Source organism: Marmota marmota, unplaced genomic scaffold, assembly GCF_001458135.2.
Source record: "Marmota marmota marmota unplaced genomic scaffold, marMar, whole genome shotgun sequence".
NCBI classification, from domain to species: Eukaryota; Metazoa; Chordata; class Mammalia; order Rodentia; family Sciuridae; genus Marmota; species Marmota marmota.
In genome coordinates, this window is record NW_025999853.1 from 24,730,244 (window position 1) to 24,795,513 (window position 65,270).

The window sequence follows — 65,270 nt, forward strand, 5'->3', positions numbered from 1 at the left end:
TATATATTTTTTTTTTTTCATATTTTGTGGAGAACGAGATTCTGATCTCAAATATTTTATTCCTTGTGTCTACTCATAAAAATAAAGAGGACCAGAGAACAAAAAATACAAACACTTATATTATTTGCCAAACCCTGAGAAATATACTCCTGTAATTCTTCCTGTATGAATTTAAACATTTTCTAATTTCAAACATCCAGAAGAGCACACTCATATTTCTAGCTAGGAGAAGAGAAAATTTCAGTTTCAAGAGTTCTCTAGAGAAACTTAAAAAAAGTTTCAACAATGAATTAACAAATAATTATATTATTATAATATCATATTACATAGAATTAGTATGATGGATTTCTGTCCACATAAACTATTTTACAAATTGTTTCCAGGTTGTAAAAATATGGGTAAGAAAGTAGAACAGATTTACATGAGAAGTCTCACGTAGAGTTTCTGTTGGGAAGGAGATTATATCATTTCCTTGGTCAGCATTTACTTCCATCTAAGAAACACGTTTGAAGAACTTGAGTGTATCTACAAGGACTGAATGTAAAGTAATTGAGAATTGAAGCAGTAATTGAGACCAAAGCATTTCAAACTTGAATATGAATGCAATTCACCTGTGAACTTTGTTAGAATATAGATTCCAATTCTGAATTTTTTTGATAAGGCTTAAAATTCTGCATTTCTAACAAGCTCCCAGATTTCAAAGTTTGCTGGTCCATGGACTCCACACTAGTAGCTAGAACCTAAAACAATGGTCCATATACCTGATTGCCCACCACAATGAGGTTTTAAACCAAATTAGAGACCTAGGTCACAACCCCAATCTGAATCAGGCTCACTGCTGTGGACTTTGAGGTGTGTAAATAAGATCCATCAGTGATTATGAGTCTGATAGGAATCTGAGTCTCACCCATGGCAATAAAACCACTTACTTAGATAAATTGGTTCTCTTTTCTGAGTGCACATAGGAATATGTATGTGTTGGGGAGATGTGTGGATGGTGATTTGGGGTGGAAGATTTTTGGAAGCCAGGAGAGAAAGGAAGGAGAGTTTCAGTTGGAGCAGGTGCAACTTTGTGCTAGCAAATCTGTCCTCTCAAACAATGCAGCATGGATTTGTGAAGCAAAATAATTTGACACACAGACATAGAACTATTATGCAGAATCAAACCTAAAGATATGACAATATTCCATAAGGTCCCACACAGCCTAGATTGCCATTGCCTCTGAAATAATCTCTTACTATTCACCTGCTCAACTCTGCCATGGACACATCTGCCTCTTTGTTCTTTCATATGATCCCAAGCAAACTCAGAGACTTTGCATTAGATGTTGTCATATTACTCTTATCCAAGCCAAATATACCTTTGGCTAAATCTCTTGCATCCTTTAAGTCTTTACTCAAATGTTATCTCCTCAACAGGCATTATATAATCACCTTATTTAAATGACTACTTTCTGACAGTGCTTATTATCCACCTTATCTGCATTACATTTTTAAATTGCAATAGGATGCTATTTTTCTACTTAAATATACTCTTTTTCAAAGAGCATACATCACACTCTCCCATGTTTATTACTGTTTCCTGATCTTTTGATTTTGGTTCTGACCTCCCCCCATTTTCCAGAATAACTGGAAGGTGATGGTGGTAGAGATCTTTGTCTACTTATTCACAAGTATTGCCAGATTGGTTAGAAATCTTCCTATCCTATAGGACATGTTTCATAAATGAATGAATGCATACAGAATCAGATGCCATTTCAGAGAGCTTCTTTGATACTTTCTGTAAAAGAAACTCTGTCTTCAAACTTACTGACCTGATATCACTTTATTAAATTAATCTATTCTATTACCTCATTGTGTATCTCTGTGTTATCCCTTTGCCCATAAATGCATACACATATATAATATTATTTGGTTTTGAGTTTGTTATTAGAAAATAAAATCATTAAAGATAATGGCAGTTTTTCAAAGGGAACTATTTAGCAACTATAACACCACCTAACAGAGTAAGTGGGTAATAAATATCTGTTGATTTTTTTAAGTTGAGATCATAAAAATACATTAGGTTTTTTTCGTTGCTTTGATCAAATAATTTTTCTGTTTCACCTTTCTCTGGATAGTAAAGACATTGGCATTTATGGCTGATTTAGTTTTTTTTTTTAATTCAAGTGAACAGGGGCAACCAAATCAGTTAGATACTTATTCCCCACATTCATGTTATGACCCTTTCACTGAACAAAGTTTAGAGTTTAGAGTTTATTATCTTGCCAAAAATCAGCCTGGTACTGAGATTCTCCCTTCCCACCAACCCATTTTCCTGCCTCCAAAAGTTGTATACTCAGAATTCTGCTAATGATGAATTGGCACTGTGTAGTTTGGCTCAACTCAAGATAAATGCACAGAGTTGGCAAAAGTAATTACAGTAGGAAGCTATTTTTCTACTTAAATATACTTGTAGTCTATCAAGAACTCATTCTTTCATAGTTGTTTACTTTTGATCCACCATGGCCTATAACTGACATGGCATATTGATACTCAGATTTGCAAAACAGACTTGAATCTGGTGTCTATGTATCCTTTGTGACCTAGGGTACCAAGTTCTCTTGATTAACTTACATAGTTTGTGGCATAGGACACCATACTTGAAGATCCAATATAAATACATTTGTTGATCATCTCGATCTATCTGTAGACATAAATAGGTCACCCAAATTTCAACTTTGAAATCTAATAATATTGTTTTCTAAAATTACCATAATGGTTAAAATCAAAACAACGATTTCAGAGTTGAGAAGGCAGTAACTAAACACAGATCATATTAGGTCTCTTGCTTGGCATCTTGTCTAACAATTAGTCATCACTTTAGTCATTCATTTACTAATTCACTCAAAAATAGCTATTAAAATCTATAATCTACACAATGTTGTTACATGGCATTTAAGTACAAAAACTTCAATAATCATACTTATAAAAAAACATGAAAAAACAAGTAGAAGAAAAAAGGACTATGGGCACAGTGATTGTAATAAGTTTAAATTCAATTAAATATATACTTATTAATGTACATATTTTGTGGCCAAGATGTAACATTTGCATGTGCATATAGATCATCATTGGTTGATTTGACTGTGTATGTTTGCTATATAAATATGAAGTGAATGTTTAGAATTTGAAATCCTAGAAAATTAGGAAGAGAACTATTATAAAATCACAGTCATTAGTGGAAAGGAAAATTAAATAATGAAAACAGAGGTAAAGAATTAATTAATATTTGCATTCCCATATTCAATACAGTATTATTTACAATAGCCAAGATGTGGAATAGCTTAAATGTCCATTGCCAGATGAAAGAATAAAGAAGATATGGTGTATGTACACAATGAAATCAGTCTTTAAAATGAAGAAAATCCTGAAATTTGCAAAAATATGGATGTACCTGTAGGATATTATGCTAAATGAAATATAAAAGTCAGAGAAGGATCAATACTGTACAAGTCCATGTTTATGAAGCATTTTAATAGCTAACCTCACAAAATAGAGATTTGAATGCTGTTTCTAGGGGGAAGAGAGAAAGAGGGAGTTGCTACTATTGAAGCAATATAAAATTTCAATTTTATGAGATGAATAAATTCTAGAGATCTGCCATATCACATCATGCCATAGTTAATAATATATTATACACTTAAAATCGTGAAAAGGATAGTTATATTGAATGCTCTTATTACAATTTTAAAAATTACTGATTTGGAATCTACTTTTTGCCAGAGTATACTAATATACTCTGGCAAAAACAGAGTGTTTGCCAATATAAGTGAGATTACACAGACAAGTTTGTATCTTCCATACCCACAAAGAGTTAATATTCCTTATGGAAGGTGGATTGACTAAATACATCTCATCACTAAGGTCTCGATTTACTTATTCTAGCACTTCCACCCAAAGGAAGATATGGAATTTCACCCTCTGCAGCTTCTAGTGTTCATAAGTTATTTCTAAGATAACATGCATTCTGATACATAATGGGAATATATGCACTTGAGTGGAGCCTTACAAGGATCAGGGCACAATGTCCTGGTATGGCTGGCTTCTCAGTTTTGTGGTCAGTAGGTGAAATTGTGGTTTGGAAGGAGAGTACTTCCATTTTGTCTTACTAACCTAAAGGACAGAGATCAAATGTCATGTCCTGGATCACACAGACAGAAAACAGTTCATAGTAAAGTTGGCCTTCAAAAAAAAATATCCCTACATATGCATTACTTCTCTAACAGTGGAACTGCAGCTTGCTCCCTTCTTCTCTGGAATATAATTTACAAAAATGTGCTAGGGTTCTGTCACACTCTTTTGCTTCCTTCACAGGAATATTCTCTTTTACTTCTAAAATTGACTTTGGTAGCTCATTAAACAACTGTTTAAACAATTAGTTCCTAGAGAACAGGAAAGGCTCAATCATTAAACACCTCACTGTTACTAAGAAATATCTGCATTATGATGTGGGCTGTAATGGTGTTTGTGAGATGTGTCTCCTGAAGCAAAATTAAACTTAAAATTGGTTTCCTTCAAGAATCATATTAATTCTTCATTGTTCGGCAGTAGTTGGAATTTGTCATGACTGCTATTTTGCACTGTAGCATTCAGGGGCCACATTACAGACTGATAGAAAGTCTATAATGTGGGGGAGAATCCCATAAAAACAATAGTTTTATTGTGTCCTGCATATTGTTTAAACATTTAAACATTTGTTTTTGCCGATCAAAACCACTTCGTAATAGACTAGAACTACCATCCTCTATTTTACATGTAAGCACAAATGATTTTTGTATAATTTTAATGTATACTGAGTTATATAGCAATGCAACCACTGTGTAAGTCAAGAGAAAATTACATGCTGTCATATTTGGGGATTAAACAAGGGTATTTCATGCTATGGAAAATAAAGTAAATTATACTAACTCTTAATGATAATACCTAAGTAGACAATATACAGAATATAGATCTGTATCTGAGGCCTAGAGTCTGCTGGGAGTCTATATGTATGGGACAAACCTTCTTAGAATCACAAGAGCTCCATGACATTCAGGGAAGTCCTCAATTATTGAAAAGGAAGAAAAGCATTGATTTATTATAAATTGCTTTGTTTTTATTTCTTGAGTGCAAAGTTTTACACGTTAGGTAGATTTTGCTTAATTGTGTATAGATAGGTAATTATTTTTTGTATGGATTTAATTTCAGCAAAGTAATGAAGTGTTAAAAAGTTACAAAAAGTAATTTTTATATATTTGCAATGTTTGAAAACTACTATACTAATTCAAAAAATATTAAATGTTGTATTTCTCTATTCAAGTCTTTTGAAAATTCCTGTCTTGCTACATGTAAAATCTGGTGTAGAATACATAAAAATGGACACAACCAACAATAAATTATGACAAAAATGCAACATAGATCTTCATAAAGAAGAAACAAATTGTAATTAAAAACACAAAAGAAGGAGAGTCAGGACTTGAAGGATGAGCAGAATTTACTAGCTGCACTGGGAAGAAGATGAGGATAATACCAACTGTAGGATGTGTTTATGAGGAAAATAAAGATGGAAAGAAAGTACTTCCAGTTTGTCTCTCTACATTTTCTTGGTAGATACATACTTTTAATTTTTTTTTCCTGTGAAATTTCTTGATGAACATAAATCACAGGCAGAAATAACATTTGAAGCTTCCCCCATAGAAGAGAAATGAATGAAGGCAGAGGAAAAGATTGAGAAGAAAGTTTTGGAAACAAGTTAGACCCAGGCCAATGAAACTGAAGTAAGAAGAAAGTAAGAATATGGCAAGACTCTTTTATATGAAGATATTTGCACATTTTTACAACATAGAAATAATGAAATTGTGTTTCAATGTATATGATTCAAATCCCAGGCTGATTGAATGAGTAGTGCCCTTGCCCTGACATTTCAACTTAGTACCTGTTGAGTTTATGACTAGACTCAAAACATATTTCAGAAACTCAAATTTGTCTGGCTTTAATCACCTGCTGCCCTAGAATATGTAGAGGATATGAAACGTAGTTTGCCTGATCCAAACAGAAACCACCTGTGCTCTGGCTTGTGTTTATAAGGATAGAATACTTTAGTGGTTGAGAATGCAGATTTGAAGCTTGTAATAAGCAGGCTGCTTGACTCTCCCACAGAGATGTCCTGAACAGCAGAACTTGTGAAGATGTTGTTTCATTGCAAAGGAGAAACAGATTTCAGATAGAAATAAAGGAGCCAATCAGCTGACTTTGAAATACGGAGAATATCCTGGGTTCTCCAAACATATCCAATATAATACCAAATCATAAAATTGGAAGAGGAACGCAAAGGACACAGAGTAGCTCTGGGTAAGATCCGATGACACATTGAGATGTACTCTGGGTTCGCATCCTAGTCATGCTGCATAATAACTGTGTAACATTGGACAAGTTGCTGAATTTCTTTTTTTCCTGTTCCTCATCTGTACTCTAGGGAGGTTAAAAATAGCAGATACCTCACAGGTTTGTTGTGAGAAAGAAGTGAGTTATTTGACTGTCTTTCTGTAAATCACTAAAAAGAGTGACCAGTACTTGTTGTATCCTTAGAAAAATCACATGCTGGTAGTCCAGAAATTATTAATAAGTGAACACCCTAATGATTTGTAGTATTCATAGATTTAATTTTTTTTGGTTTCCTTTTCTTGGTGTAATAAATAAACAATGAACTTATAGCATATTATATTATATCCTTATGTTATAGATAGTAGAACAGAGACATAAGAAAGTTAAATAACTTAATGAAGCATCCATAAACTATTTTTAGGCTCATTCTCTACAGTTGTCCACCTGTGTAACCTCTGGATTCAAGAAGAAAGCTCTGGAATCAGACTCTAGATTGTTTCTTCTCCTCTTCCTGGAAGTCTCTTGAAGAATCCTTGTGGCCTGCTCCTTGATTTTGGGGGACCCTGTTTAAATGCCACATTGCCACTGGATTGTACTTGACTGCCCACTCTGAACATTTTCTAGCCCTCTTGTCTCACATCTTTCCCCTAGAGGACGTATTATCACCCACTCTACTAAAGATTTGTTCATGTATTTTAATCTGTCTTCTCTAACGGAAAGTGGGCAGCACTTTGATGGTTTTTCTTCTATTCTGTATGCCTAATGTCTAGAATACTGCCTAAAGTAGAATTGGAACTCAGCCAATAATTTAATAAATGGATGATTAAATACATTATTTCAATGAATGTAAAGATTTTAGGTTTTCTGCAGTTATTCTCACAGTTAGCATAAGTGGTCATTTGCAAGGCAGGCTAAAGCACACCACAAAATACTCTCCATTGCTGCTCCTTTTGTTATCAACACTGCTATATGCTTTCTTGGTTTCTTTGCTTTGAACATCACATTGTGTTTTTCCTTGATTTGAATTGCCTCATTGCCTCATACTGTATTCTTCATTCTACATCTATTTAAGTTATTTATTTATTTATTTATTTATTGTCACCGTGTCCATAAATCTCATGTTAATCCTGTGGCTCAGGCAGGACTGTTCTTATACATACTGGAACATCCATTTTGGCTTCCAAAACTTGTACAACCTATCCTACCTGTACTTTCTATATCAATCCAGCAGGAACTTTTTGTTTCACTTTGATAGTTTTGAATGGGGGAAAAATTAAGTTTTCTATAGAATTTTGTTAGCTTGAGAGATGCCTTCCATTCTTTTTTCAGAATATTTGGTTTTCTTCCCAGTGATTCAGAAGACAGGAAGTGTATTTTGGTTTTCATTATTTTGCCAAGTACATAATATGCTCACAAATAATTTTGTTGCTTGCATAAATGAAGGATCCATAAAAAACACACAAGTGGAATTGAACAACAGTCTTCAAATTAACAAAGAACTAAATGGAACTAACATTTCAGAAACCCTATACATCTGGAAAGGGGTCTAATGCTGTCTTCATCACAGTAAGCCCTGGAAAATATTGCTTACAAGTTGGAAAAATAATAAATTATACCTAAATGTAAAGAATTTGTATATAGCAATGCCTATCAATGCATGAAAATGGGCTTACTATTATTAGAAAAATGTCACAGAGTTCTGAAATTTTATAGTGTAGGTGAGAGAGACTTTAATGAGATAAAGGTAAAGAACATGAGCTACTAATTTTTTCATCTTTTCTCTGTAAAGAAAGGAATAACTGAAAAATCATCACCTCTTGGTTTTCAGGAGAGATATAGGAAAAGAGGATTGAAATGTTTAAACCTTAGGCATTCTTTTTTTGCTGAATTGTTTGTGATCTAGATCGTGGAAAAATGACTTTAGATTTTGGTGCTAAGAATGTAACCCACCCACTCTACCTCCACTCTCTCCCTCATCTCTGTCCTGAATCCTGAACACTGAGACCTTATGTGGCTTCTGTGTCGATACATTTCTTTCTTAAAATCCTCTATTGATTCTGATATTTCTGGGTTTCAAAGATCACATGCTGACAGTCCAGAAATATTGGTAAGTAAATGCCTAATGATTTGTAGTATTCATAGTTTTAAAAATTGTTTTTCTCCTTTTTGTGTAATAAATACAAACTGCTATATAGTAATGATGCAGGAGAAGCTATGGTAAGCACTTTACAAATACTGACTTTTGAATAAAATTATAGTATATTAATGATATATCTTCACATTACAGATAATAGAACAGAGACATAAGGAAGTTAAGTACCTAAATGAAGCATTCAAAGACAGAATATGAACCCACAGACTTGGCCCAGGCTTACTCTCTTCAGTAGCCATAGGATACTATATATGCACTATATATGAAATAATTTCTGTTAGTCTAGTGACCAAGTTAAATGTAGAAACCTTTTCTAATTTTCATAATACAACTTATTTTAATTACTCTAGAAAAGACAGAAAATATTTCAACTAAATATGTCTTATTTTATTTTTGAAAGTTTTTGTTACACACATTTTGTATATCACATTCATATAAGGAACAATGTAAGTAAATTAAATTGGCTAAGAATAAAACATGTGAGCAACTTGGCATTAGTGTCAAAGATGTCCACATTTTTTCTTATAATTTCATTTTCTGTGTCATTATTAGTGTTGGTGATTCTCTCTTTCTGTAAAGTGCTTCACTATTATCCCATGGATTTTCATTCTTTGAGCCACTAATAGTAATGCTAGCACATTGTTGTATCTTTCCAGAAAGTATCAATTGAACATTTTTAGACAACTGCTGAGAGTCATATTGTTTCTTCAAGTCATTCTTAAATAATATATTCTTGAACCTTAAGCAATTATGATCATCGTGTCACACTATGTCAGTGCATAAGCAAGCACATAGCATATTTTTGTCACAACTTCCCCCTGCCAGAGTGATTTTAAGATGCCATCAGTTGTTAAGATATATTCCAAGGGTAGAGACATTAAACTACCAAACAACATGGATATCATGATGATTGAAAAATAACAATTTAGACTGTTTTTCCTCTTTATTAATCAGTGGAAAATGTATATGAATAGATGAGGAGCTGTGTCACAAAAATAGATTTTATCCTACTATCTTTCTTTGCAACATTTTTCTTATCTAAGGAGGTTGCTGGGGAATGTAGTTAAGTCATTTATTACATAGTTTATCTTTTGTAGGTAATGAAATATAAAGCAAGTCTATAAATCAAACGTAGACAGTACAACTTGGAAATTTTAGGATCACATATAAATGCTGAGACTTATTTTTGTGTATGTGAGAACTAAATTTCACTAAAGGGCTTTCAAAATGGAACACATTTTCTTTTATTGTTTTTATTATTTGCGTAGGTTTATTCATCTTTACAAGTTCATGATACAAAATTCTATTTAATTCCCTTAGGATTAGAATGAGGACTTTTTAAAGGTTACAGCTGAAAAATTATAGTATACTATATAACTTCATTCCAAATATATCTGGACCACAAGTTATCATAGAAAATCTAAAAAAAAGTATCTGTTTTTTTTTTTATTTAAGCTATATACATACATAAAATCAATGAAATAAATATGTTATAAAAAAAGTGAACTGTAGAAAGCAAACAATGTCATTTCTGGAATGAGAGCTGGTCTATCCACAGTCAAATTCCAATTTGTAATTTTTTGAGGTGGTATATTTTGAGCACCATGTTATTTCAACTTGATATATAGGTTACTTATGTTTTATTCATTTTATTTGATACATATCTTCCCAACTTTTATTCTATCCAATTTAATCCTATTTTTTAAAAAAATTTAACTACTGTCCCTTTGTCACCTAAGCTTCATATTTTCATGTCCTGTCATGGGCCTTTAGTTTGTCATAAACATAGTCCCTTATGTACTTTCCTCCTCATAAATTGTATTTCATTTCACTTTGGTAAAGCTGGTTTTGATTTGGATTTCATTTATTTGGGTTACATTATTTTTACCTTTTAAACTTTTTAATCTCATAACTTCCCATGTTCTAATTCTTTCCAAATGCCAAGCTTAATCTTTTTTGTTAAATACCATTTCGTTTCTCTTTCTTATGGTTGTGCTATCTGTTTCAATCAGTTTGTATCTTTCTTCTTTTGGAATAACTGTTGTTTTCATAGTGCCTGCACATGTAGAAACTCAATAATTTCTGTCTGCCTGATGGAATTACTGAAAAAACTAATCCTAAAAAAAAAGACTTTTATATGTGAAAAATATTCAGACATTTATTTCACAATATTTGGATAATTTTTGGTGAACTTTATGTGAAAGTATTGATAGAATCAATGTTATTCAGATGTTTGGACCCTAGGTATATAAAACCAGTAAAGGCAGACTTGTTAGCCTCTGTGTTTTTTTAATTGATAACAATATAATAATGGTTCACTTATTTTCATATTTCCCTATTTAATTTATAGATCACAGAATTATATATTAAAAGATTAGTTATTTCATTTTGCGCTTAGGATTATGAGAAGAATAAAATATTTAGCCAGAGTTTGGTATCTTGTTAAAAGATACTGGCCTTAAAAAAAGTTCATCTCTTGAATAACAGGGGTATTTTTAAAGTAACATAAAAGCTATCTATTGGACAAATGAAATTTCCAATTCAGCTATTGTGTGTCTCCTTTTAGACCAAACATACCCCAGATCAAAATTATAAACTCTCAACTAAGTCTATAAAACAACTATTTGAAAACTATAGAGTGGACAAATATAGGCAAAGACTGGCGGGGAGATGGTTCTCCAAGATGAAAGTGGCAGTGGGTTAACTTTCCCATATTTACAGTCTTTAATGGAGGGCAGGCCCACATATACTGTGGGGTCAGTTAAAGTTTCAGTGGAAAACTCATTCACCTTGTCTTGAAGAACAGGATAGAGTACAGGGAAAACTTACTGGAAAGCTAGCTGTGACATCCTGGAAAGAAGAAAGTGAGAAAGTAAAAACCTAAGGTCTATGTATAAATTCTTCACACATTGCTGGTTGTTCCCTGGAAATGCATGCATAGGGAAGATTCCAAACAGCTCAGAAAAGGTTAAATTAACTGATAAGACATTTAAACTCTCTTCCACTGAAGGAAAAACAAGAATTTGAAATTCGAGTTAAGCCAAGTTAAATCACATGTTCGATTGCAATAAAAAGAGAAAGTTTTTGGAGAAATAGAAAAGTTAGAACTTTTACAACATATAATCTGTAATGCCCAAAACAACAATCTGAAAATACTTACCATATGACGAATTGGGAGAGAGAAACATAAGGACAGTAACATTTTTTTTCAATGAATATTGGTGAAACAACTGGATGTCTATTGTGAAAAGGAAAATTCAACTGCATCCAATTTCTTATTAAATACAAAATTAATATGAATGTGACTAAAGATCTTATGTACTTAAATGTAAAAGCTAAGCACCATAGAATTTTTAGAAGAAAACTTAGGGGAAATATTTTTGCAACTTGTCAGTAAGCTAAGGCTTGTTTAGATTAAAAATAATTAATCTAAAATAAAAAAATAACTAGAATTAGATTTTATCAAACTTTTTTTTTTTCATTAAAAAGCATCATTAGGTACCCCGCCCCCATGTTTCTTTTCCTTTTTCATCTCTAGTATCCACATGAGAGAAAACATACAACCACATGGGTATTTTTTTTAAAACTGGTGCTTAGCTCATTTACATGATGATTAGAGGTCATACTGCTTTGATTTGAGTCCTTCTGAAATTGGTTGAGGTTTGCTTCATATTCAGCCTACTGACAATTTATTAACTTTTCAGTGAGATAGGGGTCTCACTATGTTGCTCAGGTTTTCCCCTAACTTCTAAGCTCAAGTGATCCTCTTACTTTAGCATCCTGAGCATCTGGGACTATAGTTAAGTACCACCATGTCCAATGTCTATCACCAATTTTTATAATGATCTAATTTGAGATGGAAAAGAAATATTATCTGCAATCACTGGGTGAAATGTTCTATACATACCCATTAGGTTAAGTTTCCTGATCATGTTCAAATCAAGACAGTGTCACTCTTACTTTTATTGGAAGTTTCTTTCTTTTTTGTTTAAATATTTTTCTTTTTTATTTTTTAAAATTTGTTCTTATTAGTTATACATGACATAGAAGGCATTTTGACATATTATACACAAATAGAGCACAATTTTTGATTCCTCTGGCTGTACATGGTACAGAGTCACACTGGTGGTGTAATCATATGTGTATATAGAGTAATGATGTCCATCTCATTCCACCATTCTTCCCATCCACACAACCCCTCCAATCCCCTCACTGCCCTCTGCCCAATCCAAAGTTCCTCCATTCTTCCCTACTCCCACCCCTAATTATGGATCAACATCCGCTTATCAGAGAGAACATTCTGCCTGTGTTGTTTTTTTTTTTTTGGGGGGGGGTTGGCTTATTTCACTTGGCATGATATTCTCCAGCTCCATCCATTTACTTGCAAATGCCATAAATTCATATTTATTTAAGGCTGAGTCATTTTCCATTGTGTATATATAACACATTTTCTTTATCCATTCATTTATTGAAGGGCATCTAGGTTGGTTCTATATTGTGAATTGAGCTGCTATAAATATTGTTCTGACTGTGTCACTATACTGTGTTTATTTTAAGTCCTTTGGGTATAAACTGAGGATTGGGATGGGGAACTATCTCTTATGAAAATTGAAAAGACATCAGTAGAGTAGAGGAAAGAGAGGAGAGGAGTGAAAAGGGAGATACTGGGGAATGATATTGGCCAAATTATATTGTTATATTATGTACATGTATGGATATGCAAGAACAGATCCTACCATTTTGTACAAATGTAATGAACTAATAAAAATATGGAAAAAAAGTGTCATTAGGGGAATGAATATATTGGCAGATATGAATGTGGAGAAATTTTGAAATATTTGCAAAAAATATATCTGACAAATGACAGGTATCCAAGAGATAAAAAAAAAATCCTGCAGCTCAAAAAATAAAAAAAAATTAGACAAAATAATATAAATTAGTAAAAGATTTTAATATATGTTTCACAAACAAAAGATATAAGTATAAGCAATAAGTACATGAAAATGTGTGCAATACCATTAGCATCATGAAAAATCATACTAAAACCACAATAAGAAACCCACATCTATGGCCAAATTGACTAAAATGAAAAAAAGATTTGACAACATTAAATGTTGGCAAGAATGTAAAAAAATTAGAACATTTAAATATTGTTGGTATGAGTTTAAAATATTACAATCATTTTGAAATCTCTGAGCATTTATTATTAAACCAAACACATATTTAACCATGGACTAGAAATTCCAGTCTTAAGTAGTTTTCCTAATAAAATTAAAGGTGTGGTCCCCAAAAGATATTAACAATAATATTCATACAGGTTATATTTATAATGGCCAAAATTTCTGGGAACATTCAGGTCTCCATCAGTAAAGTATAATATGTTCATAAAATGGAATAAAACTCAGAAATAAAAAAAATTAGCTTAATATATGTAAAAACATGAATGGAATCTCAAAGACATGGCAAATAAGAGGGATTGATTGTACCAAATGATAAATGCAGCATGACTGTATTTACAAAATGTTGTAAAATTGGCAAAAAGAATAAAAAATAAAAATAAATGGGCAGTTTTATCCGGGGAACTGGTGTAGTGATTAACTGTGAGGGAACACAAGAGAAGTTTCTGGGGTGATGGTAACATTCTGTACCTTGACTTGAGATTAGTTCGCACAGGTGCTTGCTTTTGTGGAAGCTCATTTAATGGCATACTAAATATTTGTGCAATCAATTACTTGTAAATATTATCTCAAAAGAAACAAAACTTAAATTCTAGGTAATTAGACATATACTGAAGTTTTATAGGAATCTGTTCAGTTGTTCTCAACTAACTATAATAAAATAATATAGATTGCATTAAAATAATGTAGGTTGAAGGATGAATAGAGAGATTGATTGTGATAAGGCAAGTATTATAAAACATTAATTATGTCATCTAGTGTGGGTTTCTTATTGTGGTTTTAGTATGATTTTTCATGATGCTAACTGGCTATTTAGCTTCTCTATGTTTAACATATTTCATTGTTATATGCTAAAAATGTAAGATACAACTTTTATTTTAGTCATTTTTCATTTCAAACATACTTCAGCCTAATCCATGCCCTAACTTGGTTATTCCTTTTAGAGACAGAATGAAGCAACTGTAAGCTATTGACATTGCCATCAGTCAACATTTTAGTACTGTTTGAAGAAGGCATATGAGTCCTGATTCATGAGGTCAAGAACGTGCAGTAAGAATTTCTGAGAACCCTTTAAATAAATGCTGTATCACTGACATCGCTAATGGCATGAAAGTGAATATCGTGTGGAAAAACAGATAGCCATCTATCTGAGTTGAAAGAGATTCTGAAAGTCAGAATCAATGTTAAGTTTCAGGAATACCTGATAAAAACCTATATGAACAAATATAATTCTAACTGTTAAAGTTATTTTTCTTTATTAGTAGCATATAACAGTATACCACACATGTGATACTAAACACTTTAGATTTATTGAAATATGGTACTTAGGAGATCCTGCTATGTTCTAGAAACAATTCTGTGCTAGGTTTTAGAGAGATAGTGATTGATAGACCACCATCTCTCTCACTTATAAATGCAAATTTTGGGAAGGAAACATACCAGGTATAAAATAATAATCTATACATTATAAACCATGGATATAAACCATGAAGGTATGCTGGATAAATTTTTGACATGTGCTATATACCATGGTATGTATTTTAATATTATTGACTGAATGTTCCCAAACTGTGGAGGTAGGTCATCTACCTCACAGAAAATACCTTAAAAATAAGACTCTTATTTAGTTCTTATAGTCAAATACCTTTTATTTTTAAGTGTAAGAAATACATTTTACAAGTAATCAGCTTTTATTAAGTTATTCTTGGCATTGTAGCCATACAATAGATATAGAATGCAGTCGAGTTTCTGAAAGTAAAACATAATATTTTAAAAGATATCAAGCTACTATTAAATTATCATCACTGTACAGTTTCTAGGACACAGACATATATGTAAAAAGAAAACTGCAATACCTATAGATTGAAGAAGAGCTGCACACTTGTGTATTGGAGATCTCCTTCTTGCTAACTAGTAACTTCTCACCCTTCAAGTATTAGCATGACATTTTTTTTTCCTCTAGGAAATGAAATATCTCCCAAGATCAGTTTGTGATGATTTATTTGTTTTGATTTAAATCGTAGGCTAAGAGCTGGAAATAAAAACCAAACAATCAGAATTGGTCAAGCAGAACCTCACATTATGCTGGTCACATTGCTTGGTGCAGGGATGGTTTTATAATGATACAGCAGAGATATAAAGCTAAGAATTCTGGAGAAGTCAGCCTCCCCCTTCCCACTTCCTTTGTTCTTTGAAATTTAACTTGGTAACTTTGAATGTATAGCTACTAAATGTGTTCTTGATACCGAATGAGAACTAGATGCAAAAGTAGAGGTAGAGGAAAACATAGCTGCAAATAAAGAAAGATAGCATTATCTATGTGTGCCCTTAAATCAGCTCAGCTATTTGTGAAGTTTTTTTTTTTTTTTTTTTTTTTAACTCTTGGGACTGTAACATATGTTAACCAATAAATTCTTCTGCTGCTTAATCTATTTCGAGTTCTATTTTCTGATACTATAGGAGTTATAACACAGATGTTTAGTTTCCAGTGTAATAAAATAATAATAAAAATATTTTTAATATTTTCTTGAGAATTCTTGATTTTCAATTTTTCCTGTATTAGCTGTAATTTCAAACTTCTGTCTTAAGTCCTGATTCTAATACTGTATTATGTAACTGTATCACCATCTACTAAATCTTTCTGTGCCTCAGTTTCTTTAGTAGTTAATCGAAAATAAAAACATGCCTAACTGATAGTGGTATCACAAGGAATAAATGAGATATTAAAAAGCACAGAGAGGAGTGAAGGAAGGGGAGAGGGTAAGGAGATAGGAAGGATAATAGAACGAATTAGACGTTATGATCCTATGTGCATATATGATAACACTAATGGTATAATTATACATCATGTAAAATCAGGAGAATGAGAAGTTATACCCCATTTATGTATGATGTATCAAAATGCATTCTACTGTCATGTATAACTATTTAGAACAAATAATAATAATAATAATAGTAGTAGCAGTAGCAGTAAAGGAAGTGTTTTAAGATGTATTTCACATTCTAAATAAATAACTATCACTTCTATTTTATAATGAAATATTGGTTGCCATTATGTTCAGTTTTAAATGTTAAAGATATTTGGTTTATTCTGTAGTGTGTTTTGTTACAAAGATGCATATATTTTACCACCTAGTGATTTTTTTTATCTTTGTAGTAGTGGGTTTCAAAATAAATCATCCATATCACTACAGCTAAAGTTTGTAAACATAATCTCTTCTTATAATTTATTTTGTACAGAGTTATATTACTGGGTAGCCTGTGAAATTCTGTTATTTAATAAACTACTAACAAGTGCCCAAGGACAGTATAAATTACTGAGTTAAATATTCATATATTCTCATTCTTCTAAGGAAAAAAATAGCTCAGAACGTTATAACTGAGTATAGTTTTTCAAATGAAAAGTGATGCAAGGGGGCTGTTGACAAAATTATTTTGAGAACTACTTTTAAGTGATATTAATTTAAGTTATTGATTAAGATTTTTAATGCAAGTATGTAGACAGTAGAGACTTGAGGTTTTAGAGAAAATAAATCTAGTGTGACAGCATGCAAGATGAATTGGGACTGGGAATAAAAACGTATTGATGCTGAGTTGACCAAGAATAAGTAAAAAGAGAAAATGTTTGCATTGTTCATTTAGTGTGTGTCCTACATTATCCTTATACAGTAGACCATGATCTCCACGAAAGAAGGAATGAAATATTAACTATCTTTTTGCCCCTCAGAAGGAGCAGAATGTATCACACACATGTTCAAAAGATACTACTAAATGAACATATTCATATTTCTTTTCCTGACTTGACCAGTTCAAGAATGTAGTGTAAAAGACAACTAACTTCTCATTTTATTAGTTAAAGAGCACCTGCTCAATTATGAGAATATGTACTTTTCAGCAATATAAATATCTTAATAGAAATCACCTGTAAGTATAATACTTAGATAAAATATTATAAGTAACCTGTGCTCTAGCTACCAATTCAGTAATGAAAGCAGTGACTGTATTGGAAGCATAGACTGAATGCAAGAATATGAAAAGTGGAAAGAAAAATGTGAAACCAGGAAAATGTGGATCTTTATTAGAGAATGGGGTTATGAAAGATATAGCTTTATAAGCTTCATTCTATTAGTTCATTAGTAATAACCAGAGAGATTTGTCAAGACCAAAGTATCACTTCTTTTTTAGAAAGCATACATCTAATAAAATTGTGCTTATTTACTATGGCATTTTACATTAAAAACAAACAAACAAAATATCTACCTATTTATATACAATATGAGTTTTAGTCATTTTTTTCTAAGTATCTTAAGTCTGAAAGATAAAACTGAGAAAATGGTTGACACTAAGCAAAAGATGATTTCATCAAACAGAACTCTACATTTTATATTTTATATTCTCACACATAGGATTGAAATCCCCAAGACTGTGCTTAATATATTTATGCTTACAAACCTAATGTCGAGTACATTATCTCATACATATTGGGCATTAAACAAGAAAGTGGAATGAATGAATAAAGATGTTTTCCTTTGTTCAGCATAGATTTGTATTATAGCAGATATGGATCACAGTCACCTGTATGACAAGTAATGAAATCAGTAGTCTGTGCTCTAGGTTCCTGGTAATGATGTACATGGCCCAAGCTACGTGAAATCTGTGCAGTCTAGGACTGTCTTTCCTCAATGGATTTGGGCCAAATTTGGTCAATCATGTACCATCTTTCTTTTCAAATTCTGCTTTTCCCCTAATCTATGTATGCTTTTCCTGTTCCTTTCTAAATGTATATTTTATAACTGAAAGATGACTTTTGAGAATGAAGAAATGTCTTGATAAGAAATAATCTTATGTATATCCTCAAAATAGGGATGTCCATGACCTTAAAGTGTGCTATGCAGAAAAGCAATCTCTTCTGCCTTCCTGTGAAATTGATCTGTGAAAATTCAGGAAAATGTCATTCCAGGTTTCACTGAAAAATGATCAGTTCACATATGTTTAGATATTTAAAAAAGACTGAAGATTAATATGCATCAAGCACTGAAAGTATGAAATTGAATAAGACATGGTTTTTATTCTTGTTACTTAGAGGTTCAAATGTAAATACTATAGACAACCAGGGTGTTCCTTGAATCTAATTAATTAAAATTAATTAATTAAAATTACAACCAATATAAATAGAAGGTAATATTTAAACTTAATTTTAAAGATGAAAAAAGTAAGACAGAGATTTAAGAAAATTACCCCAATCACATACTATCTGGATAGAGAAAACTATGAAGAAGATTAATGTGGTAGGTCTAATTCTTCCAGATGATGTCCATGTCCTAAACCAGATAACCTATGAATGTTACATTTCAAAGAGGAGTTCAAGTTGCAGAGAAATGTAAGGTCATCTATTGTCTGATCTTAAAATAAATACAGTATCAGGGATTATTCTCTCAGATTCAATACAATCTAAGATTTTTTTTTTAGCTTATTTGTTTGTTTTTAATGGAAAAGGGAAGCACAGTAGAGGTCAGAGTCAACGTTTTAAAGATGCTACTCTGCTGGCATGGAAGATGTGAGTGAGCTCTACAATCTGGAAAAGGCAAGAAATTGATTATCTTCTAAAGCCTTCAGAAGTAATGCAGCCTTGCTGAAATCTTATGTAGCTCAGTGAGATTCATATCAGGTCTCTCACATTCAGAACTGTGAGATAATAACTGTGTGTTGCTTTAAGCCACCATGTTAATGGCAAATTATTATGGCAACAATCGGAAAGCAGTACTGCTCTATAGAAAAAACTGAATTAATAAGGGAAAAGTGAAGGTATGAAAAGAGAAAGTAAAAATACAAAATAATACGTATGCATAATAAAACACTACTCATCAGTAAAACATGAAGTTCAATCATTTGTGACAATGGGTATGAAATCAGAGGTCATTACATTAAGTGAAATAAGCCAGGCGTAGAAAGTCAAGCACCTCATGATCCCACTCATATGTGAAACATGAAAAAGATGACCTCATAGAATTTGAGAATTGAATGGTGGTTACTAAGGGCTAGGGAGATATAGGATAGAGAGGAATGGGAAAAGTTTGATAAATGGGTACTAAGTTATTGTTAGATGGGAGCAAGAAAGTTTTATGTGCTATTGCACAGTAGGGACACTAAAGTTATAAATAATGTACTGTATTATTTCAAAACCTATAAGAAAGAATATTAACTATTTTAATCATAAAGAAATGATAAAATGTTTGAGGAGCTAGATATATTAAGTCTGATTTAAAATTACATAACATATACATGCTATCAAAATAAACATGAAATTAAAAAAATACATGCTACCATTAATATATATACTTGCTATGTTTTTATGCATCAGTATAAAAATAAACTTAAAAATAATTGCATATGGATTTACAATAAAAGAGTTTCTTTGCCCTATAACCCCAGTTGAACTTTCCTATTCTCAGCCTACCCATGGATCCTTTCTATTTTATCAATTCTAAATGTTGTTGAAGGTAATTTCCTTCATGCTATGAAGTATTCATACTCATGCCTACTTGCTGTCCTCTCCAAATTGTTTATAGCCTCTGTCCTACAGAATCTGGTGAGGAAAGCATATATTATACCATGTATGCCAGGATTAAAGTTTTAATATATCACTGGCACTTGCACTAGCATTGAGAGATTTCAAGGTAAGCTTGAGAAAGTCAATTATAAAAGTCAGAGAAAAAAAATAAAAACTATGTCTCAGCCTTAATGAGCATATTAGATTGTTTTCAAGATCTTGCCAGTAAGCTTCTTGCTATTCTCCAGTCTCCAAGGAGATCGTTTGTACTATGTTTGTATCTAACAGCAAAATGAGTAGTCTTCATGTTTCCTAAAGAAGCCTCTCTCTGTCTTATACTGGCTATTGCATCAGGCCACAGATGCCCCTAAAGGACAATGGCTTCTTTTATGATTTGGATATGAGGCATCTACTAAAAGCTCATGTGGAGACAATACAAGAATGTTCAGAAGTAGAATGATTAGATTATGAGAATTGTAACCTAACTGTTGGGTTAATCCTCTAATATGGATTAACTGGTTGGTAACTAAAGATAGGCAGAGTGTGGCTAGAGAGGTAGGCCACACCTTTTGGGTTTATATTTTGTTCCTGGTGAGCAGAAGTCTCTCTGTTTCCTGTTGCTATGTCCTGAGAGGTTTTTCCTCCACCATGTCATTCCTCCATGATGCTCTGTATTATCTTAGGTTCAGAGCTATGAAGTTGGCCAACCATTGAAACTGTGAGCCCCAAAACAATTGTCTCTCCTCTTCTTTGTTCTTGTTATGTCTTTTGGTCACAGCAATGTAAAAGCTGACTAAAAAACTACCCTTATTCCATGAGTTGCTCAACGTTAACCTGAAATCATGCAGAGAAAGAAATTCTAGGTGATAGGGCTCCTAAGTCTCTTCAGTAATACAGAAAAAAAAAAAAAAACCTTAAAAGGAGGTATAAATTGGAGAGCAGAAAGCCCAACAAGTGAGTCTGTCCTTTATAAAACTATTTCTTATCCCACTTAGTTTAAAGGTATGTCTCAACTCATCACTGTGAAGATAATATTAGAATCCTTACATTTCTTTCTACATCTCCTGTCCATCATAGCATCCAAAATTTTTGCAGGTGTAACTTTGTTTTTGTGTGGTCACAGGTTATAATATTATACATTTTTGTGCAATCATAAATCTTCAACTTTTATTTTAACAGATTCTAAAAGGAGAAAACAAAACAAGTTCTTTTCTATTATTGTGACTATGTGAGCATTAGACTCTGTAGACCAAATGTGGTTGAATCACTATCGGTCTTTGAAAAAGAATACTCTTAAAACCTAGGTGAAATAGATTTTTTAAATTCCCTCATCACTGAAATCATGCCATATTTTAGTTTCATATTTGGATCATTATTTATAAGATATTGTCAAATCCAAACCTTTCCTTTCTCTATCATCATTTATTCCATTCTTCATCTTTTACTCCATTTATTTTATATCAGTCCATGTTACATTTTTTATCTTTTGATGCTATCAATTATTTGACATACATGTTATTTTTATGAAGACAATATGATCCCATGAAATGTCTGTTCTAATTTGGATTGACTGCTCTCTGGACTCTGTACAAAGTTGTCATCTTGGAATTTTGTTCTTGCATTTGGTTTATTCCTTAATTACTTATTTCTGGTAACCACATATTTTAATTTCTTGTTTTGGTGCATTATCTTGTCTGAAAATTAAACTGGGTTCTTTATTTGCTGGGGACAGTTTTTATTTTTCTTTTCTCAATTGGTAACTTTCCTGAATAGACTATTATTGTTTCAAAAATCATTTTTCTTCAGAAATTTGAAGCATTGCCTCAATGGCCTCAACCATTTAGTATTCTGTTGAGAAGAAAAATGTCACTTTGATTTCAATTTTTTGTAATGAGAATTTTTTTTTCTTTGATAGCCTATCAGATCCTCTACATTCCTAAATACTGGTGTGTTTTTTATTCATTTCATTTGTCAATGTATGAACCCTCAATAACTTCAGGCTTGTGATGCTCTCAAGTCTGGGATATTTTCTTTAATTGTTATACACGTATTTCCCCATTGAATCTATTTATCTTTTTGGTCTTTCTTATTCCCCAAATTGTTGCTTTAAGTAACATCCTGTATGCGTTTTGAGGGCCAAGTTTTCTGGTCTGAATATCCTTGAAGATGTTTGACTCTTAAAAGTTATTTATGTTTCTTGAATTGTCTATGGGTATAGAGGGAACTGTTATATTATTTTAATTTGCTCATTTTTGTAAATTTTTCAGATATCTAGTGATCTTTAATATTCTCATCATGTTTCAGAGGTACTTGAGTTGATAATTTTTGATAATGGGCTTCCTTTTTGGGTAAATAATGTCATTATGAGTTCTTCCCTCCTAAGGATCTGGTCTGTCAAAGAGGATAGTGAATACTGTGTGCTGATGTTGCAAACTTCTCTCTAGGTTGTGCAGTGCAGAGCTAGCCTTCAGTGTAGTGTAGACCCAAATCAGATTGGAGAGGCTCTACCCCAGGACACAAATACCTGCTATGATTTCTTTCTCAGTAGTTTAATTTCTTTTTAACTGATAGCAACTACTCAGTTACTTGTAAGCCAAATGGTGAAATATACGGAATGAGAAGAGAGGAAGGTAAAGGATGCCTTCTGCTCTTTAGACAGACTGCCAATTCACCTCCAGATCTTTTATTTGATTTTCTCATTTTCTGATAATATCAAATGTAGAGTTCTTTCAGGTTTATAAACATATTTACTTCTATTATTTTCTAAAAACTTTCTCTTTTCTTAGCTTATGATTTCATTCTTCCTCTTAAAATAATCAACAAGATTCCCTTTGCTCTCTGTAACCCAGAATTAAAAAAAAAATACATATCTCTTCTCTACTGATGATCCTTCCTATAATCTTTATCATTATAGAAGTTTGGGAGTTACTTTCTTTATTTATACATGAAGAGAACATCAATTCATGAAGTGTTTGAGACATTTGCTAAAGGTCTCCAAAAGTCTTTTTGTATGCCCACAGTGTTTTCCTTTGACCCTGGTCCCTATACCTTTAGAAGTTACCAATTTCATAAGTCTATGCCACACATAATTTCCTTTCATCCAAACATAGTAATTCATCATTCTTTTATCTAAATATATGTTTAAGAAAAACATGTAACAAAATCTAAACCCATTATAGTTATTTCTAGTATGAACTTTTGCCTGATTTACAAGAATTGTGTAGACTTGAAACAACATGTTCATCTTTATTACCATGGGTAATGAAAGTGTCTGTAAATCAAGATAATACAGGAAGAAGAAAAGAGGAGAGATGAAGCATGACAGAATTCTGCTGTCTTTGTTTGTCTCTGGGTACAATGATATCTGAACCTACATTTCTTCCAGTTGTAGAAGCCAATGGACTCTTCATCTTTCTTTATAAGACATATTAGTTGAATTTTGTACTGACAAATCTATACTCTTCATTACCATTGAATGCAGTTGTATTTAGATAAGTAAAGGTTAAAATATAGGGGATATTAAGAAATATAATTGGTTTAAATAATTCAAGTAAGCATACTTAAAGAAATTTGCTGTTACACATATGTTGGTTTAAATGAAATAAAAAGAAGTCCTCTCTTTTCTGTAACTACTTGATTTGTGCATATTTATATTGGTACATATTAATTATACAGAGTGGTGAGTTTCATTTGGGCATATTCATTGACACATATAACTTAATTTGATCAGTTTCACTCCCCATACTTATTTTTTAATGCACCCAAGATATTAGTCTCTACAACAAAACCTCATAAAATGAAACAAGATTCCAAGTAGTTATGCACTCCTTAAGTGGGTACAGATGATCTGATGGAAAGCAAAATACTTGTCTGGTAGCAGAGTGTTCCCACAGGAAAGTTATAGTGAAAAATCATTCTGTGATACATTCTGAACTGCATGCACACTTGCCCCCCATTGATTCAATTTAAAACTAAAATGAAAAGATCTCCAGATAACTATAACAACTTGAAGAAAAAGGAAAATCTGGTATTTTTCCATGAAAAAAATAAATAAATGCTTGGCAGTTAGTCTATCTCAGTATATGGGGGAGTAATGAAAGCTATATATAAAATCTCAAATTTCAGTTTCTGTGAAGTTTGTATTATTTATTGATTTGAGATATTATGAATAACAAAATGAAAGCATACATTCTGGATAAATGTATGAGGAACCAAGAGGGAAAAGTTATATAATCAATGATTAAGAAATAGAATTTTGTATAGAGAGCAATTAGCTCCTAAAACATACATTTAGGTAACCAAATGATAATTTATTTGACTTTTTAAAGTATTAATTTTCTGCATTGAAGATGGCTCCTGAGGAAATACATGAAGTTAATCAAGTTAACAAGAGAAATAAAATAAATTCATTTTCAAATTTCTTGTGAATTAAAGAGCAAACGAGTTAACCATAAACCTTCACCCTTCTGGGAAACTGAACTGCTCTGTTGTAAATTTGCTTCTGCTTTACCTACATAGAATAAATGTTTGTATCATTATATATAGCTCAAATTAATGAAAATTAATGCTTTTGGTTCATTATTAGTTTATATGAGTCTTGTTTCATAGTCTACCATGAAAATTCTTTTTATTTCTTATCAAATTTAAAGAACTTCTAGCTTAGAGCAGATGTAAGAATCACATCATCAAAAGCTGAGCCTATCTGTCACCACAGGAGGTCATCTGGTTTCATTATTTATTTTGCTGAAATGTGTGGGATTTAGAACTTGAAATCCTCCATACATATTTACAGTTGTAATCATATTTATAGTTGGAGTCATATTTATACTTTTTCATTACTTTTTACATTAAGCACAACTCTAGGGCTGGTAACAAAAGGATTCCTTTCTCTGAAATACAGATGTATATTTTTAATATTTCCAATAGAGGAATTTAAACCAGAGTTATAAAAGGACCTGTTACATATGATGCAGGGTTTTGTTTTTTTTCTTTGATGTTTTCCTTTAAAGAGGCTTTATCATTAAGCAAAACCACCCATCTCTATCCACATCCATTCATTTCTCTAAGCTCATGTGATGAACCTGTAGCACCATAGCTACAGTTTTTAAGATAGCTTTCAGTGCATGAATACATTGTTGAGTAGGTAGTATTGAATTCACGTAAACACTATTATAAAAGTTATTCCAAGTTGTGTATAATGTTCATATTTGGTTATTTCTCTGATGAGTATCCATAATTCCAATGATAGCATTTAACCTTGCAAGATTGGCACTAATAAGTAAATAAAAGATACTTATAAAGAGAAATAATCTTACTCTATAAACTAAGTGTAAGCTAAATAGTATTCTCTGTATACCATTAAATCAAATTTGTCTTGTTGCACATCTCTCATGCTGGTAAGAATGTCATCTAATCATTCTTGTGGCATCTTTAACTTTTCATGTTCTAATTAGGTGATACTCCAAAATGAGATAACTAGTTCTTCAGTGTTTATCATTGGTTTCTTTTCTTTCTTTCTTTCTTCTTCTTCTTTTTCTTCTTCTCTCTCTTTTTTTTTTTTTTTTGGTCTAACCCAGCAGTGTTCCATTGATATCTGCCAGCTCTGTACTGTCATGTTGTATGTGGGCTATAGAAATCATTGTATTCAGGGCTTATTTATTCCCTTTAGAGAAACCATTTTTGTACTTGAAAATTATCAGTTCTTTCACTCTTATTTCATGTGGTTTGGACAAAGGTATATTTATCCTCAAGACCCAGAAATACACATATTACCTATATCTGAGCAGTCAGTCTGTCACATTCCTTTGGCTACAGTGATTGGCTTGCAGACAAACATGTGGCATGTTCAGGCCCAGTGGAATGAGAGAAGCCTTATGGAGGGGAGGGGAGGGGAGGTGTTGGATAAAAGCATTATACTCTTTCATTTAAAATATGAAGCTTAGGGCATGTATAGTTTGAGCTTCTAGAGCTCTTTTAAACCAAGAGCAGGGAGCTTGCTGGAGAACAGCAGTGATGTTAAGATAAGTAGAGGTGAAAGAGAAAGGGAAATTGAAACGTGGGACAGTATTTCAACCACTGATCAAATAACTCCTGGAATTTTTACTCACATAAGCCAGTAGATTACCTTTCTGTTCCAGACTTTATATCTGTCCTTCTGTGTTTGTAACAAACAGCCCCTCCCTAGATATATACCTTTCTCTACAAAGATTGAGTTACTCTTGGATCCATGCGCTATGCTTACATACTTGCTGTCTGTGAATTTAGAATTTTGTCTTCCATTTTATAATCCATTTTCTTTCCCTTTTGCTTCTAAAAAGTAATCTTTGTCTCCAAACACTGCCAGTGCCATCTAAATGGAATCTTTTTTTCTGGTTTAGAGCCCAGGGATATTGAGCTTACTTGCCTCCCAGAATCAGGAAGATACATCTGGGAATGGCTTGACTTATTTTGAACTTCACATCTCAAACTGTCAACACTCCTGTTGGCCTGTTTCAGCCCCTAGTTAAAACAATCTTTTACAAAAAAAAGTATCTTAACATATTTTACTTCTGAAGCTCTGTATTCCACAAAAATCCCTAGATTTTATAAGTATGCCTTCATTGGTGTAGGGCAGTAAGAATGACATACGAGAGAAAGAAAGGAAAAATATGCCGATTTAATATTTCTGTGTTATGTTGATTCACTAATGTTTTTAGATGTCAATCAATTAATCAATGACTGAACTTTTGCTGGTATATCACATGTTTATGCATAATTTTATTATATCTGAGGAGGCCAACCTGTGTGTTGATCTGAGAAGGTCAACCTATGGGTAATCCCACAGTTTATTGTGCTCACCCTTAACTGATCAAAGATTTCTGTCTTGTCTGAAGAAGAATGGGGATGATTACAGAAAAATTTCAATGAATAACAATAACTATTCATTTTTTCCAACAAAATGTGGATATAATTTTAAATTAGGACTCCCAAAAGATCTGGATATGTGTTAGTACAACAAGTATCTCTTGAAGATGTGTTTGCATACTAGATCAGGATTACCTTGACAGGAACAGGGAAGGGGAGGAAATCATGCAGGATACCATAGAATAATGGGAGATCTGTGTGTGTGTGTGTGTGTGTGTGTGTGTCTTGCTAAAAATGTCATAACAAAACATCATGGGCTGAGTAGTTTAAATACCAGAAATTTATTTTCCCTCTCTATTTTCTGGCATGCAGAAGTCTGAGATTAAGGTTCAGGCAGGGTTGATTGCTCTGAGGCCTTTCTCCTTGGCTTGAGGAGGGACATCTTCTCCCTTTGTCTTTTCATGTTCCTTCCTCTCTGCCACATATGTCTGTGCCCAAATTTCCTTCTGTAAGGACACTAGTCATACTGGATAAAGGCCCAACTTAAAAGACCTAATTTTAACACAATGGCCACTTTGAAGACCTTATTTTCAAATATGGTTAGATGTATAGGTACCTCACATTACGACTTCCATGTATAAATTTTGGTTGGACAAAATTCAGCCAACAACATTCTCCTACTCTGCTCTTTGATCCATTTGTTGTGTCACAAACTGCATACTGCATTCCTACTAGGACCTTCTCAGTATATGTTCATAGCTAATTTTAGAAAGGAAAAAAGATGTACAGTGTGAATGCATTTTTAAAAAAATCAATGTAGCTTCTTGTTTCAATAAAGTTACAATTTTGGGAAAAAGTATGAAATCAAATGAGAACTTAGTGGTCTCTTTCTGGAGTAAATCTATTTGTTGAGCACATGTTATACTAATCTATGTCAGTGAATATGGTTGATCTTGCATTTCTGGTGTCACCAGCATTAAATGACTAGTTCTGCCGTCACTGTTGTTTATAAAGGGGGCCATCAGTTAGAAACTGTTGAATCAATGACAGAGCAAAAAACGGTTGATCACTCTGATATTTTGGTGTTGTATCTATTTCTTTTCTTAGAAGTAACGAACTACCTTTTAATAAAGCATGGTGAAGGAGAAAGATGTTTATTAGCTGAGATATGAAGAAATGTATAAGAAAATAGAATATGTATTCTTCACAGGTATGATGTGAGTGGAACATCATGATCAATCACAAATTTCCTCTGGTTATGCCACAGTTAACAGTCTTATATTTTAAATTAGACCTTATTCTTTAGCATAAAATAAAGAATTTTGATTATTGTTCTCAATACTTTGTGTCCTTCCCCTCACCCCTGCCACATTCCGGTGAAAGTTACAATTAGATACACTCATTCCAGTTAAAGATATATTTATTAAAAAGTAATATAAATTGTATAGTACTTTAGACATATTATTCATTAAAGCTCCTACATAAGTTGCATGTGGTTGGTATGATTATACTAACTTTAAAAGAGAAGAACACTGAGGCTTTGGGAGTTTAATATCCTGACCAAGTTCACATGCCAAAAAAAGTGGCAAAAGCTGAATTTGAAACCAGTTTGGTTTGGTTGCTGTTTTAGTCAACTTACGTCACTGTGAACAAACTATCTGACAAGACAACTTAGAGGAGGAAGTTTATTTGGCTCATGATTTCAAAATTTAGTCCATCCTGTGTTGACACCACTGCTCTGGACCCAAGGTGAGGAAGAACAACATGGAGGAAGGTTGTGGTGGAGGTATACCACTCCCTTTATGGGATCCAGGAAACAGGGGTGGTGGGAGCCATAAGGAAGATGAACCCTTCTAAAGCATGTCCCGGGGATCCATCTCCTCCAGCCATGCCCCACCTGCCTTCCATTATCACCCAGTTAGTCCATTTAAGCTAGGATAGACTGATTCAATTATAGCTTTCACAATCAATTTATTTCACTTCTGAATATTTCTGCATTAACACTCTTGGGGACACCTCATATTTAAACCATACATTCTACCCCTGGTCCCTCAAGGCCATGCCTATCACACAATGCAAAATTTAGTCTATCTCTAAGAATCTGCATATTTCCAGGTTCAAGAATTGCCCAAATGTCCAAAACCTCATCTGCAATTCTTGGCAAGTTACACATATACAATACACACTGTCACAGAGTAAAGTTTTCCATTTCAAAAATGAGGAATGGGGCCATAAAATGAAAGGATGGGGCCACAATATTGAAACCAAACAGGCAAATAGGTCCCATAATCTGCATATAGCATCTAGGACACATGGTGTTGAGATGTGCTCTATAAATGGCTTGGGTAGTTATACTGAGACCCTGAGTTCTAGGCAGTATCTTAATGCCTATTAAATTTTATTTGATGCCTTAGAACTGTTGTAATTAAAAATCAGTTTGCTACTGTGTAAGTCCATTTTACTGTAATAGATGGATATCATAATATTCTGTAGATCATGATAATATAGCTAATTATAGCACCTTATAAAACATTGCACTGTAGTGTCAAGAATCACACACTTTCACTTTTGCTCTGCTTTCAACATTTACATATAACTGAAGACAATACATAGCTACAAAAATAGAACAACTACCCAAAACTTACTTATCTATTGCCTTGAAGTTTTGTAATCATTGAATTTCCAAAATATTCTTATTATTTTTTTCCAGTAAGAAACTTCAAATAAGTTATATACAACTGTGTAGGAGCCAACAAATGTTCTATTATCTGAGATGTAAAGCTTCAGAATCTAAGAGTTCACACAGAGTTCTCAGTCTCATGATGTTCATTGTTTTTTAATAAAAGGAAAAGGACAAAACATCTTTAATTAGAAGTCTATAATGAATCTAGTGAAAAAGCAGACAGAATATTATATATAGTTAATTGGTGCTGTTCCTGAGATAATTTTAAATTCTAGAATATTTTAGGAAAACTTTTTTTTTTAATTTCAGGAAAAAAGAATTGGATATCACATAAAAATCAGAATTGTTTACAACTAATTGCTTAAGAAATTTAACAAAAGTAAAGCATGTACCATCTGTTTAAAGACTATGCCATTCATTGTACCATATGCCAATTCTTGTTACATCTTCAAGTATGGAAAATAAATTTTGTGTTGATTTCTGGCAATATTTCTGTGGCTCAGAGAGCTAACTGATGTCCTGCTGCTAACTGCTCTTGAGTCTGAATTTTTACTTTCTATTCCTAGTGAATCTAAATTATCATTTCTTGACGCATTGACCAATTGCCCACTACCTGCTATTGATTCCAAGAATCAAACAGATATTCTGATAAACTCTTCATGCAGGATATATTTGTTTTTGGAATGAAGCTAGACCAAAGTTTAGCTTTATTGAGGATACTCTCTGGCTCAACAACAAAAGAAAGATAATCTGAAGTCTTGCTTCCTTATTCTATTAACCTTGGGATGAACTGCAAGTCAATGTCATTGTACTCTATATGCATTATTATTTTTAAAAATTTTCCATGGACCCTGACAAACCCATCAGTCTTTTCTCACTTGAAATTCTGAGTTTTTGCTTTTTCTCTGTCACTAACTTATCTCTTGAATCAATGACTCATTAGTTTTCAACTGAAGATCCTCTTAAGGACGATAGTGTGTACCATGCCACCACTGTTTCATAATCAACACACTTCCAAACACTTCAATTCTTGGCAGGATGCATACTTCATCTTCCTAATTTGTCTAAAATTTGAATCTCCCCCTGGATACATTAAGGTTTCAAAATTTACCTTATCCTAATGATGTTATGAAGTATGTTAATTATCTTTTAACCTGAATGTGCTCAATGTTTTATTCGGTTTCAGTGAGTGACAATTATGTATTATTTGCCTAGGTCAGAATTTATAAACTTAACACCTTTGGGTTTTTCTCTTTATACTCTCTCAAAGTCTATCAATCACAGAGTTCTGCAGATTAAATTTCTTTTGTCTGATTTGTTCCCTCTATAGAGCTGCCAATTTAGGTCTTAAAACTTCTTCTGTATTATGGCAATAACCAACTATTTGTTTCTGGATAATATTTGTGATGAGTACATTCCTGATTCTAAAATCTTTATTTTTATATCTGCTTCTGCTTAGTTATTTCTTTATTTAATTTTTTAAAAATTAAGTTTGTGATTAGCCTCCTGGATTTGTGAAGTTCCTTGGTTTTTTCATACTCTGAATTTTAGCCTTCTTCTCATTCTAGGTTTAGTAAAAATCTACTGCCCTAGGTTTGAAACTTATCAGCAGTAACCGAGATTCAGCTATTGAAATCCTGCTCCTAAGTAACCTTCTAAAGCACCAATAGGAAACTTTGCCTTTATGTAACATAATTATAACCATGGACATTTCTGGTATATCACAGTTACTTCTAAACATGGTTTAGTTTTGTATATGGGGATAACTCTTCAGAAAGCATCAACTCCTATAAAAGTCCTTCTCACCAAAATTTCAAGTCATGTTATGTTACTTGAAAACTTCCTTAACTCTCCCAAATTTTATTAGTTCTTTCCTTCTATTGTTTTTTTTTTCCATTAGTGAAAAACAATGGAATGAGAAAGAAGGGGTCTTTGCCTTTAGGAAGCTTTCATTGTTCTAGGGACTAAACTAATTCTAATTAGATATTAGATAAACTAAACTAATTAGATAAAGCTAATTCTTTTAGCTTACAAACCCAAAACTTTATAATAACTCAAACAATATAATTGATTTGTCATTTATTGACAAGTCCCAAACAGGTGTTAACCATCCCCAAACTTAAGTGATACTATTATGGTTTAGATTGAGGTGTCCTCCAAAAGCTCACTTGTGAGACAATGTAAGAAGGTTCAGAGGAGAAATAAATAACTTTCAAATCAACTTTCCCCCCTTTAAAATTGTTCTTGTCAGATCTGGTCACAGCAGTGAAATAGCCGACTAAAACAGATGCTTTTTATCCTCAGTCTTACTAAACTTCACATCAGTGCCTGACACCACTGACTGTTCCCTCCTTTTTGAAACACTCTTGGTATTTAGTTTATACAACAAAAACCCCAATGGCTTGTCTTCTATCATTCTGAATATTCTTTTTCCATCTCCTTTGTAAACTTATTTTCTGCTATCTGGCCATTAAATGTGGGAAATTCTTAAAACAAAACAAAACAAAACAGATATTACCATATAGTTAATGTATGAAATTCACAAAGTGATATACAGATCCAAGTGTTTTTGTCCCAGAAAAATTTCAAAGAACCAATTAAATTGGTTTCTTCAAGACTATAGCAATAAATTCCAAGACCATTTCAATCTAGGATAAAGAATGCATTGAACTCCATGAAATAAAAGAAAAGAAGTGTTTTAAAACAGTACAGTGAGCTATTGGAGAAGCACTGGAGAACAGTGTGTTTTCAGTATGGTTAGGTCAGTATACCTTTCAGTGTGTTTAGGTCATGTACCTTTGCTGTCTGACAGAGTTAAACTAAAGTGGGTGTCAATGTTCCAACACTGACTGAGAGTGAAGGACTCTTATTGATGATTACATTTTAGATGGCTCCCATGTATTTGAGAAATGCATGCTAGATTTACCTCTCCAAAGGGCAGAGAAAGTGCTTGTGCTTGCAATTGCAAGTTTCCTAAAGTGAAGGCCCTTAACAAAGGAGGTCAAAGACATTTTGTCCAGAAGAAATTTGTCTAAATCTAGCTAAAGTTTAGTCAGACCTTAGGGGAATATAAGGCCATTTTACTCAATTCTTGAATTTTGCTATGCTTTATGAACTTAATCAGTCTTGACACAGAATCAAATCCTAACTACATTTCTGTACTAGATTATATTTACCACTCAAGTTGGTATTATTTTAAACATAATTTAATGGGTTATTTCAGATAATATTTATAAAAGGTACTAGGTTTTTAATTTTACACATGAAGACACTTGAAGCATAGAAACATGACATGCAAAAGCACCAAGCATTTCATGAAAAAAATAAAATTTAAGGTTTCCTATATTTTCATATTTTCACAGTATATTTTCATATTCACACAGTAATTATCTTATAAACATTTTCATTTTTATGAAAATTCATTTTCAAATCTATACATGTAAATAAATTTTTTGAATCATCTTTATAAACCTCGATTCTTTGTATTGTCATATGAGTTAATTCTACTGTATATTCCATGTAAGCGATTTACTGCTAAGTTAGAAAACTATGACTCTGGACAAATTGTAATCTAAGATCTCAATAGATTCCTCTTTATCTCTGTCACATAAGTTAGGGGAAATTTATACCTTAATAACATCTTTTGTTTAAATTGTGTTTTAGTATTTATTGACTTTTCTTGTGTATCCTATTATTAGACTTTACAACTACAGTTTAAAGTAAATCAAACAGTTAATATTTCCATTTTGTAGATGGAAACAGCAAGGGACTGAGAAACCTGATAGAGAGAACATAGCTAGCAAATCAGATTGTATTTTCCAAGATGGTCATAACGATCTTCCCATTCCACCTGCTATTCCTGTAAGACAACATTGACACTCCTCCTGCTGGGCCATGCAAGGATCTATGTTCCTTTATTTGAGTCTGTGTAGGCATGTGGTTGGGTTGGAATTGATGCTATCTGACTTCTGAGTTTAGGTTACAGAAAGTAATATTCCTTCTGCCTATGGTTGCACTTAGAACTCAGCTTCCATGCTGTGAGGAAGTTTTGGCCTTGTGAAAAGGTCATGTGTTCATGTTATGGCCAATAACTAGCTTTGGTGCTTAGACTGGTGGGGGAAAGAAGCATTGGAAATGTCCTCATTCAGTTTCTATCTGAGCAACTTTATGAAAAATTAGAAAAGAACCCTACCAACTTTCAGCACTGGCAGTGATGATAACACAGTTGTTGTTTTAAGCTACTACATGTTGAGGTGATATATTCTGCAATAGCAATTGCAAGAGCTAGTAAAGTGGTGTACCTTAGACTATACTTCAGGTCTTCTAAGTACCTGTCCCCATTCTCCTGTGTTCTTTCCCGTTCAGCACTCTGGATAACTTTTCAAAACCCGCAGGGTAAAAGTGTAAAGTGCAAAAATAAGTTTTGCATCAGACAGTTTTGCTATGCTTCTTGCAGCTTTGCAGCCAAATACTATTCAGTGGTTTGATGAATAAATGAGTAATGTAAAGAACTGGAAATGTTTCCCTCTATTCTTATAGTAACAATCTTTGACTGTGGGCAAGTCATTTAACTTCTCTTCTTCAACATTAAAATGAAACATGTTGTATACTTCCAACAACCCCCTCAGGTGAGACTTCTACAAGAAAATTAACTAAAAGCAACTCTGGCATGCTTCGGAAACATTTAAATTTTGTAGCATCTTTGGAGAGACTGCAGAGCCCCTGAAGATAGTCCTTAATTTTATGTACTTTTAATTCCCACTTGCATGCTGAGTAGTAAGGACAAAACTAAAATATTCTTAAGAAGCTGTAAAGATTTAGTAAAGTCCTCAGGAGTATATAATTTTTATCTTTATTCTTATTGCCTCAATCTGTTATTAATTAAACCATAAGAACCAGATCTTTAAAAACAACAAAAGATTAAAAAATCTATAACAACAGAATATTTATAGTTGCTAATTAACAATGCCCCAAAGTAATTAGTACATTTACAACACCTTTTGTTACATTTTAAAATCATGAAGATTAAATCATGTTTGGGATGTATTTTTATTTTTATTTTATTTATTTATTTATTTATTTTGAACTTCAGAATTTATTTAAACAGGAAACCTGTAGGTTTGAACAAGAGGGGAAAAGGAAGGTAAAAAATAGCATCTCCAGGAAAACAGCCCAAAAGGCACAGGGTGCCTGTTGTGCCCTCCCAAACAGTAAAGCAGGTATGAGGAGCCCAAAGACCTCATGCCTACCCAATGAGGCTCTGCACATGCTTTAGACTACCGAACTTTAAGCTTCACTGTAAAAACACACTTGAAATGTGTATCAAAATCACCAGCCAAAATAGCTTTTCAAAGCTGAAGGCTCAAAGCCCAAGTTTAGACACCTTCACAGTGTGGAATGTCTGCAACCTTGTGTCCCTGTAGGAGGAATAGCAGTGTCCACCAAGTGGTGTCTCTGTACTTGGGCCACTGACCACAGAAACCACCCCAGGAAGGCTGATAGGCGCTGAGTGACAGCAAAAAGGCACATGTCCCTGTTCAAGCTGCTCATTCCTGGGTGGTTCTTAGTGTTCTACTTACGTAATCAAGATAATCAACTGAACTTATCAATGTTCTGGGATGAAAATGGAAGAGCACTTATTACAGAACTTTTGTTTTCATATTTAGTAATTTAAAAACTCACTGGATTTTGTAAAAATTTCTTCCAACAGGTTACTGAATCTACAAAACAGAATTTCACCAAGAAGGACTGCACATAAACCACAAAAGCAACTCATGGACAAGAGCTGCTCTTATTGCAGGTGGCCAATAACACTGTTTTAGGTCATGAAATTAGTATCTCATGATAAATATTCTGAGTGAAGACTGCATAGTTTGGGGCACAATTGCACATTCAGATGAAGCACTGCTGATCAGGGCACACGGAGCTGGGAGCTGGAAGCATCCAGAGGTCCTTAAGACTTCTCCTCCTCATCTTTAATTTCGGAAATTCTGTCTATAGATTTAAGGATTTCAGCCACAAAATTCAATGTTTCAGCTCCAGAAACCAGCTGCCTTTATGGAGGCATGTGCACTGTTCATGACAACACGGAGATTCTGTAAGGCCACGTCAGTATTTTGCTTTACCACCGTCAGGCTGGCACCCTGGCCTGACCTCAGGGCTTCATTCTCGCGCTTGAAGTTGGAGACCTGTGCCTGGAGCAAGTTTATTTCCTGTTTCAGCTTTATGACGTGATTTTCTGCCTTTACAGCCCGTTTCGTCATCAGCTCCAGGTTCTGCTCCACCTGCTGGACCACTGACTCCAGGTCATGGTAGTCACTCTCCTCCTTGATCATCTTTGCTTCTAGCTTCCGCTCAAGCGTCCTTACCATTTCTGTTTGAGTTTCAGAGAAGCTCTGAACCTCATTCAGCTTTCTTCTTAGCTTAGAATTTTCATCTTTCAGTGCTTCATAACTTATCTGCAGTGTCCGCAGGTGTCTGTCTCCCAGAGACTCCCCGTGAGTTGTAAACTCTGCACTAGGACTCCCTGCTGGAGATGCCAGAGAGATGCGTGAATCTGTGTCACTCAGTGTCCAGGGGGGCAGAGACTCGGGCCCCGCCAGCTCCGATGGGGTGGAAAAAAAGGAAAGGTATGTGCCACAGGGTGATGTGCTGGCCGTGGCCCTGGAGGAGTGAGTCTTTTCCACAGCAGATGGTAAATAGGCCCCATTCCACCCACTGTCTTCATCTTCCTCCTCCTCATCCACGATGTCGCCAGCCCCTGTGGGGTCTTCAAAAAATGGCTGCTGATATTCCAGGCCATACCCCACAGTCTGGGGGGTGGGAGAGCTGTGGTCCAGTCCCAAGGAGTGCCTTGAGGCTTCCTTTGGATAAATTCTGCTATTGGTCGTGTCATCTTTCGTCAGACCAAGGTTCTTGGTTTTCAGAAACTCTTTAAAGGAGAATGGATTTGCCTCTTCAAGGTCTTCCAGTTTGTCATCTCCAAAATGGGTCTCGTGAGCTCCTGCTGGGCCTTGCTTAGTACATTTCCCTTTTCCATAGCCAAAATCGTCGGGAACGACGAGGCTCCGGGCCCGGGACAGCGGGGGCACACCCGGGCGGCGCGCGTAGCCCGAAATCGCCGCGGCGGCCTAGCCGGGCTGCGACCCCACGGCCCGCCACCGCGTCGCTGCCGCCGCTCCCATTCTCTGGCCGCCGCTTCCTGGGATGTATTTTTAAATAACAGAATATACAGAAAGAGTGTTGTTCAAATTTCAGTGGCATTAAATTCAAATGGCCTTTACACTCTGCAGAAGATGTGTTCTATATTATGCTGGTGGAGGTATGGATATTTCAAGAAAGGCTTTATTCTCCCACCAAAAAAAATAGTTAATAAATAGGTTTCTTACACTGGCTTGCATTTCTGCCACAAAGGAGAATGTGTGGTGGTGACCTTTGTGAATGAATCATCCAAAATATTCAGATAAATCAATTTGAACCACTTTCCTCCTTAATGTTGTTAAGTGACTTTCTATTTCAACTCAAATTAACTCCACATATCTTACTCAGGTATGCAAGTCCCTCCATGATCTGATCTCCATTCTTTTGTAGAATCTTACCTCCCCACTCTTCCTCCTGTTGTGTTGTGCTTTCAGTAGCTAACCATCTCTCTCATTGTGGCCACAGCTCTTTCTGTCCCTTCTGCATGTAATGCACCTGTTTAAGTGACTCAGTTCCTACTCAAACACTGCTTACTCGTAAAGGCCTTTCCTTTCTGCCTTACAAGAGTTGCAATGATTGGGTGGGGCTGGTGTTATAGCTCAGCGTTAGAGTGCTTGCCTCACACTTGTGAGGTGCTGGGTTCGATCCTCAGCACCACATAAAAAGATAAATAAAATAAATAAGGATATTGTGTTCATTTTTAAAAATCTTAAAAAACAGAGTTGTAATGATTAAATCAATGACTGCATTGTTTCTAAAAGCAAATCTTTTGGAAATTGCCTGACAGTCCATACATGTTAGTTTCCTTTTTCACCTGATCATTATTTTGAACAATTCTAAGAGTGCAAAAGACTAGAGGGAAAATTTACCTAAATTGAAGAGAAATTTGGCAACCAAACTGTTTAAAAATCCAAATTTACACTTTTTCATATTATATTATTTTCTGGTTCTGCTCATTGCCTTATGTATATCATTTTATTTAATTCTTAAAAGATAACTGGAGAAATTACTATTAATGTCCTCATTTTAACATTGTGGAGTTGGAAGCACAGGTCATACAGTTAAGATGTGATAGAGCAAGGATTTTAATATTAGCAGTTTGAGATCTAGAATCCTTTTCAATCATTAAGTCAGACTCACATTATAATTAAATAAACAAATAATCCATATAGATAATGGAAATATGACATAATCTAGGTATAACCTAGAGGTGAATTATTTAATATTTTTATATATGAGAATTTCTAATTCTTATTAAATGAAAAATGTCTGGCATTTTCTTCTTCTATTATATATTTTTAAAATGCATATATGGATAATTATTATTTTCTCAAGACATAAAATAATAAAAAACTACTAATAATTGGAATTTCAATAATTCCCAGCTTATTTGATATAAAATATTCATATTAGAATCATATGAATATAGGGCAGTATACAATTTAGAATATTTAAATAAAAAGCAAAATGCCTTACATGTAGTAGGTAATCTTAGTAAGTATGAATATTCTCTTTCTTGGCTTAGTCCCTCTTTACAACTATTTCTTTGGAACAAGACCATCTCCATTTATTTGCCATATTTCTTTATTAAATTGTTCTAAGTAGAGTTATGTAACATGTTTATAATATCACTATACAGATTTAGATATGAAGTCTGTATTTAATATGAAAGAATGTGAATGGCTTTTATAGTACAATGTGAAAGATTTGGCAGCTTATACATGTGTGTAAATAGTTGAACACCTCAAAGTCATGGAGCTATGTCTTGATTCCCCAGTTCTCCCAGTAAAAGGAAGTGATTAATGGCTCCCTCTGTACTTCTGTGGTGAGCCTGAGGTAACAGGACACATTCCTAATTATGTGATATTGTAACTGCTGATCCTTGCTTACACATATGTTGCCCTATGATATTCGTATTCACTCATATGCAACTACAGCATAATTTTTTAGTTATCTACTGCTCTGTAACAAGCCAACCCAAATGCAGTGACTTAAAATCACAACCATTTTACTTGGTCTGTGATTCTTTATTCAGAAATTTGAGCAGGAAACAGTGGGAACAACACATCTTGCTCTCTGATGTTTAGAATGTCAGATGTGATACCTGGAACAAGAAGGGGTTGGCTGCCATAAATTGATTGATGCCTTATATCTGAGGATTTGGTCTTAACAGTTGATAGGTTCTCCATCAAGTCTCTTTTCCAAGTAGCTAGTTGATGGTTTTGCACAATTCTCAGAATCCCAAGAGGGTGCATTGCATGAGGACTAGAGTATAAGTGTCTACCCAGTGACTGTTTATGTTATACTTTCTAATGACTCCATGGCCAAAGAAAGTCACATAGTCAATTCAGAGTCAGTGGGAGGAGACTGTATAAGAAGTGTTATTATGGCTTGGACTTGAAAGGTGTCCCCAAAGTTGATATGTTGAAGACTTAGTTCCTAACGCAGCATGGCCAGAGGTAGGGCTTTGGGGATATGATTATATTGTGAGGACTTTATCCTCATTATTGAATTTATCAACTGATAGCTGAATAAATGGTACCTTTCTCTGTCTCTTTGTGTTTCTCAGAGGGTATGAAATGAGCAGTTTCCCTTTACTATGCACTTCTGCAATAATGTTCTGTTTCATCTTAGGCCCAGAGAAATGGAGCTGGTTGACCATGGGTTGAAATCTCTGAAACCATAATCAAAATAAATTTATGTCAGGTGCTTTGATCACAGCCATGAACAGTTGACTAATACATATGTGAATACTGCAAGATATGGATTTTCAGCAATAGCTTATATAACTGTTGTACTGTAGTACTTTCTTTGATGTCTATAAATCCACACAGTCCTTCATATGCAAAATACTCTGTCCCTCTCCAAATACTTTATATCATATTTCAAGTTCAGGGTCATATCATTTGAATTCTGTACAAGTGAAACAGATGATCCTTCAGTGAAGTCCTTCAGTGAAACTCCTCATAAAAGACTTCACAATCCAGACATCTGTCAATTAAAGAAGGACTTATCAATCTTCACACACCTAGTATATAATGATGCAATAGTAATAGGAAAACTGCAATATACTAGGTATTACATCTACTGCCACAGTTGTGCTAGGATAGTGGGATAGGTTGCCAAGGGACCAAAGAAGACACCCAGAGATGGGATCTAAAATATAAAGTTTATCAAGAAGTGCTTAATGCAATGGTGACATGCTGAACAGGTGTCTTGCCAGGAAGGTCAGTGGTGGTGGGCTGGGCAGATGTACTTATGCTTCATACAGTGCCTCTGGTTCCTTGCTGGAAACTAATGCCCTCTTTCCTTGTCCACACTTTGTCTGAAGAGGTCACTGGGATGATCAATTCCCTCTTTATGGCACTCTCATCTGCACCAGTTATTGCATGTGGTTACTGTGGAGGTGGCAGTTATAGATTAGGTTACACAAGCAACATCACTTTAGCTTGCTTTGTCCCAAGGACCAGCTGTTCTGGTGTGCAGGCAATAAGGTAGCTTTCTACCAATAACAAACTTGCCCTAATTTCCAGCATATGTGAGGAAAAGCTGGTGTCCTAGTTTATCTGGACAGTCCAGGCCTATGTCTGCTCTTTGTTCTCTTTACTTGGTTGGGCTCTTGTGAATAAGGGGGTATTACAGGGACATGGAATTTTTCTGTCCTACTTTTCTTTCAGGACGATACACAAACCTATTGAAAAAGTGGGGAACACATCGAATATAACCACCCTGGGCCCATAACAATTCTGAAATTTATCTGGCCTCCTGTTAGGTATCCCTATTCAGGAAGCAGGAAATAGTCCTTCACTGGGGTTAGGAGGGTAGTGGTTTTCCCTGTTTATGGTTTTCTTCCCTCTGTGTCTGCCTTTTTTGTTCATAAGCATTGGTTGGTGCATGCCAGCCTTGTCCTAGCTTCTCAGTTCCAAGGTTGAAGTCAGTTTAGACTTTTGTTATAGCAATGTCTCACTTCTGGTATCAATTTCTTTTATAATTATCTTTTGTTACATAACAAACCAAACCAAAACCTCAGTTATCTTTTGGTACGTAGTAAACTACTGCAAAAACTTACTAGTTTAAAACAAGAATCATTTTTACTTGTTAACAGTTCTGTAGGTTAGACTATCAGGGGACAAAGAAGACAATTGAGTAGCTGCTTCATGTCTATAGCCTAAACTGCTATAGCAAGGACTGTTGGGGCTGATTAAAACAGGTCTAATGAGATCATAACATTACCTGGGGTCTTGGATCTGGATATCAGTTTAATTTTTCGGTTCCTTTCGATGGACAGTGGTTTCAGAGATCCAAGAGGTAGCATTTCAAGGGGACCAATTTCAAGTGCAAGCACTTACCAAGCCTTTACTCATGTCACATTACTAATATCCCCTAACCATGAAAACCTCATGGCCAAGCTCAGAATCATTATGAAAGAGGATTATGCAAGAGAGTAAATACTGTTAGGTGTGGCTTGAGCCACATCCCCAGCCCCATATGACACATACTTTCTTAAAGTCCTTACTTTTCTCTTTTCTGTCCTTGTTACAAAATGTACTCTGTCTTCAGAATTCCAATACAAAAACTGTTAAAGGGCCATTTTATACTAGACATATTTGAGGATTAATCATTCATACTGAGTTATGTACATACCTGATTAAAGTGTTCAGTTGTAGGTGACTTATGGCTCAACATTTAATTATGCATATAAGAAGTTGCAAAGTGCTTCACACAACTGAAAAGATGAGAAACCTGGCAAAAGGAACAGAAAATAATGCTTAAATACCAGTTCTGTGTTACAGAAGAAGGCTCAATTTTCCTGGCATGTAAAAAGATGATTCTAAAATAAAAGCTTATGTGCCCACAGAGAATATTTCCTGAGATAAAATCTTGTCTATTTTTTATGGTGGTTTCTATGCTTAAAAAATATGAAACAATGTGCTTTCTTCACTATAAAGAACTTTAAGATATTAATATTCATTTGAATTTTACATGATAATTTAAAAATAGGTTTATTCTTATAGTCTCTAAATTGCTAACTATGTGATCTCTATAGGAACATTAGATAGTTGTACAATTTGCTTCTGGACCAAAGCTTAGGTGCTAATTAATTTAACAAGAAATAATTAAAATAAATGCAGACCAAGAGTCATGAAAGAGTATTTAAAAGCCTAATAAGAATAATAATGGTTAATCATTATTAACTTCAATTTAACTTTTACTAAGTGTTAGTGCCTTATTCCAAGTTCTGTTAATATAGCCGTAATTATTTTACTGATTAAAGGAAAGCAATTAAATTAAAGACTTTTGAGGGAAAGTCATTGTATAGGATGTTAAAAATATATATTTAACTATTAGTGGGTTGGCAGTCATTTCAGATTAAAAGAATTGAGTGATTCCAAATGTGGAAATTTATTTTTAGAAATTATTAGAGGTCTGCAGAAGTATTTACAAGTAAGAATGTCTATACATCATTATTTACAAAACCCAGACAGTTAAATACTAGACATCATGAAAGTCATATTTGTTGTTGAGTTATTTAAAGAATGCAATGCTATGTATTTCAAAATGAAGGGTTTCAAGTAACAGCATGGAATAGTTCTGATTATTGATGATTAAGAGAAGAAAGAAGACAATGAAACTCTGTGTGTGTGTGTGTGTGTGTGTGTGTGTATAGTATAAGTCTAATTTGTTCAGTGAAATTTAGTAATATAAATAGGGTAGACTTTGGATATATAGACACTGAGTGTTTACCAGTGGCTATCTTTCGATGATGGCAAATAGGTGCAAGTCCTTTTTACTTTTGTGTTTATGTTTCTTTTATTGTTCATATTTTTTCAAAAGGATATATCATTATAATGATCACAAAATGCTATTTCTAAAAATAGGTTGGAAATTATGATTGTATGTTAAAATTATAAATTGTTTTCATTAGTAAATACATTTTATTATTTTTTCATCTAGCTCTTCTAAAACTTAAAAACATTTGTATGCAGTAATTTATTACAGGAAAAACATTGTGTTTTTCTGATAAATATTCTCTAATTAATATAGACTATTTTCCCCACATTTTAGAGCAATGAGGCTCCCTGTACTTCAATTTTCTTGTCCAAAAAATGGAAATTATAATGGTATTTACATGACAGGATGATGGTGAACATAATGTTTGTTAGGACGATTACAATTGCCTCCAGACTGCTGTTCAGGACAATGACATTTTTTTTTTATCTTTAGGGTCTCTAAAACTATCATAATGCATTGAGTATAATTACACAGATATGTTCTACTTGTATGTAAGCACATGAATTATTGTAGGTCCAGGAAGGGTTTAAATGTTAGGTATTTCTGACTTTGTAGATAGATACCTGATAGATTAATGGAGATTGTACTCTAAAAATGGATTTTAGGATACTTTAAGTTTGTGATTCTGTTATATGCAAGAATGAATTTCCAAATTACTAGTGAATTTAAGCCTATGTTTTTAATTACTTACATGCGCACTAACAACTTCTAAATGTCCAATCAGAATTTCCTTTTCTCTTCCAGGGACCAACATTTCATGATTCTCTTGGAAGTTTCTTCAGGTCCATCTGTTTGCTCAAGTGTAACCTGTTCAGAACTGACTTTTTTCCTTAAATATTTTCTTTTCTATATGGATAAATAACATACCAGGCATCTTCTAAGATATGCTAGGGGCTTGAAAAATCATGGCATTTTCTGCTCTTTGTAATGTTTTTCATGCAATTATTTAAATAAACTGGAATTTTTTTTACCCTTTTCTCTCTCTGCTATATTACTCTGTCCACTTTTGTATTCCTCTTCCTTGACTTTTTATTTTTCCTGTGATCTATGGAATCGAATTTAAATTCCTTAGTATAACATCCAAGGATTTTTAAAGCTAAGAACCTTTTTTTCCCTTATCCTATAAAAGGTAAATCTAAGCTCTATAAGTTTGCTCTCTTTATATTTCAGGAATATTGACTAGTTTTAGCCTTCAAACATGCCACCTGTACTCTGGTCTTTCAAGATTGCCCACTAGGGACGTCTTTGTTCTGGTTTCTTAGCAAAACTCCATTCACTTATCAAATGTGAGCTCAGGTGTTACCTCTTGAACATTTTCTGCCCCACTCAGCTGACAATGTGATCAGCACACTTTGTGTATACTCCTTTCTTCTTAGGATTTATCACTAAATATTGTAAATGGCAGCTCATTTATGTGTGTTTCCAATCAGATTTGTGAACTGTGACCACATATTCATATCCACACATCAGCAGAGAGCATATTCAAGTCTCTGACAAAGGGATTTAATAAGTATGTCTTGAATAGGATATTCCCAGTCAGATAAGCATTGGATTCAATAACTAAATAATGATCTTCCTTTCTCAGTGAGCTCAGGAAAGTGCTAATCTCCCCACATGATGCCTAATATCTACTTTTTCTAGACTATAGTGAGACCTCTCTTGGGAAGCCCTTCTGGCACTATCATCATTTTCTGAAAAATTGCATATCAACTTCACAACAGGGAACAAGACTATAATGACAATCACAAGAAGATAAATAAAGGAAGGCCTATTATTTATCCACACATAGTATATATACATTCACACTAAATTTTCAATGCTTGTAATGTTGCAATTCTTGCACATTATAACGAAATCTTGTAGAAGAAAAGTACTTTTGAAATTTTGATGGACTTGGTTTTCGTGGTTATGTAGTTCTCTAGTTTTGCTAACATTTGCCATTGGTAGCTCCTGAAAACACTGCCAGAGCCAGCTCCCATAGTAGATGCCTTAATCTTGATGCAAGGTGAGGGTTTTAAGAAACTCAGCTGAATCAGCTGGAAAGCTTATGGTTAACCATAAGCATTGGGTTGACCATAAGTTTTCCCAACAATTCTCTTGGGAATTGTTGTCTTTCCTGATTTGTAGTTCATGTCCATTCATGCCCAAATAATTTTTGTTTATGTTCCTTCATCAGGAAACCTTAATTCCAGAAAGTGGGAAAATACTTTGGAAATGAAAATCAAAGATTTTTAATTTTAACAATGTAGACAGTAAAATGAAAATTTGCAAGATTAATGTAAAAAAGGCTATGTTGATCAGTGTAATGCAGATGAAATGGAAGGAGGGAAAGGTATGGATTTATTGAGTAAACAATACACATTAATCAGGAAGTATTATAATTAAATTATGCTCGGCAAGTGTTGCAGTATTTAGTAGATATATTTAAATCAAGATTTTTTTTTCCCTTTGTGATTACACTGAACTCTTCTGTCTCATGTCAAATTGACTTTTGAACCAGGATTTCTTTGTGACTATAATGTCTGGTGCTAAAAAGGCAAAACAAATTTTACCCTTATTTTAATAATGAGATACATATAATACAATCATCAATATTAGACTGAGTATAGAATATTTTCTCTACTTCATTCTCGAATTCCCTACTTTAAAAGGATTTGATATGCTGAAGTATTTAGACAATTGCTGAGAACTAAATTGGTTGATTTTCAAGTGTTAGTCACAAATGACTTGTTGATTAAATAGAAATCTTATTCAATGAATAAAAATAACATTGACAAATTCTACCTCTGAATAGGGTCCTGAATTACTCCTTTTCTCTCTTTACAAGATTAGGTAGCTTGCAAAGTTCTTCCTATTGAAAATAAAAATGGTAGAAATTAGGGTGCCATTTTTGTAGTTCATTTGATTATAATGACTTGATTCTGATGATAGCTAATAGACTTACTGTCTTTTCCCTCTGTATAGGGTTATCATCTTTATTATTAGCAACTAATATTATGAAGTCCTATGGATGGCACTGATTGGAAATAATAAAATGTATAGTTTATAACTTATTAAGAGTTACATTCCCTTTTATGTTTAATGTAATAATGTTATCCATTATGCATAAATCAACTATTTGGTAAACATTCAGTAAATATATAGTACATATATTCCAAGTCTCATTTCAGAAATGTTTTGTGAGAAAGATATTAAAATAATATTCTTCTTACTTACTTTAAATAACTAATACACCATCCCATGAACTTTTCAACATTAATAGAATTTAATGGATCAGTATTAAAATTAGTAACAAAAACTATAAACAAATACACATTATTGCATTAAATTTTAGCATGAAGCTATTCTCTTGATGGGATCTGTCAATTCCTCTGATGTTTTACTTCACTATATCTTCATTCAATTTCATTATGATTTGCTTATGTTTATGGAACCTGATTTACGATCACATAAATAATAGTTCACTCACTTACCATTTAGCTTTTACTTTAGTTTTCATTTTAGCCACAATCTGTGAAATGACAACCAAATATTTTCCATTCAGAATAATGAAATAAGAAGAACTAGACATTCAGAATGCACATTTCCCAGATATGTATCATTAAAGTAATTAAATGGGAAGCCATTGAACTTATGCATCTCTCTAATTTCCTGGCTTTCTATCTGAAAATGAAACTCCAGCTAAGCCAATCATAGGCAGCCAACTGGGCATTGGTTATATTGGCTTGGGCATCCTACAGGAATGGTCCAAAACTGAAATTTTGATCAAATAATTTTTTGTTCCTATTCCACATTCACCCCCATAAAACCCTTTTAAACCCCATCCTCATAACCCCTAACCACTTGCTGTGAACTTTTTGGATTCATGAATTACTACGTGTTCAAATAAACCCTTCAAAATTTCAACATGCCAAAGTTTATCTTTCAATGCTATCCATGATAGTACTCTGAGGAATTCCTTACCTCAGTATTTCATAAAGACAACACATAAACATTTGATTATGCCTAAAACTATATTACATACTGAAAAGTAATTATTCAGTTAATAATCATATATGTTTGGCCCTCTATCCACAGTTTCCACATCTGTAGACTTAATCAACAGAAGAACAAATATATTTGGCAAGAGAAAACTGTGTCTGTAGTGATCATGTACATTTTTTTTTCTTTTTTATTACTTCATAAACAAAACACAGCACAATGAGTATTCACATAGTATTTACATTGTATTATAAGTAATTTAGAGATGATTTTAATTGTGTGGTTGGATGTGCATAGGCTACAATGTAAATACTGTAACATCTTTTATAAGGTTCATGAGCATTACAGATTTTGGTATCCTTGGGGTTTTGAACCAGTCTCTAAGGATACTGTACACAGGATTTAATCAACATACAGTAGGATTTTTTTTTGTCATTTCTCTGAGAAGATGTCATTTTATTTCAGATTAAATGATATTTTAATATGCAGATTTAAAAATCTATAAGAATACTCTCTCAAATTTAAGCATAACCGTTATTAAACTTGCAGAGAGATATTAAATGTAAAGATGAGTAAAATTGCTCATGGAAACCACCACGAGATGTCACCTCTTGCCTGTCAGGATGCTATTATTCAACAGGTGAATATTGAGTGCTGCGAGGATGTGGAGAGAGGGAGACCTTCACACTGTTGGTGGGAATGTAGACTGGCACAAGCATTATGGAAAAATCAAATGGGTATTCCTAAAAAAAATTAAAACTAGAAACATCATATACCCAGCAGTCTCACCTCAGGGCACATATCCAAAAGAAAGGAAAGCAGAACCCTCCCTGTTCATTGTGGGGCTGTTCGCAGTGGTCAGGATAGTAAAGCAACCTCAATATCCATCATCAGGCATATGGCCAGAGGAAACGTGGTACACATGCAGTGGGATACTATGCAGCCTTAAAGAATAGGGAAATTCTGTCATCTGCAACAACATAGGTGGAACTGAAAGATATTATGATAAATTAAATAGGACAGGCACTCAAAAGGAAATACTTCATAATGTTACTTTTATGTAAAATCTATAAATCTCATAGAAATAAAGAGTGGAGGGGCTGGGACTGCAGTTCAGAGGTAGGCTTTATGCTCAGCAGCATATGTGAGGCCCTGGCTTCCATCCCCAGCAACCACAGCAACCAACCAAAAGAGAAGAGTAGGAGGTGGTGTCCTGAGGCTGGTGGGAAGAGGGTGGATGGGGACAGGGACGATGCTGACCAAAGGGAATGGAGTTTCAGTCAGCCTGGAGCTGGAAGCTGGAGTGATCTATTACAGAGCCTTGTGACCACAGTTGATAATAATGAGTTGTGTAGTTCACAATTGCTAAAATAGCTTCTAATGTTCTCACCAAAATAAATAAATAAATAAATAAATAAATAAATAAATAAATAATAAAGTAAGATGGTGCTATGCCTTGGATCTGGAATGTCCTCTAAAGGCTCATGTGTGGAAGGTGGGGTCCCCAGTGCAGCACTGTTCAAAGATGGGACCTGTGGGTAGTGACTGGGTCCTGCAGGGTCTAAGCTTATCAATGGATTTGTTCACAGATCGTTTAACAGCTGAATGTCCTATTGGGAGGGGGTGGAAACTATAGGAGGAGGGACCTAGGTGAAGAGAGTGTGCCCGTAGGGACTTTATTCTGTCCATGGCCATTTTCTCTCTCTTTCTGTGCTTCCCAGATACAAAGAGAGGAGCACCAGCACTCTCCCCACCACCATGTTCTGCCTCAGCAGAGGTCCAAAGCAACAGGGAGCCTCTTGATGGTGGACTATAACATACAAAACACTGGGCCAAGATAAATCACTCCTCTTTTAAGTTGATGCTCTCAAGTATTTTGTTATAGCAATGAAAAGTTGACTAACAAGTTGATGATGTGATGGACATGTAGTTATCTTGATTGAATCTTTCTATATGCTAGCACGTCTGAAATCTGCAGGGGAGGAAGGAGACCCTGGGAGGAGTTGATGCTACAGCTTGAATCTGAAGGCCACCTTGAGGCAGAATTCCTTCTTCCTCTGGGGATCCCATCTATTCTTCTTAAGGCCATCAACTGATTGGACCAGGCTCACTCATGGTGGATTCTTAAAAGTTTTTACTCTGAGTAGGCTGTACTCAAAGGTGACCAATATCTAGACTGGTGCTTGACCAAACACCAGGGAACCCCCAAGTAAAATGGAGACACAAAAGTCCACTCCTTGTCAACTTCCCACCCATACACATTTCTTTGTGCTGAATGTCCAAGAGAAGATAATATAGATCATACTTCCACTTGGCAAGACCCACTGTCCAGAATAAAACCAGAAACTCACTAACCCTGTCCCCAGAAGAGGATGCCACATCCATGGTCAGTGTTCGCTGCCCTCTTCCCTATCCTGAAGAGTCATGCACTGCTTAACACTCCGGGAAATCATCACTAAGTGGTCCTGCCTGGTGCACACTCAGGGTGGGCTTCAGCTACATGGTGATGGTATTCTAACAAGGACCCAGACTCTTCTTTGCTTGCAATGTCCAATGGTCCAGTGGGTAACTAACAGCAGATTTAAAGAACTTTGTGTCTCTCCCTGCACTTGGCATGTCTTCTCTGCTCTGATTCACCTTGGGCTGCAGGAGCCAGGATCCTCACCATCTCCTAGCCCCCAGCATGAGCAGCTTTCCTTCCACCAAATCAAGATCACTGCTTCACCAACAGTGCAAACTCTCCTGCTGTGCCCTCGTCCTCCTTCTCCTTTCTGAAACCTCAAAGTGTTTGTCAGTCCCTACAGACACGCCATCCAGAGCCCATGTCATTTGTCTCCCTGGTGCAGTTATGCTGATAGAAAGCCCACCCTGATTTTCACCCTTACTTTTCCATCTGGATTTTGGAGTGAGTGGCTGCATCCAATTTATTGTCCCTAGGCCACATAATCTCATGTGACCTTGTCATACAAGCAGTCTGTGGTGGACCAAAATGTCATGGCATCGTGCGTGGCTATACCGCCATGTAAAGTTAATAACACTTGAACACCAGGACCTAAAGTCCCCACAGCTTTCTCTGTTGTGGTGTGGAGGTCTCAGGTGGGTGGGTTCGCCCCACACCCAGTCAGGTGCTAACCCCTGAGGGACCTCATGCCTGATAAGGCAGCTGCTTCCTCTTCTCTAACAGTCTCCCCACTTCTCTCGTGTCTTCTGGCCCCCCACCGCTTCCAAAATCCGCCTAGAGGAAAACTCTGTGATGCACATGTTTCTACATCTGCTTTCCTCCCCTCGGGTTCCGTCCATTTTCCTGAGGTTGCCCAGACCTTGATGACCGTGCAAACCACACACACATACACTCTGCTGATTTCCATGTCCATGCGCTGGCTCCTGGGAACCTCGGTTGATTCACCACCGTCTGGCTGGAGTGAGCTGCGCCACCTATGCGTGGGCCTCCTGGAATGGTGAAGTCTGGTGCCATTTCAAGATACAGGCCGTCCTTGGCACAGGAGAGGCCCCCAGGGACCAGCCTTCTTGCCCTGTCACTAGTCTTGTGATTGCCCTGGTGGCGGGCGGTCAGGTGTTATTTCTCTCTCTAACTCTTGACCTGGATCTCTGAGGAGGCCAAAAGGGCCTCTCTCGCTTTCTTTCTCTGTCTCTCTCCCTTCCCTTCTCTTTTGCCCCCTCCCTCCTTCCTTTCTGCTTTCCTCCTCCCATAGTTCATGATGGGAGTGCACCTGGCTCCAAAGACTAACTTCCCCATCCCCCAGAAGAGCCGTCCAATGGTCTACAGTAGGATTTTGAGACTTATTTTTTTTTAAATATTTTTTAGTTATAGGTGGATGCAATATCTTTATTTTATTTTTATGTGGTTCTGAGGATCAAATCCAGTGCCTCATGCATGGTAGGTGAGTGCTCTGTCTCTGAGCTACAACCCTAGCCCTTGAGACTTATTTTTAACTTCCATATTAATAGTACATTTGAATGGAGAAAACTTTCATATTCTAGTTTCTTCCTTTAGTGGTTTTAATTTTCACCAGGGTTGCTATAATATTCAAGAATAGAACTTTTAGTCAACTTTCCCTTTGCTTGAACTTCTCTATCCATCCTTTTAGCTAATCTCCTTGGGTCTAAGTATATTTCCTTCATAATTTATTAGTAAGAATGTCCTCTATACCTCAAGGCCTTAATCTCTTCATATCAATGATAAGTAAAATGTCATCCCATTAGCAAATTCTTGTCAGGTTTTTCTTTCTTTTTTATTTACTAATTTTTTGCCCCCAAATGTATTAGCCATTATAACTTGTGGTTGGATTGACAATTCCTCTATTGCCACTAATCTCCATTACATAGAATGTTGATTTGTCAGAGCAGACTCATGCTTATTGTAGATCTGTCATATCATATTTTGCTAATTCTTATTGCATTAGTTTCCTAGGACTACTTTAACAAAGTATCACTAAGTTGGTGGTTTGGAAAGAAATTTACCTCTTTCAGCTCTAGAGATGACAAGTCTGAAATCCTAATGTCTGGAGGGTCATACTTTAAGAAATGCTCAAGTTGGAAATTTATTTCATGCCTCTCTCTTAGCTTCTGGTGTTGCTGCCTGTCCTTGGTATCCTTGGTTGAAGCTGGATAACTTTAATTCTTGTCTGCATTGTCACATGGTAATCTACCCCTATCACATCATCTTATAGGGCCTATGGCCAACAGCCATGTGATTGAGCCAACTTGGAAACAGCTTTTGTAGCAACACTCAAACTTCCTGATGACTGCAGTCCCAACTCATCTTTGACTGTACCTCATGAAAAACACTGATACTGAATCATTCAACTAAATTACTACCGAATTCATGACCCACAGAAACTTGCAGACACTAAATATCATTTTTAACTTGCTAAATTTGGGAATAATATCTTATGCAGTGACAGATAACTAACTGCTCTTAGCTTTTTTTGTGCTGCTGTGACTAAAAGACCTGACAAGAACAATTTTAGAGAAGGAAAAGTTTATTTGGGAGCTCTTTGTTTCAGAGGTCTCAGTCCACACATAGCAGGCTCCATTCGTTGGGGCTCCAGGTGAGGCAGAACATCATGGTGGAAGAATATGGTGGAGGGAGGCAGCTCACATGATGATCAGAAAGCAGAGAGAGACTCCATTCACCAAATATAAAATATGTACCCCAAAGGCATGCTCCCAATGACACACCTCCTCCAGCCATACCCTGTAGGTCTTCAGACACCACTTAGTTAATCCCTATCAGGGGATGAATTCAGTGAATAAGTTAAGGCTCTTATAACCTAATCATTTCTCCTCTAAATATTCTTGCATTGTCTCACATATGAGCTTTTGGGGGACACTTCATACCCAAACTATAACACTAGTATATACTATTAATCTTCCCAAAGTTTTATACTATTTTCTGCTAATTTTATATATATATGGATTCTATTTTCACATTCCCTAAGTGACTTTTAGAATTTGTGGGAAATTCTGAGGGCTTTCGTGTATAATTGAAAAATACCTTCTTCTACTCATTATTTTCTTCACAGTATATCCATGGTATTTCAGCTTTCTGTCTTAATAATCTGAATGTTGTGTCCTCTGGATAACTACCTCTGATTTTATTCTATGTAGATTTCTATTTTATATATGATACTGTGACTGATATATTAATGATTTGTTGGAAGATTGGGGCAACATGGAAGAAATTCCTCAACAGGACTGGAATTAGTCATGAATTTCCTCACTTAGAAGAAACAGGAGCTAAATGCCACTTTCTTTATTTGTGCTATTAAATTATGCCCTGGGTTTCAGTTGTTCTGAGAGACATCATTATTTAGAAATTTTATATTAATGCCATATGCATGCACATATAGTATAACTAAAACTCTTTACTAATATGCTATTCATTTCTCAGCTTCCTTCAGGGATTTGCACATGCAAATAACACTCAAATGATAATTTCTCAGGGGTGCAGTTTCTTTCTAAAACTACTTCTTTGTCCAAAACATCAGCTTCCTTTTATTTCTGTGTCTTAGGCTTAGAGTCATTAGGGATACTAACTTTGCTTAAGATTAAAATAAATCTTTTGATATGGAGAAATAGGATTCTAATCTCAAAACAATTTAAAAGAAAAATCCGGTGGTATTCCAAGTGAAAAAATTCTTAGTTTACAGAGATGAAACTTATATTAGATAGTTACACCACAGCCCATATTTCAAGTTTAAAATTCTGCTGCAGTTTAACCTGCTCTCATTGGAATTGTTCTTTCCATTATGCAGTTTTCATTATATTTTCCATTAGTGAAGGAAAGCAATGACCCAAAGAATCCATGTGTCTAAGACATATAATTTCAGAAAGTACCAACTACATCATTGATTTTCCCTCCCAAATGATGTGCTGCAAAAGAGATTAGGATATAGAAAGAAATTCAGTATATAATAAGAACATCTTTCAGCAATATGAAAAAAATTGACCTCAGATTTTCACTGAGTATATCTTATTAATTTTAAAACAAATTTACCCCAAATAAACACTCACACATTCTCCCCAACCCCTCGTTTTTCTCTATTGGCATTATTTTTTTAAATACGTATATTGATCTATGCAAAATTGTGTTAAGGCTCTTTATTAGTAAATAAAAATACAAGCCGGCTATTTTAAAAGTAGATGAGAAACAATTTTTATATAAACTTACATGAGGGCACACTTGTTTTATTAACATTTTTCACTGATTTCATTGAAATCTACTCTATAGAGTTTCTATGATGTAGGAATTCTTAAGAAGTGGAAGAAGTGATATTTATTATTGATAAATTCTAAAGAACGTCTGATAGAAATATGACAGATAAGGAGTCAATGAAGGAAGGGCCACCAGAAATTCCCTCATGTATGAGAAAGGTAGAGTGAAAGAGAAAGAAGGAGAGGAGACTGGGAGACTCCCATTGTTGCCTCCAGCTCAGAAGAGTTAGGTCTGTAGATAAGAACTATGAGGCAGGAGGGGAGCTACCTGTGGGCTCCCACAAAGGCAACCCAGTTGCAATCTAGGCACTGGACTATGTAAGCAAGAAACATATTGCAGGGGGCTTTCCTCAGACAAAAATTTGAAAGGTTGAAACTCCAGGGTAATTACGACTGTTGCAACAACCCTAGAGTTCTCAGTTCCTTCCATTGAATGTTTTGCTTAATAAGTGGTACAGTACTAAATAGAGAGAGAACAGCCCTAGGGGCTGTTGGAGAGGGTTGGCAGGAGAGAGAACCAGAGATGAAGATCCTTATACTTTCATATTATACTTCTGTATATTTCCACATATATCTATACCTCTCCATGGGGAAGGGATCTCTGAACTGGGTTCAGTTGTTTATAGAAAACATTAACTCTTGCCTTCTACCATATGGTCCTGAACCTACATTAAACTTCACTTCTTAGTAGACTTGGATTTCTCTCTGCAGCATTAAATAAACAAACAGTTTTACAACATTCTTGGAAAGATATTTTAATTTAAAAGAAGGGGACTACTTATTAATTCAGTTAACAATAGGTTTTCATATTCATTATGTACCAGAAAATGTTTTAAAAACTGGGGAACCAAGAAAACAAAAGAAATGTGCAACCCTTTCCACAAATTTTCTCCAAGTATGAAAGGTCATGTTTGCAGAGCTTTCTGGGTGTTTCTCAGTAGAAAGGGTAGAATATTGAAACTGTCTAAGTAGGTCAAACCTGAAAAGAAACAATGGGGGAAAAAGTCTGCAAAACAATGTAGTGGTTGAAGAAAAATCTCTGATGAAAACAAGATTTTCCATCTTAGAATTTTTATTGACCTTTATCACCCTCCAGCTGCTTTCTTATCTCACTCTTTCATCACACAGAAAAATAAGATTTCTCATACGATCTGTTTCTGTCTTGATCTCCATCATTTCCACTGGAATTCTATTGTATTCTTATGTTGTGTCTCAAGTGGAAGAACTCTTGTCCATGTCAGTCCCCTTCATCTTTCTGAATCCAATTGTCACCTCAGTCATTGATTCAATTAATGAAAATATATTAACCACTTTTTTGGAAACTAATTGCTCTAAGCCCTGGAATAAGTGCTTAAGAGTATACAGCAGCATACGTTTCATATGCTCTTGTATAACAAAGCACAACATCTTCTACTTATTGTATACTATGGCATAAACACAGTTGACCACACATGTCAGCTGAATACACATGCACAAGATAGCAATTGTGGGACCCTCATTCCTGATGTGTTCCCTGTGGATCAAAAGATTAGGACTCCTTTCCTTTAAGAACCTAGCATCTGAGTTTTCATTTACCCTGGGAAGAAATCAGATTTCCAGACCCTCCTATCCTTAAATGTAAGGATGCTGATGAAATGGTGGCAGGGAACTTTAGGGAAGTTTACCTTGGCATGGTTGAGGACACACACTCACCCCATTTTAACCCAACTAAGTGCATTGGATTAGGACAGAGTTATGTTGTTTTATTAGAAAAATTGAACTCTACATGAAATCACTTTGATCCTATTGAGAGAGAAACTCTAATCAAAGAAATTCACTAACACTTGTCTCTTTTCATCTTCAACTTCCTATTCTGAATCCTGGACTTGACCCAGATATTTAGAATTGTTTGCCATGAGTGAAGAAAGGGAAGATTGATTTTTGTGTCAGGGAATGTAATTAGATGATTTATGACCCCTATTAAGGAATAAGATTAAAATATGCAATTCTAATTGAGAGAAATTTTCCATGAATGACTTAAAGGGGTATTTTATGAATGATACACCTACCTCTCCTTCTGAATTAAAATATAAAATACATAATTAAAATGCAAAATCGCCTCACTAGAAAAGCCACTGAAATATTCAAAGCACTCACTTCATATGACACTTGTTTTAAATTTAAATTCCAAAAGAAGTTTCTTGACTCAAATTCTATGTCAAAATGTTACAACCTTCAAGTAATAGAAATGTCTGTATAAAAAGTAGCAGTCATAGAGAGGGACACGAAAAGTAAAAACAAAGTCATGTTAACAATGAAACTGATCTTAATCATGTCCACCTTTTAATAAGATGAAGGAGGCAATGTTTGCATAATTCACATCTGTGGAGGAAATAAAAATATTTTTACCATTCCTTCTTGTCATAGAGCCTGGCTATCAAGAAATGAATGTTTTGACAACTTACTGCCTTTGCCAGTGTGGAATGCTAAAGGTTGGCCCCTGTTGCATGTAGCCATGATTTAGGAGAACGTGTTAGTGAGTTAAGGATCTGCAAAGGTAGAACCTAAATAGCTCCAAAGAATGGAGAGCTAAGCTTTTATATAAAGTTAATGTGAGCATTAGGAGCACTTATATATTAGAATGAGACAATGGGACAGGCATAGGACCAAGACGAAGCACATGGTAGAGAGGAAAGAATGATGTGTAACAGGCAGAAGGCTAGGGCCAATGCACAGATGAGCTAGCAAGAAATCCCTAGTGGTGAAGTGACCAGAATTTAAACATTTTAAAAAAGTAATATTTTTATCAAGCACACACAATGTAGATCATTTAGTGATGTCCCATCCGGTTTTAACAATTCCCAATCAGTGACCAAACTCATTTCTTCTGTACTCTTGCACACTTAACACTCCTCCTGGAACATTTTAAATTAAATCTCAGTCATCATATAATTTAGTTTATAAATATTTTAGTTTAAAAATATGGTGACCTCTGAAAATCACCACCGTATCATTATTAAGCCCCCAAATGATCAATAAATCCTTAAGATCATTTCATATCCAGTTGGTGTTCCCAACTGTCTCAGAAATTTTTAACAGTTTCAAATCACCATCCTGTCCCAGTTCTTACTCATAGGTTTTCCCCCCTCTCTCATCCTCTTACCCATTACCATATACAGAAGATACAGGGTAATTTTATCATCATGTTCGCCATATTCTTGATTTGGCTGATTACCATCAGCTGGCAGTGGTGCTGATAATGCCAAGGTCGCGGGTTCGATCCCCGTACGGGCCACCAAATGCCGCAGTCTGGCTGGGCACAATTCAGGAGCCACTTGTCAAAAGAAACGAACTTTATTTTTAGAACCACACACACCAAACAAAACAGCTCTCAGGAAAAACCCTCAGAGCCCAACTGCCACCACTGGCTTCCCACAAGCCTCTCAACCTCCCCCACTCCTCCTACTCTTGAGGCCGATTGGCTGGGTCACGTGGGCGGAGCCAAAAAAGTCCCCCAATGAGCAGCTCCGTGGTCTGAAAGGGCAGGGAAACAGCCCAATGAGCATCACTGCAGAGGAGCCAATCAGCTAGAAGTTGCTGGGGCTGCTGTGAGCCAATCATCAGCTGGCAGTCTGAAAGTTTGCTGGGGCCCCTTGGGCTGTGGCTCTCAACAGATTACATGTCTGTGGTGTGGTCTAATGTGTACTTCACTTCCCTCTATTTTCTTAAATTTGAAGGTTAGCTCTAGGAACTTCATGAGATGTAGGCTGATATTTTTGCCAAGAATAGTTCATAACTGGTGTTGTGTAAGAACACATGAGGAGATAACCACTGTGCTATTGTCTTTCTTTCTCTCATGGTACAAGACAATAATACGCTCATTCCTGCATCCTACACTTCATTAGAGGATACAATTTGAAAAGAACTGCTATTGTGGAGCTTCATTTTTTTCGTTTTTTAGAAAATTTAATAATATTTAACTAATTTAGTGTCACTGAGTGGTATTTTTTGCAAGATTGCAAAGAAACTGTACCATATTCTGCACTTGCACACTTACACAACAGGAACCAATTATGAGGAATAGAGAAGTGAACAGAAGAACAGAAGTGAACAGAGAACAATAATAATTATTTCCATAGAGGGAGGAACTAGAAGGTAAAAAGGACTTGGGGATATTAAGTCAAATTTTATATTCCTCTAAGGAAAAAAAAAGGTATTAATATGGTACTGTATTTGAAGTAAAGCTGTTTGAAATGTTAAGGACATAATATTTTTGAAAGAAAATTCAAAGTCAAGAAGAAAATTATTCTAAAGCTTAATTACTAGTATAAACTTTTCTATTTTTAGATTATAGTGGTATTTATATTTACAATTAGAATTCTCAAGACACATCAATTTATTACATTGCTTTTGGGGCACTAAAGAAATATGAACTATACTAATTTATTATTTTTAATATTAACTGATTTATTCGTGTGCTAAGTACTAGCTTAACAACCAGGAACAGCTTTCTCCCTACTGTGCTTCATAAATACATCAATATTAAAAATTTCACATTGTTTATTTAATAGTAAATTTTTTATTTTATATAAATGCAATCATATTTTAGCAATTGAGATTTTCAGTTAAGACATCAAAGCAGAATAATGGAGAAAAAATAAGATTCTTTCTGACAGTTGGTTGATTTAATTGAAAGGATAGACTAACAGATTCTGAGAAGTGGGATTTTATGTGAGCATATTTATTATCAACTTACTTTCAAAAGATTTCCTTTTAGAAGACATTTGTTCATAAAAAATATGAGGTTTGTGCCTTTAAGGCTCCCAGGAATAAAACCTTCATTATATTCCTGAGAGCTCATGTACCTTTATGCACTTTATGGAGAAAATGAACTGATTATATGGGGGCCATATAATCCCTTTAGAGCTCAGTTTAACACTTTAATGGTAATGGGCTCTATGAACCAAAGGAAAAAGAAACTTCTTTAGTCTTTCCTTCTCCTTTTATCACAAATTACTGTCTTCTCTATTAAAAATTAAGTCTCCATTACTGCTGAATGAAGGGGAGAATACATATCTATTTTCATGCAAATGGTGGATTTCTTATTAAAAAATTCCATCACTGATACCATTTTCTACAGTTAGTTGAATATTTTTCTCCCCATCATTGATCATGTTATATTTTGCAATGTGCCTTCCAAATGGTAAAGTGAAATAGCATCCATTTATTCACTGTCAAATATTTGACTGTCTACCATGTGGAAAGTCCTGTACTAAGGTTGGTTTCTTTCAATGGACTCACGTGTGTGCAATACATTGCAATGAGTATCAAGACAGTGATATGTGTAAAATATTTGTATGTGTTTTTTTTTTAAATAATTCAAATAAAAGCACTTATCCATGACTTGGGGAAATTAGCTGAAGAATGGAAGGAGGAAGAGTTAAAGAATTATAGACAGAGAGATTAGTGTGTACAAAGTTATAAGGCCACAAGTCAGAGCATCCTAAGCAGTGCTACATGGACACCCAAATCCTTGGTCAATGACCACATGACACTGTTTCCTCCCCACAAGAGTACATTGACATGACAGACTGTTCCAGAGTGAATGGGTACATGGTAGGTCTTTTCCATTACCATGAGTCAGTTGGTAGAGGTTTTGGCAAGTGGAACGATCAGAAGGCATAATATGTGATATAGTATTTCTATCTTGTGTTATATCATGAGAAATGTAATATGCCGTCTAGTTTATATATATATATATATATATATATATACATATATATATATGTATATGTGTATATATATATATATATATATATATATATATATATATAAAGTCATATATTGGAACATCATAAACAAATGATAAAAAGCTATTAAATGATACCTATCTTATATTGTTCTGAACTTCTGACTCACTGCCTTAAAATAAAAGTTAAAACAAACCATTATTTATTAATTAACCAATAGTTTGAAATTTTAAATGTGTACTATTTACCTTTGGCCAGGAATTTCCCTAAAATGCACTTATGGAATTGCCTTTGTTCAATATTGTTGAAGATACAGGGTGGAAAAACTTTAATGAAAAGAAAGAGGAAAGCCTAGTGGGACATCTGGAGATGTCCAGAGGCAATTCTTATTTTAGGATTTTTATCATTCCTCTAGAGAAGCATGTGAAAGGGAGTGGAGTTAATACTGGGGATCAAGCAGTTTGATCACAAAGGCCTCCTGTCTCCATACTCTACTTGTAGTTACTCCTCTGTACTTTCAATATATAGAAGGTAGGCAGATAGAAAGATTTGCTGCTGCAGTTAAGAAAACATATGCTGTTGGTATAAGGTTGTAAGAGACTTGAAAACACAGGATACTTTATCATTGAGTTATTACTTCTGTGTGAAATAGTCGAAGTAGATATTTGCTATTTTTTCTTTCTAAAAAAATTTCAGCTACTAAGCCAGGAGATGATGATGATGATGATGATGATGATGATGATGATTACATGGTATATATTCTTTTGGATCCTGTTTTTTTTTTTTTTCCATAAAGCTCTGTTTCTGATATAGTTGGGGTCAAATAGTACATATTTCATCAAACTTCTAAAAGAATAGCACTTAAAAATATTTTTAATTTTGGATAATATAGAATTTATTTTCACTAAGTAACATCATAATCATTCCCAAGTAATTATATCTAGTACCTTCTAAAACAATACTGTTCATAGTACTTTATAGTTAAGCATGATATGTTATACCTAAATATATCCAAATGTCAATGGATATTTCAGTTGATTATACTATGTTATGCCAATGACATTTTTGAAAGAAAGGACACTTAATATCAGAGATCACATTCATTGCAAGAGAGGATACTTACTATTAAAGATGACAATGTAATAAAGATGATTAAATTAATAAGTGTTCCTTTAATTGACTTTGTCAATTTGTTGATATAAAGGGGTTGTTTTTATTCTTTATATACATAAAATGACTGCTAATTAACCCTGTGAGCAATCATTGACTGAAAATATGTTAATTAGATGCTAATTAATTGTCTAATATGTGACCAGCATTTTCTAAGCATTGGAAATAGAGCAATAGACTATTGGGAGAAGTCTAAGTTACATGGATTTAACACTCACCTTCAGAAGACAAACAATAAAGCTTGGACTCACATAGAAAACTTAAAGGAAAGAATATAATTTAAATTTTACAGTATATTACAATAACATATATGGCAGAGGAGAAAAACAGAATTATAGATAGTTTTATCTAACCACAAAATAAGCTGAATTATGGACTCATTCTGTATTAGCCAGCTTTCCATCACTATGATAAATAGCCAAGTTACAAGAGAAAAGGTACATTGTGGCTCAGTTTTTGGAGATTTTAATCCATTGGCTGAGCCTGTTATTTGAGGCCTATAATGAAGTAGAACATCATGATGGAAGCATGTGGAGGAGCAGAAGTGCCCACATCATGGCCAGAAAACAAAAGAGAAAGAAAAAGGAAGGGACTGAGGCCCCACAATCCCCTTCAAGGGCATTGCCCTGATTACTTAAAGGCCTCCCACTAGGTCCCATCTCTCAAATTTTCCACCACCTCTCAAATTTTCCACCACCTATCAAAATAGCATCAAGTGGGAACCAAGATTTTCATACATGGGTCTTCAGCAGGGAGGACTTCTGACATCCAGACTACAGCATATATTAATAGACAACTGATAGAACACAAACATTTTCTGACTGTTCTTAGAGGTATGTAAGTAAGAAAGTGGATTTTTCTTTGAAGCACTTATAGTCTGATAAGATCACATGAAACCACAATTTTATCATTTATATGATAAAATTTGCCTTTGACATAATTTGCAAAGACATGTCTGTAGAATCATGGCGTGGCTTCACATTAAGTAACTAGTAGTTGGTACCTTTCACTTTAGTTATTAATAAGTAAAATGTAACTTTAAGGAAGTACATATTACAAACTACAAATTTTTATAGTTATATTAATAGAAGAAGTCTTACAATAGCTAGATTCTGTAAGAAACTACCAAATCCAAAGCCCCTATAGAAGTAGGTGGTCTAACCTTATTCTTATGTGGTCATGGTCTTTGTCATGTGATCCACAACAGTGGAAGCAGCTGATTGGATAAGATGAAGCAATTGACTCCAAACAGCCAATGTTTAGGGTCCATAAGTATCCCATGGACTACCTCGCACAGTAAGACCACTTTTTCAATAGAGGTGATGTGGCTAACTCAGCAATATGAATTTGAGATTTCAAAGTGACTTCATAAGTTAGTAACTGGGGCAGAAGCATGAAAAGAAATGCCAGTGTGCTGAGGAGGCAAAAACAGGTATGAATAAGCAGACACTGTGAATGAATGCCTTCAACATAATTTATTATATTATACATAATATAATTTGATTCAAAGCTATAGGGAAAATATAAACAACAATTGTTTGAACTCAAGTCACCACTATAGTGAGATTATTAGTACACAGGTTAACAAATACTCCCTTTAAAGGAACAAAGAACTATCATGTTCCTAAGTGATCTTTTATATGCTATACTCTAGCCTTCCACAAACTGTAATTAGACCTATTCCTTCCACTAAGTCTAGCAGGACAAGATTTCCTGACTCCAGTGAGTTTTACTTGAACATTTTTATGTGAGATAAAGTAAAAACAACAAAACAAATAAGCAATACATATTTTTTAAAATGTGAGAACATAAGTGTGTTTCTGTTCCTTTTAATTAAATCTACTGGGGAAAAAAGTGATATTCTAGCTAAGTCTGGCAATGGATAAAAATAGGATGAAAGACAGAAAGGATCCTGTAGAAACTGGATGAGAGACAAAAATAGGGACTCAAGCACATTCACAATGAAAAGAGCTACTTTTACTGATGGACAACGATGTGACAGCTCTATGTATTTTACTAAGTTCTTTTAACAGATTTTAAAAATTGAAAAAAAAAAAGTTTTTCTTTTTTTCATTAATGAGGGAAATAAGAGAGTGTTTAAGCCACCTTTTAAATATTAAACACTTTATATTTAGAAAGTCTATTTGAATTCTTGAACCCTTTTTATTCTATGTGAGAATCTGCCTCCCTGAAGGAAGACACTTAGTTTTCCTTAGTCTTGATTTCCTGACTTTCTTGATAAGGAAGGTTTATAGAAAGGAGTAGATGAGAATTTTTCTTACAGATTTTCCTAAGATTTATGCTTAAGTTAATAATTCAGTAACCTATATATTGTTCTTCTAATATAGTGTTAGATCAATCATTATTAGTGAAAATGCTTCTTCATTTTATATTTTATTTTTATATTCTGGAAATCTCAGAAATTAATATACTCTGTGAACTGGAGAGTCCTGAACTAGTATTTCAGTGATAATTCTAGATTGTCACATGAGATTAAGTGTTCTCCTGACAGAATACTATCTATCCCTGAATTCTTTATTTCATATTGGAAACCTAAAATAAACAAATCACTTAAGCAATTCCATATCAGTAATGTAAATTTTAACTCAAATATGGATATCACTGTATATCTGTGAACAACAGATATAATCATCTTACAAGAAATGAAAAGTTTCTCTCTATTATAAAGGTAAATGCTTATCTGAGTTCCAATGTCTGAATCACTTTGAAGATACATAGACTATTTACAAAAGATATAAATAAATAAAGGCTAAAAATATTCAGGCCATAGTGTGAAAACAGTTCTTGGATTTTGCTTTTCCTCGTAGGAACTCATGGGATAATTTTGTAATAAAATTTACTATCATGCAGTATTAAAGTAATTGCTCATAAATTGAGAAATATGCCATGACACACCCTGCTTATTAACCAACGTGTATTTTTTGTCTTTCAAAATTGCATGCTAAGAAAAATAAATGTATTAGGCAAATTAGTTTTTTGTTTCAAGCCAATATACTCTAACAGAGTACTAATATAGTTTTATGTAACTTATGTCCCAATTTAGTAAGCATGGAGTCTGGAGATCTGCATAGGAATCTTTCATTGATCAAGTCCTAAAATCAGAGAAAATTGTGAGAAGTCAATTGCTTATCCAAAGTTTTATTACCCTACCCTATCCTTTTACTACCTAGGTGATCTAGCTGAACTTTTACTCTACCTTATCTGGTCCAGCTTGCTTATTTTTCTGTCTATACTCCAGGAGTTCAGTTGGACCTAAGATGGCTGTCAGAGTGACTGCCAGACAACCTCTGATTTCATTATAACTTTATGTGTGTGGTAAATGTCACCACCACAGCACCATGACAGTTGGCAATTGCCTTGATGACTGAAGGAACTACAAAAGGACCAAAAGGAGATAGCATCCAAATTCCTTGGAAATCTCTGCTCCAAGAAAAAAACATAAACATTTCTTTCCTTTATTAGTCCATTCTTCCTGTTGATGTCTTTCATGTTATATCTATAAGCTCTAGACCCCAGTGTAGAGAAATTGATCTGTGAGCCGTTCTCCCCATTTTTCCTATTCTTTGGCAGGATTAAAACTTCTTTCTGCTTAGTTGGTGCTTAGTTTTTTGATTGGTTCAACAATTCTAAGGGGGAAAAGTTGAATCCAGTTTGGGATCAAAAATTAGTGGCAGTTTGAATGCTAGAGAATGCAATTCATTTCAGTGTACTTCTGGCAAATATTCGTGGAAGAGTCATTGGTATGCTATCTAAAAAATTATAGAAGCATAATGTTTTTAAAAGATAGGGGGAAAAAAGATAAACAAGATAAACGTCGTGGTATTCATTTGTTCGTCCTAGCAAGATTATACAGAAGGACTCTTTAATTTTTTTCCCCAGGAATTTTGGTCAAACTCAGCAGAAATATGAAAACACAAAAATCCCACAAATGGTATTGAATAATTATGAAAACAAATATTACATCTTTAAATGACTTGTATATACAGACCATTTCAAAGCTAAGCAAATCTAGATGAAACACTTATATTGAGGCCATGGAGAAAAGGCTAATTTAAACACAGGTTTTAGGTTTAGATGGTAGATTTAATTATTAAAAATAATTTATGAAAAATAATAATGTAACCTCACATGGTAAAAGATACTAAACATTTCCTTTCTTTTTAAATGCTCAGAGCAGACTTCAATTTAAATAAAAATATTAATGTGTGCAAATACACTGAATAGTTAACAGAAGTTATAGATTAGTAAATAAAGAATGTCATTTCAGAACTTTATATCCAAAATGAGAATCCAAGAGAAAATGAGAATGAAAAATGTTTTTTTCAGACAGGGAAAATATATGAAAATACCACAATTAAAACTAATATAAGAATGTCTTAAATAATAGATAGATCTATTATGTGCCATGAAACAAAGGAAAACAAAATCTCTCCTTTCATCTTTCATCTTCCTCCGCCTGCATTTGCATATTTTCATTGTCTTGGTTGAAAGAAAAAACAATCTGTTGTGATTGTTGCATTTATTTTTCTCTTTATATGTATATTTTTTCCTTAAACCACTAAAATTGGATTTCTGTCTAGGATTTTACTGATATTATCCCTGTGTGTTAGCTTTCTGTCACTGTGATCAATCTTCCTGACAAGAACAACTTAAAGGAGGAAAAGTTTATGTGGGACTCATTGTTTTAGAAATTCAGTCAATGGATGGCCCACCCCATTAATTTGGGCCTGAGATGAGGCAGGATCATCATAGAAGAATGTGGAGGAGAAAATGTCTCTGTTCATGGTAACCTTGTAGCAAAGAGGGTGGGGGGATGGAGGGAGGGAGG

The 65,270-nt window shown here is 34.3% G+C and overlaps 1 protein-coding gene across 1 annotated transcript; it reads right to left on the reverse strand.

Annotated features, from left to right (window-relative positions):
* Positions 1–34,889: 34,889 nt before the first annotated feature.
* Positions 34,890–41,374, reverse strand: LOC107139709 (endosome-associated-trafficking regulator 1-like). The gene is given in 3 exon segments (XM_048808202.1): positions 34,890–35,862; positions 35,864–36,940; positions 41,360–41,374. Coding segments are annotated over 3 exon segments (1,191 nt in total). The 3' UTR covers positions 34,890–35,763.
* Between the last annotated feature and the right edge of the window lie 23,896 nt (positions 41,375–65,270).